Genomic DNA, 55,357 nt, shown 5'->3' on the forward strand with positions numbered 1-55,357 from the left:
CCATAAAATTACCCTTAAGGAGGGAACTCAGCCTGTGACAGCTAGACCTTACCGTTACCCACATTATCAAAAGGCTGAGATTGAGAAAATCGTTGCTGAATTGTTGGAAACAAGGGTAGTGAGACCCAGTAGCAGTCCATTTTCTTCACCCATACTATTGGTCCAAAAGGCGGATGGGAGTTGGCGCATATGCATCGACTATAGGGCCCTTAACCAAGAGACGGTTAAGGACAAGTTTCCAATTCCGGTAATTGACGAGTTATTGGATGAGTTGTTTGGGTCGGTAGTGTTTTCTAAATTGGACTTAAGGTCCGGTTATCATTGAATAAGAGTAGACCCGGAGGATGTGCCTAAAACGACATTTCAGACTCATGAAAGGCATTATGAGTTCTTGGTTATGCCGTTTGGGTTAACGAATGCTCCATCAACTTTCTAAGGATTGATGAATCATATCTTTCGCCCCTATTTTAGGAAGTTTGTACTAGTATTTTTTGATGATATGCTAGTATACAGCAGGGGATGGAGTGAACATTTAGGGCATTTGGAGAAGGTGCTGGAAAGTTTGAAGAAAAATCAGTTGTTTGCCAAACTGTCCAAATGTAACTTTGGGGTGCCGGAAGTTGATTATTTGGGGCATGTTATAAATGCAAATTGAGTGATGGCCGATCCTAACAAGGTGAAAGCAATGCTGGAATGGCTTGTTCCGACAAGTGTGAAGTCGCTTAGGGGTTTTTTGGGCCTCACGGGGTATTATCGGAAATTTATCAAGAACTACAGTACAATTGCTAGACCACTTACAGATTTACTTGAAACAAATACTTTTTTTGTGGTTGGATGAAGCCTTGAGGGCTTTTAATGAGCTGAAGTCAGTAGTTACAAGTCCACCAGTCCTTAATTTGTCAGACTTTTCAAAACCCTTCACTATTGTGTGTGACGCTAGTGGAAAGGGAAAGGGAATTGGGGTAGTGCTAATGCAGTTGGAACAGCCTCTTGCATATTTGAGTAAGGAAATCAAGGGTAAAGCCCTTCTCTTCTCCACCTATGAGAAGGAACTCTTAGGGCAGGTTTGGGGGGTGGGATGAGACACAAAATTCTCATCTCATCTCATCTCATCTCATCATTACACCTTTTTCAAATCTCCATACAAAATATAATAAACAATTCAACTTTTTCAAATCCCAATTCAACTTTTTCAAATCCCAAAACAATAATAATACTAAAACATAATATTTTAAACACTAAAACAGAACACAAAATTCTCATCTCACCCCCCAAACCTGCCCTTAGCCTTAGTCACAGCTGTGAGGAAATGGAGGCCCTACATTCTAGGGCAATTGTTCATTGTTAAAGCAGACCAGCAGGCCTTAAAACACCTGCTAGAACAGAGGGTTAGTACAATAGCCCAACAAAAGTGGGTGAGCAAGTTGATGGACTATGACTTTGTGATAATGTACAAAAAAGGGAAGGAAAACTTAATGGTTGATGCTTTGTCAAGGAGAGAGGAGGAAAATGTGGAAGAGGAAGGATCTTTAGCAATTATCTCTTTCCCTAATAGTGATTGGGTCGTGGAATTGAAGCAGAGTTTTGAACACTCCCCTGAGGTGCAGGAAATGTTTAAAAAATTACAAGAGGACAGTTTAGCCATAAAGAGTATCAAATACAGCAAGGGTATTATTAAAAAAGAAGAGAATTGTAATTGTACCCAACTTTTCCTTTAAGAGTAAGGTACTACATTATATCCATGATCACCCGTATGGTGGGCACTCAAGTTATTTGAAAACATATCAACTAGATAAGAGAGACTTCTACTGGAAAGGCATGAAAAAAGATGTCAAGAGGTTCGTATGAGAGTGTGACACATGTCAAAAGGTGAAGTATGAGACAACCCCACCTGCAGGGCTATTGCACCCCCTGGCCTTGTCCCAACAGGCCTAGACAGATATCTCTATGGACGTCATAGAGGGTCTGCCCATGTCCCAAGGTCAAAATGTGATTTTTGTGGTCATTGACCGGTTTACAAAATATGGTCAGTTCATTTCTCTCTCACATGCCTATGTCGCTTCTGTAGTGGCGACTAAATTCATGAACCACATCTTTAAAGTACATTGGTTGCCTCGGACTATAGTGACTGACAAGGACCCAGTCTTTGTAAATGCCTTTTGGAAGGCTTTTTTCTAGTTGCAGGGAACTGACCTCCACCACAACTCGGCTTATCACCCACAGACTGATGGTCAAATGGAAACCCTAAACAAATGTGCGGAGGGGTATCTAAGGTGTTATGCAGGAGCTAAGCCACAGAGTTGGGTCCACTAGTTATCATTCGCTAAACGATGGTATAATACATCCTATCACACAGCTATAAAACTCACTCCATTTGAAGCACTATATGGCTACCCACCCCCTCAACTTCTGACATATGTTCTCGGGACTTCAGCCAGCAATCTAGTTGATCAGACACTGAGGACCAGAGAGCAAATACTGAAATTACTAAAGGAAAACTTAACAACATCACAAGCTAGAATGAAATTCCATGCAGATAAAAACAGATTAGAGAGAGAATTCGATGTCGGAGATTGGGTGTACCTGCAATTACAACCCTACCGCCAAAGCTTTATGGCTGTCTGTCGCAACCTCAAGCTCACCCTTTGATATTATGGCCCCTTTCAGACAAAATAGAGGATCGGCCAAGTAGCTTATCGACTGAAGCTTCCAGCATCTTCAAAGATTCACCCCACATTCCATGTGTCCTATCTCAAATGAAAAATTGGAAGTCAAATCCAGCCGCTTGCCACCCTTCCTCCCGTCAACCTTCAAGGTGAGTTGCAACCAGAGCCCAAAGTTGTGGTGCAGCTCCACATGAAACAACATGGGAACAAAGCATGAATAGAAGTTTTTATCAAATGGATCGGTGCTAGTGAAGAAGACAATACCTAGGAAATTTTGTGGAAGCTCTAGTTAAAGTATCCCCACCTTGTGGGAAAGGTGCTATAAGGGGGAAGGAGTTGTTATGAAGCCCTAGAACAACATTGGGGAAGATCGTGTGCAGCGGAAGTGGAACTGGAAGAGATCGAAGTTGAAGTGGAGAAGTTTAAGAGAACTCAAGACGTCGTCGGCCAGAGTGAAGGAAGTAAACGTTGCGTTTTAGAATTTATTTGGTATTGTAGTCGTGGTTGAGTCTGTGTCATTTAGAGCATTAAATAAATAGTGTCGTTTAATTGTAGTGATGGCTGTTTTTGGTGTAGGAATCAAACGGTACGTTTTGCCTGTCACTATAGCTCGCATTGTAATGGTTACGTTTACATACTCTATAGTCTATTACGGAATGCATGATGCGTGTATATGGAGGAAACGGGTGAAGGGAAAGGACATCGAGAATATTCTGAAGGTTTTTGCTTTTTGTAAGGAGGTTTGGGTTACCTCGAATAACCCAGTAGATTTATGAGATTTTTGTTCATCTTCTTCCTTGGAATTTGTTATATTGTTGTGTGTGTGAGTGTTGGATTATTCTTACAGTTCCACAAAACGAAGCTTAACACTCTCAATCTTGGTAAGTTCTGTTCTTGCCTCTCGGGTTCTTCGATGACCATAGATATTGGTTATGAATTCCTTTTCAGTGTCGATTTTTTCTATGATCATTTGTGAATTTGTGCTTGAATTAATCCTGTTAATCTATGATAAAAAGCAATATACCTGAGTAATAGGGCTCCGTTCTTTGATATATATGGTTATATTTTTTCTACATTCAGTGAGCTTCATATGATAAGGTTGAGTTAGGCTGTCACTTTCTAGACACACGTCTCTTCAATTCCCATCATAATTATTGAGGAGAGAAAGATAAAAAACTATTCAAAAAATATATTTGTCGAAAAATACACAGCCAGAACCCAGTAAATTAATTATAAGGATATGATGTCTTAAAGAATAGGAGATCAAATTCAGAAGTTTTTTTGGAAGTAATGTTGATCTTTTCTGGAATATGGGTTGGCTATTGATAAATATTATTGATGATCTTGTCTTCTCAATGAATTTATATGTGTGTTTGTGTGTTTGTGTGTCTGAGTGTGTTTCAGTGTGTGTGTATTAGTCTCAACATGTGTGTGTGTTTGACAGTTTGTGTATATGGATTGCATTGTCTAATGGATCCTTATAGATTTATTCTTATTTTTGTTACTCCATATGGATCCTTCAAATGAAACAGAAACACTCAGTGATGTTCAACCTTCAATGGAAAGGACCATGGAATCAACAACGACTAATAATCCGCTTTCTCTCAAATCTAATGTAAGTAAGCCATCTACTGGTCCTAGGATTGGTAGGGAAAGATATGTAGTTTGACATCATTTTACAAAGATCAAACTGAGGATAAGTCGAGACCTAGGGCTGCCTGTAACCTTTGTGAGATGACTTATGCTTGTGATCCTAATATAATTGGCACAAAATCAATGTTGAGGCACTTAGAAAAAACATGTAAGAAGTCTCTACTTAGGAAAGTGGATAGAAACCAATCTGTATTAGGTTTCCAGTTTGGATCAAGTAGTGGGGGGCTTGTACCTATTGCTTTTAGTGTTAAGGCTTGTAGAGAAGCTTTAGCAGAAATAGTGGTTGTTGATGAGCTTCCTTTTAGACATGTGGAAGGGTAGGGGTTTAAGAAATTTATGCTTGATGTGCAACCTAGATGGAATGCAATTCCATCACGTGTAACGATTACTAAAGATATTTTTAAACTTTATTTGAGAGAGAAAGACAAATTGAAAAGTGCTCTTAAGGGGCAACACATTTGTCTAACCACGGATACATGGACATCCATGCAAAATTTTAACAACATGTGTCTCACCACACATTTTATTGATGAAGATTGGAAAATGCACAAAAGAACTGTCAATTTTTGTAAGGTGGAAAATCATAAGGGTGAGACACTAGGCAAAAAAATCGAAATGTGTTTGCTTGAATGGGGGAGGCCCAAAATATTTATAATTACACTTGATAATGCAAGTTCAAATAATGTGGTAGTTTTGTATATCAAAAGAAAGACAAGGAATAGAAATGATACGATTTTGGAACATGAGTTCTTACATATGAGATGTTGTGTTCATATATTGAACTTGATTGTTCGGGATGAGTTGAAAGAATATGATCAATCAATTTTCACAGCTCATGTGATTCTAGGTAATCTGTAATGACCCATCCCCGTGGGTCCGGAGAGTTAGCTCGTACCACCTAAAATCATCTCGAATAACACATTTAAAATAACCCAGGGTCTCCATAAAATATTAACTTATTCATTCAACAGTGTTCACATAAAAATATTCCTGCAAGTGCACAAAATCGTAACAAGCAGTAAAGTGTTTTAAAGAAAATGGTTATCGAACCCACAGGAAATAATTATGCTATTGAATATCGAAATTGACTAAATTAATTACTATTTGAAAAATTGAAATTTTAAAAATGATTTATCTAAATTAAACTGAAGAAAAGAACATTAAAATTAAGATTTTAAAAATAATAAGAATAGATCTAGAGCATTTGACTTTACCTAGCAAATCCCTCACAATTTATTCTTCCTTGTTACAGAATCTCTATTATCTCAACTTGATGATAAAAATCCCTTAAATTCAATATTATCTCTCGAACAATACCAAAAATATATCCAACTAATAACTCCATATCTCTTTGTAAATTTAACTAATTAAAGACTCATTAAGTACTTTAGAATTTTCTTGAAAATCACACTAGTCGCGGTAAAGCATATTTGTTTTTGCTCAACTAATGGTGTTTAATCCTAAAGTGTTAATCACAAATCACCTCTCGATCTTATTGCAATCCAAAAGATCGAACAATAATTAGCTAAAAGATTATAAGCATTAAGAATAAGGAATAAACACTCAATCATGAAAATATTGTAAATAAAATAACTTGGAATATAAACTGTGTGTTCAATGTTAGGCTATATCAAAACTCTAAAAAATAAAATTAGTTCATAATGAAATTAAAAAGAAAAAGAATAAAACTGGTGTTCTTCATTGGAGTCAGTTGATGAAACATGCTGCTCTCGCCTTTGCTCTCCAGATCTGCATTCTTGAAAGAAACTCAAATAATAAACTCTGAACTATCAAGACTTAAGTTCAAACTCACTAAAACTCAAAACTAAAACTAAGATTCAAAAACCTAAAAAAGACTAAAACTAAAACTAAGATTAAGAACCCCGACTCCCTATTCATCCCACAAGATGAGATTAAATAAATGTCAAAACTCAAATCCGGAAACAAAATAGATGCGGCTACAATCTAGCCTAAAAATCTAGAAAATAGTTTCTAAAGATAGATATTAACATAAAATGAAATTATCCCAAGAATATCGAAATTATCTAAAATGGAAGATTCAGTGATATGCGGCTTGATTTGCAGAGTTTGGGAGGATTTGATCTCTAATGGATTGATTATAGAACTTAGACGGGTAGAGGTGAGTAGATTCCGTGTGCACTGAATATAACTGGCAGGTGTGGAGGTCACAAATGAACGGGCGTGGAGGTCACAAAGGAATAGGCTTCTCCTTGCCTATCGAGTGGAAAGACTCCCGACCAGGATGAAAGACTCCTCTCACCTTTTCTAGTTGTTGGCCACAATGTCGTTTAGATTGGTCTTTTAAGTTGGTCATTTAGACTAGTTGCCCAATCTAACCACCTAGACCATTGTCGCCAAGTCTTCGGGCCTTCTAGTTGCGCCTTCTGGTCGCGAGTTTCCTCACCTACTGAGAGGTAAGTCTTCTTGCCTTTGGGAGAGAAAAATCTATTTAGTACCAAAATGCTCTTCTTTTACACTAAATCTTTTCATTCATTCAAATCCAGGAGAATAGATAAAAATATATAGAAATAAAATAAAATCAATAGTATTGAAGGGAAAATGATATTTTTCATAAATAAAAAAGATAAAAATCATATAAAAAAAACACTTATCAAATACCCCCAAACTTAAAAGAAGTATTGGTTTGGTTCATAACATTTATTGCTACAAAGATTGTCAAAAGTTTATAATTCAAAGGAACCATTCCAGATCAATCAAGTCCAAAAGTTAATTCAAAACCCAATTCCACCGCATTATCCATCTCACATTCATGCTTACCCATCATTCTCACTTCATTATTAGCTCCCCAGATAGTTTTATGCAAACAAATAAATCAATAATGGATCTCTAAAAACTCCATAGGCTTGCTTTTCAAATCACTCTTCACTAATGTAGAACAAAAACTATCACTAGAGATCAATAGGTTATCATTGATCACGTAACTAGGGTAAGGGCTACAAAGAAAATGTAGGATTCAAACAAAGCAAGAGAACTTAAGTTTGAACATCAATATAACAAAATAGAGCATTCTCACTTCTCACACAAACATCCTTTCTCAATCATTGTAAGTCTCTCAACCTACCTCTTTTTACTGCACTTTCAAGTATCTCTCTCTTTACCCCTCTATTCACCAGATCAGATTTTTCTTCTTTTTTTTTTTTTTGTGTGGGAATATTACTTTTTTGACTACCTTTGTGGATGACTCTCATCGGCCACACAGTAGACGAGTTGATACTTCACACCCCCAAACTTATGATTTTGATAATATTGCTATGCTAAACTTTACTTGTAGACCTTCTACCTCTCTTGCCTTTCATGCTCTTGTGAGTCTGTGACTTTGTGTAAACTTAGTCTCTTTAAAGGTAAGGAAATCAGTGTTTAAGCTCAAATAGGGTAGGGAATATGAGGTTTACAAGAAATAAAATATAGGGCCAAAATATATTTTAATAAAGCTCAAAGGGGCGACTAGAGATAAAGATAATAAACAAGTAAGCTTGAAAGGCTCAATCGGTCCAAAGAATGCCTTAATCATTTCCCTAGTAATTTTCTGTCTAGGATCTCGCCTCGAGTGTAATCAAGCAAGTTCTAGAGTAAGTTGAGACCATATAAATTCACAAAATTCACATAAAATTTATCTAGGTACTCAAAACAATTAATGACCATAAGAAGCATTCATTGAACATAGAAAATATCAAGTTAAGTAAGATCAACTAAAGAATTAATAACTAGACTTAAGCAATGAGAAATTTTCCTAAAAATTATAATCAATTCCAATCACATTCTTATCATTGGTTTTTTTATTCATCAAACCATATTGTTTTATCATCATCATCATCATCATTATTATTATTATTATTATTATTATTTTGAATAAAATAATATCCTTTCCCCAAACTTAAATATCACATTGTTTTCAATGGAAAAAAGGAAGAAAAACTAAAGCAAAGAATGAGAGAAGGTAAGAGATGCTCCCTTGAATTTTATTTTTTATTTTTTTCTGGTCTTCCAATTGAATATTTTCCTTGAAGGTGCAGACGTGTACTCCTTGGAGATCTCCCCGATCTATTCATTCCTTAAATTTGATGGAAGCAGTTTGAGTTCAAGCTTGGGTGGTTCCTTACGTGGTAGCTTTGGGAATTCAGCTCCATACATCGGCTATGACCACGTCTCGGTCACTTATTTGAAAACAAAAATGTATCTCGGAAGGGAATTCCATGGATTTAAATACGTCATAAGTGACTTGCTTCTTTCAACCCTTAAAATGAGTTTCCCTTTCTGGACATCAATTAAAGTTCTCCCCGTCGCAAGGAAAGGTTGGTCCTGTATCAAATGGATCTCCTCGTCCTCCTCCATGTCGAGTACAATGAAGTTGGTTGGGAAGATGAACTTATCAACATTCACCAGTATGTCCTAGTGAGTCCTCTTGGGTATTTAATGGATATGTTCACCAATTGTAGAGAGATGGTGGTCGGCTTTGCTTCCCTAAGACCTAGTTCCATAGGCGGCACCTTCTTTTGTACAATTGCACTGCTCTCCTCGGTCGCTAACTGTAGAGAGAACTGATTATCAATCTTATTTTTTCTTAATCTCTGTGAAAAATTAATTGGTGGATCATAAATTAAAGGAGAATAAGTTTCAGAAATAAACTCCCTGGATTTCTTGGGTTTTACAGCCCCTTTATTCTCTCTAGTCTTCTCAGCATGTTTGTCGATTGTCTCGCGATCGGTTTCTTTCACCTCATCCTCGGTTTCCTTCTTCTCGGACTCCACATTTTTGGTAGCTTCTTCATCTCTCTCGGTATTTACCGACTATGGCTGGTCATATGTCTGCCCACTTCTCAACATTATGGCTTTGACATGTTTCTTCGGATTGGTTACAGTGTTGCTCGGTAAAGTCCCTGTTATCTTCTTGGTAAGCATGTTTGATTTACCATATCAGTATTTTGCATGTACTGCATGGAGCTAAGTTGTTTTGACTTACCGTATTAGTCTTTTGCATGTATTGCATGATCATATCTTCAAGTGTCGGCTTCTTCTCTTGCTGTGGAAACTGTTGACGTGGTTTAGCCAGCACTTAGTTATTGTTCCATGAAAAATTAGGGTGATTTCTCCATTCGGGATTGAATGTGTTTGAATAAAGATTATTTTGATGTTGGAAATTGGACACGCAATGGGCTTGTTCATAACTCGGTTGGGCAAAATGATTCGCCACTTGGCAATCTAAACTGGAATGATTTCTTGGGCAATGATCACAAACAACATTAGATTGAATAACATTAGCGTTCATTTTACCTATTTTCTTGGATAGAGTTGGGAACTGATCTGCAATTTCAACATAGCATAATCTCTGAACGCCTTGTACTCCTGGTCGGCCATTTTAAATTTAGAGGCGGTGACCTCTTTCTTCTTCTTTTATTGATCCGACGTAAATTTCTTTCAATCTCGGGATCGAATGGTGTATGCTCTAATGATTTAGATTGGGGCATGCACTTCTAATTCCTGAAAAGAAAAACTGAACTGAGATCCAAAGTAGAAAAAATAAAATCCAAAGTAGTAAAAATCTAGTTGGTATCAATATCAGTAACGGATAACTATTCCCCGACAATGGGGCCAAAAGCTTGTTTGCATAAAAATATATCTGCAAGTACACAAAATCGTAACAAGAAGTAAAGTGTTTTAAAGAAAACGGTTATCAAACCCACAGAGAATAATTATGCAATTGAGTATTGAAATTTACTAAATTAATTACTATTTGGAAAATCAAAATTTTAATAATGGTTTATCTAAATTAAACTGAAGAAAAGAACATTAAAATTAAGATTTTAAAAATAATAAGAATAGATCTAGAGCATTTGACTTTACCTAACAAATCTCACACAATTTATTCTTCCTTGTTATAGAATCCTAATTATCCCAAGTTGATGATAAAAATTCCTTAACTATTCAATATTTTCTCTCGAACAATACCAAAAATATCTCCAACTAATAACTTCATATCTTTATGTGAATTTAAATAATTAGAGACTCATTAAGTTCTTTGGATTTTTTTTGAAAATCACACTAATGGTGTTTAATCTTAGAGCTTTAATCATAAATCACCTCTCGGTCTCATTGCAATCCAAAATATTCAAATAATATTTAGCTTGAAAATTGTAAGCAATAAGAACAATGAATAAACACTCAATTATGGAAATATTGAAAATACAATAACTTGGAATATAAACTGTGTGTTCAATGTTAGGCTACATCAAAGTTCTAGAAAATAAAATTAGTTCATACTGAAATTAAAAAGAAAAAGAATAAAACTAGTATTCTTTGTTGGAGTCAGTTGATAAAACATGCGACTCTCACCTCTGCTCTCCATATCTGCCTCCTTGAAAGAAACTAATATAATAAACTCTGAACTATTGAAACCAAAACTCAGACTCTCTAAAACTCAAAACTAAAACTAAGATTCAAAAACCAATAAAAGACTAAAACTAAAACTAAGATTGAGAACCCCGACTCCCCATTCATCCCACAAGACGGGATTAAATAGATGTCAAAACTTAAATCCGAAAAAAAAATAAATGTGGCTACAATCTAGACTAAGAATCTGAAAAATGGTTTCTAAATATAGATATTAACATAAAAGGAAATTATCCCAAGAATATCAGAATTATCTAAAAATGAAGATTTATTGATATGCAGCTTGATTTGTGGAGTTCAGGAGGATTTGGTCGCCAATAAATTGATTGCAGAACTCAAAGGGTAGAGGCAAGTAGATGTCATGTGCGCTGAATATAACTGGCGGGCGTGGATGTCACAAATGAATGGGCGTGGAGGGTCACAAAGGAACGGGCCTCTCCTCACCTACCGAGTGGAAAGAGTCCCGACCGGGATGAAAGACTCCTTTCGCCTTTTCTAGTTGTTACCCACGATGTCGTTTAGGTTGGTCTTTTAAGTTGGTCGTTTAGAGTAGTCACCCAATCTAACCGCCTAGAGCCTTGTCGCCAAGTCTTCGCACCTTCTAGTCGCAAGTTTCCTCGCCTACTGAGAGGTAAGTCTTCTTGCCTTTGGGCAAAAAAGATCTCGTTGCTGCCCACGGGACAAGGCTCCTCGCCCAAATCTAATTGGCTCTCTTCAGATCTCGCTGTCTCTCATCGGTCTGGATCCGTAGTTTCTTCTTTTATACCAAAATGTTTTTCTTTTGTACTAAATCTTCTCATTCATTCAAATCCAAGAAAATAAATAAAAATATTTAGAAATAAAATATATTCAATAGTATTGGAGGGAAAATGATATTTTTCATAAAGAAAAGAGTGATAAAAATCACATAAACATCGAAGAAGTACCTTAATAACATACATAAAAATTTTCACAAAAATTCAGAAATATCCATGACTCAAAATACCAAAGCAGTATAAAATATCAATACTACCATAAAGACTCTCCAAAAAGACCTTGTACCCTAAAGCACTTAATCTTCTACGGTCATCAAAACTTGCTAGTACTCCCTATTCCTGACTTCCAGTTGATGCATCAAAATTATCTGAAAAATATTGTGGAGATAAGGGGTGAGTTATCAATAACTCAGCAAGCAGAGAACATATACTAGTGTGCAAACATGAGTATTTACAGAGTTCAGACTGCCGAACAAAATATTTTTATTTTCAGATTGTAGAATCAAAACATGTAACGCCCGTCCTTGTGGTGAGACTTCTTCCAAAATATTTTTATAAAAGGACGATGAGAATTACTGTCCTATTTAAAACTTTTCACTTGCATACACAGGGTGCGAGACTCCACATTTATAAATAAAATGTGCTTTGACATAAAAGAGGTTTACAGCGGAAAACATAATTCTTATAATAAAAAGGCCTCTCGTACGTTTAAAACTCGTGCCCAGACTTCCGTGCTCTTCCCCATGGGCCGTGTCCTTCCCGATCATGCAGTTCCTGTGGGGGGAGGGACATGCATAAAAACTAAAATGAGTCGAAGACTTGTAAGCATTACTTCATACAGTTAAAATATAATAACATAGGTTTTCATTCATGCATTCATCACTCGTACATACTATTACATGCATGCATGCGTGCTTACGTGCATTCGTTTGAAAACATCACTGGATGGGGTTTTTCTCTTTTTAAAACATAGGCATCCTTTTCATAAAACGTTTCTCCCATCAGTGCCTTTATTTCTTCAAGAGTTCGTGCGTGCGTGCGTTCTTTTGAAAAGCTTCACTGACGGGGCTTTGCTTTTTAAATGGCTTTCCTTTCTTTAAAACGTGTCCCCCGTCAGTGCCTTCATTTCTTAAAGGTTTGTGCATTCGTGCGTTCGTACATACATGCATACATCCATTCATTCTTATCGCTTTCATAGGCCAGTACACACTGTTACGCCTCGTGTGTTTAGGGTTAGCGGTCTTCCTTTTGACCAAAATTCCGCCCGTGGCCACGGGTTGGGAACCCCTTTTCATAGGGGGCAACACTGGGTGCACTTCCAGTACTACTTACCCGGCATTGCATTCTGCCCATTCATCGGTACCCTTTCATTTATGTCATGTGGCTGTTACGTGTCTTCATACATTCATGCTTTCATTTCTTTACTTCTTGCTTTTCATTCATGCGTTCATGTCAGCTCGAAAGAGCTGGAGCTTTCATTCAGTTCGTTCTTTCATTTAACAGTCCTTTCTTTTCATGAGAAAACATTTCTTTTCGTGAGAAAATATCGTTTGGGACGTAAGCCCGAAAATGGTCTTTTCGTCTTTCAGTTCATTTCAGTTCTATCCTTTCTTTAACAGTTCGTTCGTGGAAAATTTCGTTTAAGAACATACATGGGCTTAAACGTCAGCTTTCGTGGCATCCATAAGCGTCACCTTGAACGTCGTCAATCATGGCATCCACGAGCGTTACCTCGTGGCGCATATGAGAGCGTCGGTTCGTAGGATTCACAAAAGCATCCGCTTTCATGCCGTTCATGCATCTTCATCAATTTATGGATTTTTTTAGAAAATACATACAATAGATACAGCGTATAGTCATCCATTCACATGCATACAATTAATACTTTGATTGCGTAAACAGGGGCTGCCAAGAAGGGGCCGTACATATTTATACCTTTGAACACTTGGCATTTTCTTTCTTAAAGCGTCTTTCGTTTCTTTTCGTGAGCATCTTAAGGGAAAAGCATTTCTTGTATATTTGAAGACTCTAGAAGAGTATGAACGTAACACTTACCTGGACTCCATGCTACTTGCATGTCATTCAATCCATTCATGTGCTTGTCAGATGGCAACCTACATGCATATACATAACCTTAGTATCATTCTCTATCTAATGCATAAGTAACTTAAACTATAAATAGAACTACGCTATACTTAGAACACTCTCCTTCTATCCGGTGCACTTACGTGCCATTTACTATGTTAAACCTTTCGGGGACCACTTACGGTCACCACAACTTCCAACTCAAAGTCTTGTCTCGAGTGCTCATCCACTAAAGTGAACCCATTATTCACCTTAGGATTAAGACATTAAGACATTCGTCTTACTCTTCTTACAACCACATTCGAGGCATGATTCCGACCGATGTAATCACACATCTCAATCCTAACGATGCATCCGTCACTACTTTCATGCATCTTAGTCCACACTAAATCCTCATTCCCATCCATACAAGACACATGGCTCTAAGCCAACTCTGAAGCTTAAGCACCGGGCAACTATGCTCATGACCGATTACCCATTACATATGGTGAATCCGTTCGGCACATGTCTCTCACCATATTACATAGGTACCTTACCCCTTTATCACCTATGATCAACCTATATAACACGTTGATCACCTGCTCGTAGGGACAAGGGCCATACTCCGATACCAATCTTCTCTTAACCTGGCTAGCATGACTCTTCACGCTACCCGTCCCTTTGACAGTTTATCCCAACACTTAACACGACAAGACTCCATTCATAAGTACATTTCATGTCATGTTATATAGCTCAGAATTAACCCCTAGCTACACCGTGACTTTGTCGCGTTACCCATCACTGCTATGTCAACTCCTGACTCATCAAGAGTACGGTTCCTCCTGACTCATCTCATCACGTTCCCGTTATGCCATTCCTACACTTTAACACTTCACCCATCATAAGCATGACTTCCAATAACCACGTCACTTCGTGACGTTGCCCAGTCATGCTTCTGTTGCGTACTCTTACACTTATTCCACTACTTCACCCATCACAAGCACGACTGTCAGTAGTCATGTCATTTCGTGACATTCCCCAGTCATGCTTCCGCTGCGCACTCTTATACTTGTTCCGCTACTTTGCGCATACTCTTGGCCATAAGTCCATCACAGTGACACCTGTCACCTCAGACTATAGGCTACGCCATAACTACTTTGGGACACTGTTCCACAGTTCCCGACACTATCTATCACGTTCCATGCCCATCAATCACATAACCATCCTTATCTCTATGACACGCCACACGGAGTGTCGCTGCCACGTGGAGTACATTCCACGTATACTCCCCTCATACATACCACATCACCACTATGGCATACCTGCCATATGGTACATCACTCCATCACATGGGGTACGTTCCACTCGTACTCCCTTTACATACACTCCATCACCACTATGGCATACACGCCATATGGTGCATCACCCATCATATGGAGTACATTCCACACGTACTCCATCCATACACACCACATCACCACTATGGCATACCCGCCATATGGTACATCACTATATCACTAGGAGTACACTCCTCGTTTACTCCCTTCATACACACTACGACACATCACCACTATGGCATACTCGCCATATGGTACATCACTCCATCACATGGAGTAAGTTCCACTCGTACTCCCTTTACATACACTCCATCACCACTATGGCATACACGCCATATGGTGCATCACTATATCACATGGAGTACACTCCTCGTATACTCCCTTCATACACACTACGACACATCACCACTATGGCATACTCGCCATATGGTACGTCACTCCACTACATGGGATACACTCTGCATATACTCCATGCATGTTACGCCATATCACCACTATGGCATACACGCCATATGGTGCATCGCTCCATCACATAGAGTACACTCCACGTGTACTCCTTACATATACCATACCCCACACAGAGTACACCCATCGTGTACTCCCTTCATACACACTACGGCACATCACCATTATGGCTTACTCGCCATATGGTGCATCTCACCATCACATGGAGTACATTCCACTTGTACTCCCAACGTATACAACACGCCACATACACACAGAGTACACTCAGTGTGCATTGTACCCATTCCACATACACCACGCCACCATTACAGCACATATTCCCCAATCACACTACACAGCACACTTCCCAATTACGCCCAACACTTCATAGTACATTACACAGCACAATGCACCTCCATACAACACAGACAAGCCCAACACTTCACTACACAGAATGCCCAACACTTCATCACAATGCCACAACTCCACAATACTAACAACACAATCCACAACCTAGTCAACTAATCAATATCTAACATAATTAACGAGAGATAGAGGGTTATACCATCGACGGGATAACCCGTGCGTTGCTCGCTGACCGTCATAGCCGATGATGTCGGAAGAGTTGTACGTGGCGGCTAACTCACGTACGGTGACTGTTTAGGCATTTGGATAGCTAGGTGTGGTCTTGGAAGGGCTCGTAATAGCCTTACGATGATGGCAAGGGGCATAACATGGCCGATCTAGCCATGTACAGTGGCAGTCAACCACGCGCAATGGCTGTCCATCACGTGCAGTGGTTACCCACCACATAAAGTGATGGTTTGGACCTATGACTTAGCTAAGGGGGGTGCGGTGGATCTCGTGGTGGCGTCAAGGTGGTGCCACGGTGGCTCACGGTGGCGGATCTGGCCGTACCATGGAGGATAAGCCGTGGAAGAGTGAGAGAGAGTGTGCTCTTGTGGGTGGCAGATCAGGGCCATGGGAGGTTGGGTTGGTTTGGTAGCAGCCTGAGGAGGCTGATGGTGGTGGTTACCAGCTGTGGGTGGCGGTGCATGGTGGTGCACGGTGTGCAACCCATGCGTGAGAGAGGGAGAAGCCGTGAGGTAGAGGAGGGGGTTTCTGGCCATGGGTCACGTGGAGGAGCTCGGGGAGGAGCCATGGTGTCGCTAGGTGGCCGTGGGTGCTACGCACGGCGGCGCTAGGGGCCGCGCACGGTGAAGCCGTGCGTGGGTCTCCTTGTGCGTGCATGTGTGCGACGGAGGGAAGGTGGCTGCATGGGAGAGGCCAAGCTCGCTGGGAAGTGGTGGCCGGTGGTAGAGGAAGCTGCCGAGGGAGTGGTGGCATTGGAGGGCGGCGCTACGCGCACTAGCGCATTCGGGCTGTGCAGTTCTGAAATGGAGAAAGGGAGAGGTTAGCATGGATGGACTCGCCGGAGGGAGAGCAAACCATTGGTGCCGGCGGTGAGGAAGGGTGACGCACGGCAGTGCCGGGCTGAGGCCTTAAGCCGTTCGGGCATGGGGTGGATCTGCGTACAGCATACGCCGAATGAGAGAGGGAGGAGAGAGAGGGTTACGGGGAAAATGAGAGGGAAAGAGAGGGGGTCTAGGTATTTAACCCAGTCCCTTCGTCTGGGGATCTACACAACGATCTAATGACGAGGAATTAAAACACTGATTTGAAGATGCGTAAAACATTAACTTAATTAAAAGCACTTAGAGAAATTAAGGTAAATATTATTTCAAACTAACTTTAGTTTATAAAATAATATTCTCCATCATTAATAAAATAATGAAGTCTCACTTAACATATTTAAAAGGATTAAACCATTTAATTAATAAAAGTTATCAACATAATTTAAATCTTATAATATCTTAAATAATTGAAATCATTTTAATAATAATATTAAAATGATTTTCGGCAATTATAATATTTTTGGAGCTCTTCAATAATATTATGATTGTCGTATTTAAGATCAAATCTTAATTCAATAATGATGGAAATACTCCTTATAAATATTTCCAGCATATTTAAAACACTGGGCATGCCCTATAAGTCACATGATATCTTTCGAGACACGCCATCGTGGTTTGGCACGCATAACGTGGCTCGCAGACGCTAGTGAGAAAGGCAGATGATCACATAATCTCTGCCTTCGGGATTTGCTTACGTCATAAAGACGAAACATACGTCAGAAAGAGAGAAGTGTACGTAAGAAGGAGCTGGGTATTACAAAACATGTTATCAAAAATATGAGCCAAAGTTTAAAATTATTCTTATTCAAAATTCCTTTGGCACAACATAACTGAAGCATCATATCAAAATAAAATTCCATGTTCAACTCCCGTGGCAAGGTTGTACAAACCTTGGTAGCCAACCGAGCAGAAACAGAATGTGAATCTTCCCCATATTATTCTCGGAGCCTTGGTGTGCACATAAGAAAGACCACGCAGAAAGCCACTTCATTTCCAAAATAGGTGCACTAGAACAAAAAAGTTGATACCAACCCGAACAGAGGCCACAATTTTCCACCCTTGGTAAGGTCAAAATAGAACATAAACAAAATATCATGCCAGAGGTTTTAGAAATCACATCATATCATATCAGAGTACATAACATTTTCAGAACAGAACATAATCAAATCACAAAAGTATAATTTATCCACAAATTTTTATATTCGCTCTCTTTTGCACAGTTCAGAAACAAAATGCCAAATATAGCTCATGTCTACACCAGTCATGCCAAAAAATACTGTATTCTTATACAAAATTTCATGAGTAATGTCGCACAAATAATTGAAGTTGTTTTAAATTTTCTTTTCATTAGAAAATATGCATATTTTTCAAAATTGACCTCAGTTCATTTATTTGATGCAAAGTCTAGTATAGGAATCCTGCTTACCTGAACTTTTTAATTTCTCTAAATTTCTTTACAACAGTGCCAAGGGAATATTAATCGTCACCTATAAAATAATTACATAATCTGCCTAAATTTCCAATTGCACACATACTTCGTAATTAAAACCTAAGATATAAAATTAGATATTTTTCTTTAAAGCCTAAACTTCATCGGAACCCTAAAATATCAACCCTCCCCAAAATGCTTTCATTTTCACAAAATTTCTTCAAATGAATACACGATTAAATCCTAATATTCCATAAATTGATCTTATAATTTTCCATGAATACAGGTGGTCTCGACATCAAACTATACACATTAAACCCATAATTCCAACCGTGGCCCATAAACATGTCAGCCTATACTACAACATAGCCCATCCCAATTGAATACATATTCTGCCAAAGGTTGAGTATAAGAGCATTTTAGTAAAAATGAAAACTTGTAAGTGAAACACTGAAAACAAAACAAGGAAACAGTGGCTTACAGGAGGAAACCAATGTGCGACCCGGGCAAAACTCCACAACTCATTGAGAGTGGCGGAGCTGCTACGAGGCTGGGTGTGGTCGACGGTGGTGTCCTAATTGCGGCGCACTAAGTGAGAAAAAGAGAAGAGTAAGAGAGAGAGAGAATAGAGAGTGAGAGAGCAAGAGGGATAAAGGCTTACAGTGCTGTTGGTCGGAAAAGGAGGTGGGACAGTGAAGATTCTAAGAGGCACCTTGGAGTTGGGCAATGCATAACCGACGACGGTAGTGGCTGACCCGCGAAGGTTGCTAGTCTGAAAGGTGAAACAATGGCTGATTTTGGTGTGGAAGTGGGTATGGTTCTTGCTCTATTTTTAGTTTGTAAAATAGGGGCTTCAGTTGACAGTGGTGGTTGTTGTACGTTGATGGGTCTCGGTGCAAGGTTGCTGACTGCTACTAGGCTGGGCAGTGGTTTGTAGGGAGAGTCTCATAGTGGCTGTGTGGTGGGTGGTGTGCGGCGGAGGTTTAAGTGGTGGGCTCGGCAGCTTCTGTCGTGCGGGGTGATCTCTACATGTTGGGTTTCCATTCAAGGATGTTGTGCTGTGAGGTGGAGGCTGAGTGTGGGCAGGTGGCTTGGTGCCTTGTGTTTGGGTGGCTCTCGGTTTCTGGACATTGACTGCGTTGCACTATGGTGTAGTGGGTGATCAGGTGCAGTGGGTTTGGTTTCCATGGTGGTCCACGATAGAGGGAGCGATTTAGTTTGTTGTATAGGTGTTGTTGCTGGTGTTTGTGGTTGTGGCCTAGGGGACTAAATCTTGTATGGAGAGAGTTGGTGTATCATGCAGTGCAACAACCCTAGCCTATAGGAAGGAACACCAGTATGGGTCTAACGTGTACATGTTGTATATATATAGGGACAGTTGCTGTGAATGTAGAGGGATAGAGATGCGCATGTAGTAGGAAGCTTGCTACCGTGCTTGTTTCCTAGACACGTGGGGATGTGGGATGTGCATGCTGAGTGTTGTGTTGGCCTTGTCGTGCTTAACGGAAATTTAGGTAAAAGGTGCGGCGTGATTTATGTCCAAAGATCTAAATATATAGAAGGCAGTGGTTTAAGGAATTTTATCACGAAAGGGATTCTAAATTGTAACTCTAGTGTGTTTGAATTGGACAATTTAATGGGCTTGGACTTGATAAATAAATTGAGTCATAATCCTCATGTCCAAAATAAATCTTTTGTCCAAAAATATCTTCGATATTTAGAAAAATTTTATTGGGCCAAGTTCTATTTATTTTAGCCCATAAAAAAGATTTTCCATTCGACCCTAAAATATTTAAGGAAATTACTATAATAGCAAGCCCATTAAAAAAAATTCGATATCCTCCAAAATACAATTTGGACCCGTAACCAATATAAAAAATTAATACTCAAAAATTAACTGGGCTCTTCATACATGTATAAAAAAAAATTAGAAAGCAGCTTGGTTGTAACACCCGGGCCCAGCGCCAAGCCTATTTTTTTTTTACATATTTTGGGTTAAGTTTGTGAAAAATCCAGTTAAAATTTTTCAAGTACTATTTTACGGGCTGAGAAAATTTAAGAAAGAGCCCATTTATTATTTTATTCACTACAGTTTTTTTATGGATCATAAAGCCCAAGCCTGTGTTATCTTATTTTCAGACTCCACGTTCTACACAATTTTATGTCGGTTTTATCCCTATGCATGCACGCCACTTTCTCCCATATCTAAGGTTTTAATTTGGTCTTTCAATCACCTATATATACCACACATTAGAATACACAATCGTCTCTTTCCGATCCCAAGAGTAGCCGCTACCCAGCTTCGTGTAGTTCCTCCCAAACCACTCCAATCGTGCACCACCTACCCAGTCCTGCACCTCTATGTAGCAGCACCAGACCACCACTTTTGACACATTCCGGCTTAGCCTCCGTCAAACCCTCCACCAAGTTGCAACATCTACTAGCCTCTTCAACCCAGCCGTTGCACCATCCAGACTCACGCTCCCCATGAAATTGACGCAATGCTTGCACAAAGCCTGCACCATGCATTGCCGCACCACCCCAGCACCTCCACATAGTTGTCGTCTGGTTCATCCACCCTCATAAACATCCGCCCAGACCAACCACCGGAACCACGTTCCATAGCCATGGCGAACAGCAACCCAAAGCTTTTACCAAGTCGAAATTCTCTATTTTATCTCCCAAAAACAGAGCATCCTTGGAGGGCACCGTGAACCACAACCACCACCCCCACCTTCGTTCATGGCCACTAATTAGAACCACCATAGCCACTGAACTGCACCCCTCTGCCTCAACCACCTCTCTCTCTCTCTCTCTCTCTCTCAGTAACACCTCCATGCACACGTGTTTCACTCCTTCTATCATGACTTTGTCTCTCTCGCTCATCACTCTTTATCTCTATCTCTCAGTACTCTGCCACCGTGTAGACCACCAGTGACGTCCGCCCAGCCCTGCCGTTGCATCCCTCCTTCCTCCTCAGTAAGCATGGCCACTGTTACGTGTGTGTAAATCCCACCTTTTGTTTTCAAAAAGCCATGCAGGTTATGAGTTTTTCTTTCCCAAAATGTCCTTGATTATGTACCGATCATGTTTTTATCATCTGCTATGCGTGGGATTTTATTTGTAGTATAAGAATTTATATTTATGGATAGAAGTTAAATTACTAAATATATGAGTTTTAAATATGATTAAGTTAATTTTCAAAATGAATATAAGTTGTAGTTGTTTAATTTTAAAATATTTTGGTATAAATATATTAGCTAGTATTAAATCTTATAATTTGATTTCATTAGTAGATAAGTTAGATTTTGTGTTTTAGTCGGACTAATTCTTTGGATATTGATGAATTGAGAAATTTGACGATATTTGAGGATTACGTGAATTTAGGTTTTTGAGAAATTAAAATAGGTTATTTTAGCATCTTAGGCTTAAATATTGAAGTATGTGTACGATTGGAAATTTATGTGATTGTGTTATAGGTGACGATTAATATTTGTTCGGCATTTCTTGAGAAAATTTCGGAAAAGCTAGGAAGTTCAGGTAAGCGGGGTTCCTATACTAGATTTTGCATAAAATAAAAATGAACTGGGGCTGATTTACGAAAAGGTGCATCATATGTTTTGAAAAGAAATGTGAAAATAACCTCAGTTATTTATTTTTCATTACACATTGAACTCTGATGAAAGAGAAATCATTTTTGTCATGATTGGTGTAGACAAGAGCTTATTTTTTACATTCTATTTTGACCTATGCAAAATGAGTGAATATGAAAATTTGTACACATATGATTTGGATCTGCTTTGATTATGAAGATGATATGATTTTATTCAATACTCTGTTTGGATAAAATGTGATTTTTGAAAACATTTGGCATGACTATTTGATTCTGAATTTAATTCTGTTTCCGCTCTATTTAGTTACGGCCCTGCCACGGGTTAAAATAGTGGATACGCCCAACCACGGGTAATAATAGTGGATACGGCCCAACCACGGGTTACAATAGTGGATACGGCCCAACCATGGGTAATAATAGTAGATACGGCCTAACCACAGGTTATAATAATGGATACGGCCCGGCCATGATTCAAAGAAGTGGTCTCTACTTTGAGTGCACTCCTTGGTGACAGAGTGATTTGTGTTATGCTTGGCTATCCGCAGATGCACAACCCTACCACTGGGATTATACATGGCTTCTGTTCTGATATGATGTTCTAATGATGATGATGATCATTTATGCTGTAACAGCCATCTATAAATTCATTGGTGGAATTTCTATTGACTTTAGGAATCTCATGAAACCCCATAAGTTTATACAAATCGATCAATCGTACAGGTTTTAGTCTGTCAGCATTGTCAGCATAGTCAGCATTATCGCTCACTATGGTGCTAGAATATATGAGTTTTATTTATTTGAGATAGTTAGAAGTGTCATAATGCATTATGGTCTACGCCATTAGACTCAGTTGATTATTTAGGATTTTATGACACAATAAGTTTATTTTCATATTTTCGGACGAAACGCCTGTTTGAAACTATGAAATTATTTTTAGGGGCACTTCGAGTTTGAATTTCGGTAAAATATTTTCACTGTAGGTTAATATGAATATTTAGGAATTTTTAGTGCTAAGTTTATGATTCACTTTTTCGGAGTGAATAGTAACCTTGGTAAGCGCACCAATTGCAATGTTTCAAAATCATAGTGTGGAATGTCCAAATTAGATTAGAGAAATTTTATTTGGACACTTGCCAAGATTTTAGCCACATTTAGTGAATAATATTAGACACTTGGCACTAGGAGGAGCGTTTGATGGATTTGAAGGAATCAAGGTGTGAAATCATGCCACTTAAGCAAAACTTTGTTTCGTCTGCTCAACCAAATTGTGCCAGATCAAAGAGGGTTTCAATCCTAGTGAAACCCTAAATCGTGGGAATCCAATTGAAAGCCCAAAAGCATTGTTGAAATCGGAACCCTAAACGGTTTCCCCAAAACCCTAAAGTTGGCCTCTAAACATTTTCTAATCCGATTTCTAGCATTGTGTTTAATCATTTGATTAAATCACTTCCACATGCTAGTAATCCTTCAAATTTTTGTTAGAACATCATTATCCAACCTTCTTAACCTTGGAAAATTGATTAGGCCAAGTGATATTGGATTTGGGCTTGATAGCAACCCAAACCCTTTTTAAACCCCAAAATTTAGGCCCATTCGGTTTAGGCCCATTAAGGCCCACGAATTTGGTCACCATAGGATTGCTTCATGGCTAAGTTTTGTACCCCCACTTGGCTGGCCAGATCTTTACAAGAAGGCCCTAGAAGGTTCTTGAAGTACAAAGTTAAAAGGCCACCTCACTCTTTCACTCTTACACTCCACCTTGAGAAAAGATCTTGGACTGATTTTTATGAGAAGAAAAGGGCAACACTCAAGCTTCCTTTCAATCCTATCACTTTCCATAACTTGTACAAGAGGCTCTCCAGTCCACTTCCCATGAAAAGCAACCCTCCTTTACACTTTTCCTTCATAGAACACAAAAGATACTCTCGGGCAGTTTTTCTTACCTCTTTTGAATGCCTGTTTCAAAGATTTGGTAAGTGGTTTATCACCAAGTTTCCTTCATAAAAGTTGTTTATTTTGGAATCTAGTTTATGTGGATATCTTATTTGTTCCATTTGGATATTATTTGATTGGTAAAAAGTTGTTTATAACCCAGAAAGGTCATTTTGGGCGATAAACTGGAGAGTGTGTTATATTTTGGAGTTTTTGACCAAGCTAATGAATAGATCTTGGTCCGAACTTTTTATGGAGTACTGTTAACATGTGTATATGATTATTGGTTGGGGATTTTTTGCATGATTAAAAGTTTTGGTGAAATATTTTCTTAGATCTAGAAACTGGAAGAGGAAAAACAGTTTATATTTTGAGAAAGTTTAAATCTTTTATGGTTTAATCTTATCCCAATGGCTTTGATATTTTTATTGGAAGATCCTAAGCCTCTTATATACATGTTAGAATGTTATTTGGAAGATATTTGATGTTAGTTTAAAAGATATGATAGTTTATGCAAGGAGATATTCGGTTTGGCCAAAGTGATGATGTTCTTGGCTAAATTTATGTTTTGGTTGATGTTTAACCATGTGATCTTGAATTTGATGCTTGGATTTGTTTTAGGACACCTTTTTAAACCATGTAATGTTTTGGTTTGAAGATCACTTCTTTATAAGTCATGGATCAAGAGTTTGATCAAAACAAGTTAGAAACAAAATTCTATTTTGAACTTAGAAGAAAAACCAAAAAGTTCAAGTATGATTTTAGTGATTTTGATGACTTTTGTTCATGATTTAGAACATGATTATTCCTAGGAATATGTTATGAGTATAGTAGAATAAAAATTCTGATTTTTGAAATTTGAATGAATTATAACAAAAATCAAAGGAAATAGCCTTTGTAAGTTTCGGTCCTATAGAGTTTTAATGGTTGTGTTTAGTTTTAAATTTTTCTGAATTAATATTTGAGTTTAGGATGAGATTTACGTAAGGTATGTAAGTTTTGGTGATTTTTGGAATTAGGATGCAAATCCTTAAGTAAGGGGTAAAATGGTCATTTTCTCACATGTAGAGGGTAAAATGGTAAATTTACTCTAAGTTGATATTTTTCCATATTCCTTATTGTTAGTGATTAAATTCTAATTTTTATAAATCACTACTTTCAGTTTCTTGTGATCGCACTTGAGTTTTGTCTAGAATCGCGAAGACTGAGATAAGTTAGCTTTTAACTTACTATCAGTTTAATATGTATGAGTGATAAGTAAGGGAACTAAAGTGTATGTATACATGTTATCGTATGTGTCATGCCAAGTCATTACATATTTATCTGTTACACAAAATTTATTCTATCACGAATTATTCATCTGTTACACAAGATATTCTGTCACGTATTGCTATACATTACTATACATTGCAAGTATGTCATGTTAAGTTAAGTATGCCATCTGTTAGATGTATTGCATGTCACGTAATATTCATTGTCACATGTTATGCCACGTTACGGAATATTATCTCTTACATGTATGCCATGTTATGAAATGTTGTTTGTTACATTTATGTTTCAAAGTATGCCATGTTTGTCGTCTTACGTTCATGTAATATTATGCTACGTCAGGACTTCTGTTTTTTATGTCACGTTCATGTCACATCACATTACGAAATGTCATGTATGCCAGTTAAGTTATTCATGCCAATCACGACCCTAAGCGCTAGGATGGGGTAATATCCTAATGAAACTCCTTTGTTCAAGCTGGAGTGTCTAAATAGGTGTGAAATTCCCTAGGTTGATGAAGTATAGTCAACAGGTTGCGAATGGGGCTTAACTAGCTGGTCACCGGTTATAATAGTGGATAAGTTGTGATTTCTGAAAACCTTTTGCATGACTCCTGAATTTGATTATGTTTCCGCTTTGTTCAGTTATGACCTTGTCACGAGTTATAATAGTGAATACGGCCCAACCATAGGTAATAATAGTGGCTACGGCCTAACCACGGGTTACAATAGTGGATACGGCTCAACCACGGGTAATAATAGTGGAAACGGCCCAACCACGGGTTAGAATAGTGGATACGGTCCAACCACAGGTAATAATAGTGGTACAGTCCAATCACGGGTTATAATAGTGGATACGTCCCTGCCACGAGTTATAGTAGTGGTCTCTGCTTTGAGTGCACACCTTGTTGACAGAGTGATTTATGTTTTGCTTGACTATCCGCAGATGCATAACCCTACCACGAGAGTTATACATGGCTTCTATTCTGATATAATGTTTTAATGATGATGATGATCTTTTATGCTATGACAACGGATATTTTTGAATGAAATTATTTCTAAATCTTTGCTCTGAAATTTTGATAACATGTTCTGCTTCCGCACTCTGAAAATGAAAATGTTTTGTTCTGCATTTTCATCTCTGTAAATGGTCACGTTTACACACTAGTATATGTCCTCTGCTTACTGAGTTGTTGATAACCCACCCCTTATTTCCACATATTTTTCAGATAATTTTGATGGTTCAGCTGGAGAACAAGAGTATGAAGTATTTGCAAGGTGTGATGATCGTAGTGGAATTAGTGCTTGAGGGTACAAGTGCTTATTTGAGAGTCGAAGTTAGTAAACTGATTTATTTTCGGTTATTTTGATTTGATGAGTTAAGGATATTTTTGAGTCTTTGGAGAGTTTTTAATTTATGTTATTAAGAATTTCTTTGTTGTCCCCATGAATGAACATAGATATTTAGGTTGATTAAATGGATTAACATTTTATGGAGTTTTCTAGATTTTATAGTTGTGTTATTTAAGTTGATATTAGGTATTAAGAGCTAACTCTCCGGACCTTCGGGATCGGGGCGTTACATTGGTACTGGACCCGGGTGTTATATAATCAGTTGAGTTGGATAGTTGACTCTGAGGCCTCTCACCACATCACCTCAGATTTGCAAAACCTCTCTATTCACTCTAAGTATGGTGGCAATGAAGATATTATGGCTGGAGATGGTAATAACGTCCCTATTACTCATATAGGATTTACCACTCTTAAGTCTTGTGATTCCACTTTCAACCTCAATAATGTTTTGAGTGGACCCAACATCAGAAACATCTTCTTTCTGTCTCTCAATTTTGTTCTCACAATAACACCTCTGTTGAATTTTTTCCTGATTCATTTCCCGATTAAAACTGTTTATACAAATCGAAGTGGTGAAGCCACTAATCTCGGTCATTTTGGTCTCTCGAGTTGGAATTCAACACCTCAAATCTCCTTCTCATACCCCTGAACATGTTGGCATAACTGAGCATAAACATCACCGTGTTGTTGAAATTGCACTTACTTTGCTACATCAAACTTCTATTCTGCTCAAATATTGGTCCTTAGCATTTCAAGCTATCATTTACCTTATCAACCGAATGCCCTCTTCGGTCACATGTAACAAGTCTCCCTTCTCTCTTCTCTTTCAGCAGTCACCCAATTATTTATCCTTAAAAATAGTTGGTTGTCTGTGTTACCCATGGTTACAACCCTACTCTCACAAACTCCAACCATGATCCAGTCCCTGTGTCTTTGTTGGCTACTCAACCCCACGTCATGAAAATGTCTCTGACGATGTGAAATGGCAAATGAAGGAGCTGATTAATGAAATGAAAAAAAATAAAGAGAAAATAAGAAAAATAAGCTCAGAGATTGAAGGCCATGTTGATTTAACATTTGATGATAATGATATTGATGATAATATTGAGGAATACTATCAGAATTCAAAAAGTAAGGAGAATGAAAAAGAATGTGGAAGTGGAAAGTCAGTGAGGGGATTGAGTAGATTCTTTGCCTGAAGAACAACTCCTTGGTCTCAACCTTCCATTAAGAGTGCTATTTGTTCGAAGGAGATGATTGACAAAACAAAGATGGTTATAGCACACTGGTGGTATGATGCTAATCTACATTTCAATGCAGCTTAATCCAAGTTTTATCAACCAGTTATAGATGCCATTGCTTCCATCGGGCCAGGATTCAAGGGTCCTTCTTTACATGAGTTGAGAGGAAATTTGTTAAAGAATTCTGTGAATGTGGTTTAGAATTATCTACAAAAAATTAAAAATATTTGGAATGAGACTGGTTGTTCACTAATGGCAGATGGTTGGACAAACCAGAGGCAACAACCAATAATCAACTTCTTAGTTTATTGCCCAAAAGGTACAATGTTCTTGAAGTCTATTGATATATCAGGCCTTAGAAAAGATTCTGAAACACTATTTAACATCTTTGATGAAGTTGTTCATGAAGTTGGAGTTAAGAATCTTGTGTAGTTCATAACGGACAATGATGCAAGTTATAAAGCTGCAAGAAAAAAGTTACAGCAGAAGTATGGCTCTTTCTACTGGTCCCCTTGTGCAGCTCATTGTATAGATTTGATGTTGGAGAATTTTCCTGATCCTAGGCATTTTACTGTTATTGATGAAACTATAAAAAAGGCAAGAAAGATAACGAAGTTCATTTACAACCATGCTTGGGTTTTGGCTTTGATGAAAAAAGACTTCACCAGAGGTCATGATTTATGTCGTCCTGCAGTCACAAGTTTTGCAACAAATTTTTTAAGCATCCGATGCTTACTTTTGTTTAAGAAAGAGCTTAAACAAATGTTTACTTGTGATAAATGGATTGCATTAAGTCATTCTAAAAGCAACATAGGGAAGGAGATATCCGAGATTGTTCTAGAAGATAGAGAGTTTTGGGCTCAATGTCAATTTATTGTGAAAGTTACTAAGTATCTGGTTCTAGTTCTACGACTTGTCGACGGGGAAGAGAAGCCTGCAATGGGATACTTGTATGATGCAATGGAAAGAGGCAAAGAGAACATAAAAGCGAGATGTAATGACAAAGTTACTGTATTAAGTTCATTCATTAGGATCATTGATGCTAGGTGGGATAAGCAACTTCACAATCCATTACATGCGGCAGGTTGTTTTCTTAACCCTGCAATTTACTATAACCCTTGCTTTAAAAATAAAAATGATGTTGCAAGAGGATTTATGGCTTGTATCATGAGGATGGAACTTGATATCGATAATCAAGACAAGATCATTGAAGAACTTGAATTGTATAGGAATGCAGACGGGGATTTTGGACATTCTTTAGCAATTTGCCAACGTGACAAAATTAATCCAAATTAATCCACGTATTATTATTTATCAATATCATTTGTTAAATAGTGTGAATTTGTACTTTATTTTTTGCTTTATTTTTTTTATTTGCATTTAATTTATAATTGCACTATTGCTACAGTTGCATGGTGGACTAATTTTGGTCACGAGGTTCCAACGCTTCAAAAGTTTGCAATTCGAGTACTATGTCAATGTTGTAGTGCAACTGGATGTGAAAGAAATTAGAGCACATTTGAGTTTATTCATTCGAAGAAGAGAAATAGATTAGAGCATAAACGTTTGAATGATTTAGTATTTGTTCTTTATAACTTGAAGCTGCGAGAGAGGTAAATTTTTTCAATACAAATATTTGTCACTGTTGAAAAATATGTAACATTTTCACATATGTTTGACATTTATTTTGACAGGAACATAAAAAAAGGTAGAGATGCTTTGGAGCCAATTAACCTTGAAAATATTGACTTGATGGCAGAATGAGTGGGTGAAGACTCTGAGCTTATTGATGGAGAAGACTTGGATTGGGCAAGTATTGAGGAGCCATTAAGCTCACTAAATTTGAAAGACGGCGATGATGATGGTGACGTTGATGGTGATGGTGACATTGATAAAAATATAATGAATAACATTTTGAATGTTGATCCTTATTGTCCTTTTTATGAAGATGAGTGATTTTATTTTAATAGTTGGATTGAGAACTTATTTAGTTTTACAAGTATGTGTGTTGTTAAAATTTAAGACTTGTATTGAGAAGTATTACTTGTTTTATGACTTATTTTATTATTATTTTGGAATATAGTTTGTGTGTGTATATATATATATATATATATAATTTATCCATGTATATACTATTTCGAAACGGTACGGGTATCGAAACGGTACCGATACTAAAATATTTCATTCCAGTGCCTTGACCGAAACGGCCATCGAAACAATATTCAAAACTTTGCTTATAAGACCATTTCTCGTAGAAACTTGCATCAGTCATTGTAGAGACCTTAATGAAAATGTAGAGCTTGTATTAAACTCTATTTATGCTGATTTTGCACCCAAGACCTATGGACGTAGGCATCATTGCTGAATCACTTAAATCCTTACGTAATTTTTTGCAGTCATTTATTATTAAGTTAGCCAGGGATGACTTAATGATAAAACTTTTAGAAGAATCAAGGAAAGGATACGGAATAAGATACAGAATTGGAAGAAACATTTCTTGTCTAAAGCTGGAAAAGAGATGTTTATCAAGGCTGTGCTTCAGGCTATACCTACATACACTATGAGTGTATTCAAATTGCCAAGGATGTTGTGCCAAGATATTTCAGCCATAATAGCAAAGTTTTGGTGGGGAAATAAAATTAGAGAAATAGATGTTCATTGGAGAAGTTGGTGTCAGGTTGGAACATCAAAAACTGAGGGGGCCGGACTTGGATTTCGAGACATGAAGATTTCAACACAGCTTTGCTTGCAAAACAGTGCTGGAAGTTTTTACAACAACCTGAATCTTTGGTAGCTCGAGTGTTCAGGAGTAAATACTTCAGGCACAATAACATATTGGAAGCAACAACAGAGTCATCATCTTCTTTTATATGGAAGAGTATAAAAGTTCAACACTTGGCTTGTTAAGGGAAGGGTTGTTATGGAGAGTTGGTGACGGGAAGATGATAAAAATATGGCAGCATAAATGGATTCCTAAGGAGTCATCATTCAAAATTCAATCTCCAGTTAAGTTGGTTCAAAAGAGATCCTTTGCAGAAACTGATTTTATGCAACTCTGGTGTTCTTTATGTAGTATGTTTAACTAGAAGGTATTGGGTCGATTATGAAAGGGATATGGTTCACAAGAAATAAATTTATCTATGAATCTGCTTTTGCAAGTCCAAGACTGGTTGTAGAAGCTGCTGCAAATAGCTTGGAAAATTTTAAAGAAGCACAGACACTGGAGGGATGTATGGAAAAGGAAATTTCTTCTGAAGCAAGGAAGCAGTACTGGGATCATTGCTGGATGGAAGAGGGGCCTGATCGTATTATTTATAGTCTTGCGTTGAAAGACAGATCATTATGTAATCTGCCCTGAGTTTTAATGAAAATTAGTTTGCTTTATCTAAAAAAAGTTAGCCAGGGATGAACACTTCAAGCATTCCCCCGAAGAGATAGTCATCCGACCCTAGTGTTGAGCTCCCAGAGTGAAAAAAAAAATGCATCAACACTTCCTATTATTATTTTTATGAAAATAACACAAAAATTATTTAAGTCATCAGTGTTTCTCCTTTTTCCAGTGGAATTGGATCTACAGTACTAAGTACATTTCGATGCGTTTAATCCTTAATTTGCTTAATTTGTCCTTCATGATCATCGTATCTGTCCATATATTTCTGTACCGACAAAACATGAGTACATTAATCGAATCACTCATAATAATTGTAAAAATGTATCATTATCAACTATCACAAAATTCAATAATATTTTTTTTTAAGAGGAGAATGTTACCTCCGAATTTTTATTAAAAAATTCTCACTTGTGACGAAAAATACCGTGATTACAATTCCGATAAATTGAATGGACAGTTGTCCAATATAATGAATATTAACTTTTAATATATTGGTCATATACCAATACTTTTACACTGAATACATGAACAAAAACTGTTATTTAAAATCCTAGGCCAGAAAAGCTCATATCTTGGGAACTGGGAGCATCCACTCGTTTCCTCCGATGAAAGTCTGACTCAAAAATGGCTTTGCTTCTTCCTCAGTAAGAATCTTTCCAAATGAACGTTTGGAGGAGCTTGACCCTGGTCCCGAGCATTTGTATTCTCCGTAAAACACGCTCCTAATTATTAACGTGTCAATATAATAATAGACCATATACTTAAATCTATTAAAATTAAAAAGATAAAATAAAAATGGGAAAAAGACGAGATAGAATTGGCTGCATACTCTTGGTTCTTATTCGACATCCAGCCGTCGCTATTGATGTTACCGCCCATGAATGTATTGGCAAAGACAACCCGAGAAGTCTCCTTCCATGCGCGACCAAGGTACATATCACCGGTCCCCGTTATCTTGCAATCGATGAAAACGAATCCGCTGTCCTCTGAGTTGTCGTCCATAGACTGTGCTGCGATCACACCCAAATTCTCTGCAACCGAGTTTATGGTGGTGTGCTGCATATTTATACATACATATATATATTATATATATATATATATATATATATATATATATATACCGAGTTTTAGCTCTGCATGCATTCTTAATTTAATTTTTAAAACTATCCAAAAATGGCAAAGATGGTTGGCAGCTTACCTTGTAGATGGATTTTCCATTTCCAAAGATGAAATCGACAGTGCCTTCGATGTAGGAGTTCCCAAAAAAGTGCCTGCCCTTGTCATCACATAAGGTGTCTTGGAACCCTATGAATCTGCAATTATGAAATGCTGCCTTGTCCCCTGAAATCCTCAGTGCCACTGCCTGTCCGTCTGATTTTCTGGGATCTGGCTTTGGAGAAGAATTCTGTAAAAAACAACCATCCACAAAACGGATATTAGCACTATATTTTATTTTGAGTAAACAATTAGGTTATTATTAAGATTCATAAAATAGTTTTAAAAGAGTTAATAAGTTTCTTTTTTTTTTTCTTTATTTACGTTGAAGAAGAAAAGGAAAAGCAAAGACGCACCTCAAAGACAATATTGACGGCCATGAAGTTGTCAGACTCAACGATGACCGTGGCGCTGTTAAAGGTCCCATATTTCTTTGCTGTACCATCATACGATATGATGGGCATATTGCCCGGTTGCCCATAGAACGTCACGAAAGGCTTCAACCTATCGACTAGAATTTTTTCCCTGTACTTACCCGGACCAATCGATATAATCACTCGATCTGTATTTCCTGACGGAATACTCTTCACCGCATCGTTAATCGTCTCGAAATCTCCAGAACCATCTGCTTTGACCTTAATGATATTCATTGGACCACTGCTAAGGCCCGCGAGGAGGGCATTGTCGGAAACTCTGTGCTTTGAAGCCTCCTCATACTGTTTCATGTTCAGCGCAATCCATGCATCTAGTTTTGATGTTGGCTCCGATGCCGTCGTCTGGTTGGCATGGCATACAACTGTTGGGAGTAGTCGGAGAACGAGAAATGTGGCTAGAAACCACACCGGAGCAGCCAAAAGTGCAAGTTTCAAAGCCATTTCCGACTATATATGTTCAAGGAATGTGAGTACTCTCGCTGAGTGCTTCATGCGTATGTTTCTGTTATTTATATGAAAAAGAAAGAGAAACAGAGAGAACACGAGTACGTGAAGTTGAACGTGATTTTCGCGCCAAACTTCAATCATAGGGTGGAGCGGCTGTTATTTAGGAGTTTTAGAGAGCTTAATATTTTTAGAACTATATGGCCAGCCGTAGTTTCGGGGTATTTGTATTGTATGTATGGTTAAAAGTTAGACCTTGTAATTAGGCGGTTAAGGGTTCGTTTCAGGTCTAATTTTCGTTGGAATACTTCAGCACCTTTAATGCCGTGATGCAGATAAAGAGACACGTTTACACTGTTTCATGTTTGGGACCTTTGTTTCACTTGACCGTTCCCATTAATTGTTAGATTTAACTTGGAATAAGCAGTACGAGTAAGAGATGCATATAACAGTACTTAGGGGTAAAACGTGTTCAGTAATATATTTATTATTGTTGTTAAAATTTTTGGACGACCCAAACCGAAGCAAGATACTCATGTTTAGATAGGAAAACAGCCCGGGAGATGCACACGGTTTCTAAATGGCAAGCTCCAACAGACGGTTTTCTCAAGCTGAATGTAGATGGTGCAATGTTCGCTGATTTGAGGAGATCAGCAAGAGTTGGGATTGTTCTAAGAGATATGCATGGAGGGATTGTGATGGTTGCTAGTTAAAAGGAAGAGAATGTGGATGGGGCAGCAACTATTGAGTCCATTGCTGTATTGAGAGGCCTACAATTATGCCTTCTACTTGGTATTCCTAAATTAATACTTGAATGTGATTGTCTGACTGTGGTACCGGAATTGCAATCAACAGAGGAATCGTGGGCTGGTGTTGGTAACTTGATCAATGAAGCTAAGCTGCTAATGGGGCGTTTCCAGGAGGTTTGTGTCCAACATGTTAGTCACATTGGGAATGGAGTTGCTCATTCTTTAGCTAGATATGCTTGGAACATGGTTGACATTAATGTTTGGTGGGAGTTGATCCCCACTTTTGTTAGTCATGTGTAACGCCTCAAACCCGGTTGATCTGGAGAATTACTACATGTCTCTTAAGAACTTATTTCCCAACACAACTAAAATAAAACTCCGAAACTTTAATAGCAAAACTCAATATCAAGTGTTCTAAATAACCACATTGAAAACTCCACAAAGTCATTACTCCAGCAAAATAAACTAAGGAGTCCATAATCTCCCGGTAGTCATAACAAACCAACTAATAATTTCATAAATCTTACTAAACCCAAGATATAATTAAAACTCAAAGACATTAAAACTAAGAACATCAGAAGTTCTTCTTCTAACAACATCTCCTCAGCTTAAACACATTCACCAATCTAATCCAAGTCCTAATTTGGACTCTCCACATCATCTGAAAAATATTATAATGATAAGGGGTGAGTTATCAACAACTCAGTAAGCAGAAATCATATGCTAGCGTGCAAACATGAGCATTTACAAAATATTTTCCAGAGTTATCATACAGAACAAAACATGTTTTTCAAAAGTAATGGAGCGATGGTTTTAAGACAAGTAAAACCCGTAATACTTTGGCATAACATAAACTGAGTATCATCATCAGATCAAAACAGAGCGTCAAACAGAGCAGAGACCATGTTTCACCCCCGTGGTAGGGATGTGCTAACCTCGGTGGCCAAACCAGGCAGAGACAGAGGTGAAATCTTTCCTTTATTCTTCTCGGAGCCCCGAGTGTGCACACAGGAAAGACCACAATAAAACCACTTTGTTTCCAAAGTGGGTGCACTCAAAGATAGAGAAGTTGGTACCAACCCAAACAGAGCAGAGCAAAGTAGAGACAGAGTCAGATACAAATACCAGTACACCATGCCAAAGGTTTTTAGATGTTATATCAAAATAAAACAGAGTACCAAAACAGAATCAAACAGTTTACACACACTGAAAACAAAACCAAGTATAGGAACCCCGCTTACATCACAAAATATGCAAGTTTTCATAAAGTCAACCTCAGTCTTACTAACTTGTATAAAACCAAGTATAGGAACCCCGCTTACCTGACTCCTGCAGCGTATTATCTATACCTTGAATACGGTCTCTATCCGTCTCGTCACCTATTCATAAAAAAAATATATAAACTAAAAATTAAAGTCCAACAACACAAAATTGGTCTTAGACAACTTAAGACCCAATTTCTAGACCATAATTCAGCAAGTTTAATCCAACTCAAACAACCAAATAACAATCTGGATAGCCCACACTTCGACCCAAAATATTCTATACCAATCTCAGTATTGTCCAATACAAGCATCAAAACCAATGTCAACTCAAATCATCAATAACTCACACTTATTTCAGCAGCTCGTAATCCCAAACAATCACCAACAATTTAACCAAAACAACACTACACAATGCACATTTCTTTCCGTTCACAACTCCACAACCGAAATCAAAACCCATCACTTCAAAATATTAAACTATACTTGTCAAAAGAAAGTTCCCTTCTAAAAATTTCTAAACCACCAATCCAACAAAAATCAACTCTTATTTTTCACGAGAAAATACAATGAAATGAAAACTTACGGGCTCAACGCTTAAGAGAAACAGAGTTAACTTCATACCCACAGCACAACAGTAAACACAAAGCGCACGGGATGAACCAAAAGCCAACCACCAATCTACGGACTGCACTAACAAGGAAATAATTATTTTCAAACCATTTTGAGTAAGAATAAAGGAGATTGAAATCTTAAAGGGGAAAAAGAGAAAACAAGAAATTTACCCGCAAGAGGAGCTCTCGGCAACAAGATTGAAATCTTTGCTTTTACCCCAAAATGTAGTTCTGCAACTACTAGAACAAGAGGAATGCATGAGGGAAAACACCCGTACTGCAGAAAATAAAGGAGGGCGTGGGAGAGAGAAACAGATTAAGAGGGAGAAAACGTTATACCTGAAGGCTAAGCGCAGCGCAGTGCAAGAAGGAGAGAAGAGCCGAGTCTTGAAAGGGGAACACTAACTGCAGAATAAGAGGGACGCGAGAGAGAAACTATGAGTTCTGCTGCAATGGAGAGGTGCGATAGCAGAGAAATTGATTTTGGGGGAAAACCGAAAGTGAGGAGGTTTAGGGCATGAGAATTGCAACCACAAAATTGAACCAACAACAAGAAAATAAAAATGAAACCGGAAAGAAAAGAGTAACGTGAGAGAGAGGGATGAGGGAGAAACCAGAAGTTGAAACCGAAAATGTGAAAGAGAGGAAGAAAGAAACGGGAGCTGAGGAAGAAGACACTAACCTCCAAAACGGCGTCGTTCGGAAGACCCCCAAGACAAAGGCTGGGCCTTTTTATGCACTGGTCCAGGCCTCACAATGCCTGGGCCTTACATCATGCAAGATGGGAAAACACCCTCAACATTCGAATTAACAAGTTAGAGAAAGAAATCATGCTTACTTTTATCTCACTACAATAGATTCACGACAACAGATTACATATTTTATGACAAACCATCACAAAAAAAATAATTAACTATTACAGAATATATTGTGATAGTTACAAACTGTCAACATACTGACACAACAGTGGCATCACAAACTATATATTGTGTCAGTTTACTGTTCAACCATTATAAAAAGGAACACAAAATGTCATTTTTTTGTGATGGTTGAAATTCTATCATATGTTTTCTCATGCCAATGTGATGACCTATATGTGACAATCAATTTCCATCACAGAATGTTTAGATTGATATCAAGAAAATACCAAAAGATGTAGAGCATCGAAATCTATTCTGTATTACTTCAAACTTGTGTTTATAAATCAAAGCATAAATGCTTTATATACAATGTATAATAGGCGGGAAAGAAATATTTTAAATACCTAAGTAACAGAACTAACATAACTCTGTTACTAAAAATGTAACTTACTAAAAACAGAAATAACAGAAACAATACTATCTCTAATACCCCCCTTCAAGCTGGAGCATGTATGTTGATAAGGCCCAGCTTGGAAACAAGATCAAAAAACAAAGGAAATCCTAATGGTTTAGTAAAACAATCTGCCAATTAATGAGTAAAGGAAACATGAAAGAGCTTCACAACTTCTGCTTGGACCTTGTCACAAACAAAGTGCAATCTATTTCTACGTACTTTGTTATTTCATGAAACACGGGACGATCAGGCATGAGTGTTAGGAAGTTGTCATTGTATACTCCCGCGAGTCGGAAGGCGGCGGGGGAAGGAGGAGGACACTGGGCGGGATCTATCAGCAGCGAATTCCCCATACAGATAGAGGCGCCTATCAGAAACATACTCTGAAGGCTTCAGGATCGAGGTATCATTAGCCAAAGAAGACCCTGGCCAATCCACGTGGCCTGCTTGACGAACGTCAGGGACCTACGAATGATTCTTTGACCATATTTAGGCGGTACCACCACATTCTCTTTCTATTTAATTAAGTAGGTTATAACTCTTTTTAACAGCCTGTAACCACACAAGCTCACAAATTGTGTTAGTCATGGCTCGATATTCAGATTCAACTGAGGATCTGGAAATTGTGTATTGCTTCTTGGATTTCCATGAAATGAGAGATGTGCCAAGAAAAATAGAAAAATCAGTTATAGATCTTTGAGTGTCCAGACAACCAGCCCAATTTGAGTTAGCAAAAGCAGTCAAGTGAAGATTGGAGCTTGTAGGAAAAAATAAACCTTGGCCAGAAGAATCTTTAATGTATTGTAAAATTCTCTGAGCAGCATGAAGATGAGGCAGTTGAGGAGAGTCCATGCATTGACTTAAAGTGTGAACTGCAAAAGTGATATATGGCCGTGAGATAATAAGGTAAAGAAGTCTGCCCACTAATCTCCTATAGGCCTTAGGATCTTCCAAAAGAGCACCATCAACTCGAGAGAGCTTATGATGTTGTTCCATGAGAGTTTTAATAGGTTTAGTACCTATGAATCCAGTTTCTGATAAAATCTCTAAGGCATATTTCCCTTGAGACAAAGAGATACCAGAACTGTTCCTTGCAACTTCCAAACCCAAAAAATACTTCAAAGGCCCAAGATCCTTAAGCTTGAATTTCTGATCAAGGAATGTTTTAAAAATATTGACAGCTTCTATATCATTGCTAGCAATGAGGATGTCATCGACATATACTAGTAAAGCAATGATACTGGTGCCTTGCAGTCGTGTAAAAAGAGAGTAATCAGTTTTGGATTGTTTAAAACCAAGATCAAGAATGGTAGAAGAAAACCTAGCAAATCATTGTCTTGAAGCTTGCTTTAAACCATACAAGGACTTGTTCAACCTACAAACTCTTGTATCACTTTTATCACCAAAACCAGGAGGCAAGGACATATAAACTTCTTCCAACAAATCTCCATGAAGGAAGGCATCGTTGACATCCAATTGAATTAGATGCCAACCTTTTGCAGCTACTATGGAGAGAAGACACTTGATAGTGACCATTTTGGCAACTGGACAAAAAATATCAAAGTAATCCACTCCTTCATGTTGTGTAAAACCTTTAGCAACCAATCTTGCTTTATACCTCTCGAGTGTCCCATCAGATTTCAATTTTACTCTATAAACCCATCTGCATCCAATTGGGCTCTTTCCATGGGGAAGGTTAGTTGATGTCCAAGTGTTATTGTTTTCTAAGGCATGAATTTCTTCAACCATAGCAATTCAACAATCAGGAATTTTGACAACTTGATGATAAAACTTAGGTTCAACAAAAGTTGAAAGAGCTAAGGTGAAGGCTTTGTGTTTAGATGACAAATGAGAATAACCAATGAAATGTGAAAGTGGATATTGCTTACCTAATAAAGAACTAGAATTCCCAGTTGAAGATGAAGAAGAGCAAGCCTGTAAGGATGCCAAATGGCAATGAAAATCTTGCAAATAACTAGGTGGTTTATGTACTCAAGAAGATCTTGTAAAGGTGTGGATTAATTAGGAACAGGTTCTGTATGAATAGGTATTATAGGGGTGGATTCTGAATGAGTGGATTCTGAATGGGCAAGTTCTATAGAATCAGATAGAGATGAACTCACTGGAATGGATGGAAAAGAAACATGTTGATCAAGAATAGGTGTAGGAAAGACAGGAGAAGATTGTGGCAAGGCACTAAGATTTTGATTTAGTGACTTAAAAGGAAAGATGTGTTCATAAAAAACGACATCTCGAGATACAAAAACATTATGACTATCAAGGTCATAGAGTTTGTATCCTTTAATAGCAAGACGATAGCCAATGAAAATACACCTTCTAGCTTGAGGAGCAAATTTAGAGCGATTATAAGCTAGTGTAGATGCATAACAAAGAGAACCAAACACTTTAAGGTGAGAATGTGATGGTGGTTTTTTGAAAAGTAATTCATATGGTGTTTTGTTTGCTAGCAAAGGAGAAGGAATCATGTTAATGAGATACACTGCTGTAAGAATGCAGTCAGACCAGAAAAACAAAGGGATACTTGACTGAAAAAGGAGAGCACGAGCAACATTGAGAATATGTTAGTGCTTCCTCTCAACTACTAAATTTTGTTGAGGGGTGGCCACACAAGATAATTGGTGAACTATGCCTTTAGAAGAAAAACAATGAGGCATAGCAAATTCAGTGCCATTGTCTGTCCTTATAGCTTTGATGGAATAATCAAACTGATTGGCAACCATATTAATGAAATTCTGCAATAGCACTTGAGTGTCATATTTTGACTTCATCAAATAAATCCAAATACTTCTAGAAAAATCATCTACAATGGTTAATAAATACTTAAAACCATACAAAGACTGAGACTGAAATGGGCCCGAAATATGTTCACTGTGAGAAGGAAATGGCAATCTCTTGTGTTTAGCAAGTGGGCAAATTGAACATGGAATGTCATTATTTATGGAAGCAGTAGGTACAATAGAAGACAACAACTTTATTCGAGAAAAGGATAAATGACCCAACCTTTTATGCCAAATATCAAAGTCAGAATGATTAGAATGTTGAGGTCATTCTGCATAAGAGAAGCAATAGACTTATGCAGTTGAAAGATCCAAGGACCATTGCCTTGAGAGAAACGTTCTTGAAGATCAGACCAAACTTCCCTGGCAGATTTGACATATATGACAGTAGCACTAATAGAGAGGTCATTCTCTCATAAACCTTTCATTTGAGTGAAATATGCACTAACAGAGAGGTCATTCTGCATGAGAGAAGCAATAGACTTCTGCAGTTGAAAGATCCAAGGACCATTGCCTTGAGAGAAACGTTCTTGAAGATCAAACCAAACTTCCCTGGCAGATTTGACATATATGACAATAGCAGCAATCTCTTTAGAAAGAGAATTAAGAAGCCAGGACAAGATCATGTTATTGCATCTGGTCCAACTATGAAAAAAAGAAGAAGTACCTACTAGTTTGGCAATAGAGCCATCAACGAAACCAACTTTGTTCTTGGCAATGAGGGCCATTAGCATGGATCTACGCCAAGTATGGTAATTGTCACCAATGAGAACTTGAGTAACAAGAATTTATCCTGGACTATCTCCATGATGAAGATAGTAAGGACTGTAGGAATTATAAGAAGGATCAGAGGGAGAAGATGATACTGAAGAAGAATCAGTCATTGCGAGCGGGAATATGTTTTTCAAACTGATACCATGTTAAGATTGATATCAAGAAAATACCAAAAGATGCAGAGCATCAAAATCTATTCTATATTACTTCAAACTTGTGTTTATACATCAAAGCATAAATGCTTTATATACAATGTATAATAGGCGGGAAAGAAATATTTTAAATACCTAAGTAACAGAACTAACATAACTCTGTTACTAAAAATGTAACTTACTAAAACCAGAAATGACATAAACATAACAGAAACTAACAGAAACACTATTATCTCTAATATAGAAAGAATGTTTGAACATATGTATTAACATTTGACCATGAAACCAACTGACTAACATCCGAACATTACTTTTTCTAACATTCGATGTTCAAATGGTTAATAAATACGTTTGCACGTATACTTTGTTCAAATGTTTGAAATATGACGAAAGAATGATACAACAATTTAAGTTCGAATGTTAGTTGATCATTATTTTGGATGTGAAGAGATAGACGTTCAGACGGTTAGTAAATACATTCAAACGTATACTTTGTTTGAATGTTTGAAATGCGACGTTAGAATGATATAGTACTTTAAGCTTGAACGTCAGTTTATCATTAGTTCAGGCGTGAAGAAATAGACATTCGAATGTGCAGGAATAATTTTGCACGTTGTACAACTTTACATGTCTGAACGTGATATGGTACGTTCGAATGTTTACAATTGCACCTATCCTAATTTATGTTTGGACATTGTTTCAAACTTGAAGACACATTTGAACGTGTGTTGTTTACATTTGAACGTAAATTCAATCAGGATTAATAAATAGATAAAATTATATATCACAAATTAGGCCTATGCAAAAAAGCCCCTCGCCCGATCAACCCGAAAGGCCCAACATGGGCCCACCTGACTAAACTTGGTTTCATCGGACCAAACCTAATACCGAGTTTATTATCCCAAAGATCAGTCAAAACCCATCACCGAGGAAAAGGAAAACAACAAGAGCATTGCTCAGCGCATTCCCAACCCAACTGCAATCGCTTCCACAAACTGTAACAGTCCGCTAGAAATTCACTGGTAGAATTTCTATTGACTTTAGGAACCTCGTAAAAACTACATAAGTTTTTACGAATCGATCAATCGCACAGGTTTTAGTCTGTCAACATAGTCAGTGTCATCACTCACTATGGTATTAGAAATATGAGTATAATTATTTGAGATAGTTAGAAGTGTCAGAATGCGTTATGGTTTACGCCATTAGACTCAGTTGATTATTTATCATTTTATGGCACAATAACCCATTTTCAAAATTTCAGACGAAATGCTGGTTTGAAATTGTAAAATTATTTTTAGGGGCACTTCAGGGTTAAATTTCGGTAAGCGATTTTTACTATAGGTTAATAAGAATATTTAGGATTTTTCAGTACTAAGTTTATTATGCATTTTTTTGGAGTGAATAGTAACCTCGATAAGTGCACCCAGTGTAGTGTTTTTAGAATCACAGTGTGTAATGTCCAATTAGGTTAGAGAAGTTTTATTTAGACACTTGGCAAGATCTTAACCACACATGGTAAATAGTATTAGACACTTGGCCCAAAAAGGAACCATTAGACAGTTTTGTGAACGAAATCAAGGTGTGAGATCATGCCACTTAAGCAAAGCTTTGTTTCATCTGATCAACCAAATTGTGTCAGACCAAAGAGGGTTTCAATCCTAGCAAAACCCTAGATGGTTGGGATTCAATTGAAACCCCAAAAGTTTGGTTGAAACCGAAACCCTAAACAGTTTCCCCAAACCCTAAAGTTGGCCTCCAAACCTTTTTTAATTCGATTAAATCACTTCCACATGCTATTAATTAATCAAATTCTTGTTATGACATCATTATCCAACCTTTTAAACCTTGAAAAATTGTTTGGGCCAAGAAAAATTAGATTTGGGCTTGATAGCACCTCAAATCCTAACCAAACCCCATTTAAACTCCAAATTGAAGCCCACCTGGTTGAGGCCCACCAAGGCCCACGAATTTGGCCACCTTGACTGAACTTCTTGAATAATTTTCCTCCCCTACATGGCAAACCATTGGCTGCACCCAATAGTACCTTGATGTGAAGGAGAAATCCACCCCATCAACCTCCATATCTCACAGTTGCTACAAGCAGTCCTTGCTCCTCTCTATTCTCCACTTTATGTCACATAGCCACCTCCAATCAAGGGTCATTCAAGCCCATAACTTCCCCCTCCAGACATCTAAAGTTGTGAAAGACACATTTCACTCCCTTTTATCACTTCTTCACCCCGTTCTTAGAGAGAAACTCAAAAGAGCTATCTCGGGTAGATTTCTAAGACTTATTATCTGGAGATTTTTGACACTTTGTAAGTATGTTCGCAGGATAAATCCACATAGAAGTTGTTCATCTTTGAGTGTAGTTTCCATGGATATCTTATTAGTCTCATTACATGCTCATTTGATCGGTCAAAAGTATTTTTAACCATGGAAAGGTCATTCTGGGCATGAAACGGGAGAGTATGTTATGTTTTGAAATTTTTGACCAAGCTAATGGACATATCTTGGTTCGAAAATTTTATAGTGTTGTTAGCATGTGTTTATGAATACTCATTGAGGTTTTGTTGCATGAATAAAGTTTTTGATGACAGATTTTCATAGATCTAGAAACTTGAAAGAAGTGAAAAACAGTTTCGTTTTGTGAAAGTTTGAATATTTCGTGGTTTAATCTTATTTCAAAAGCTTTCATATTTTTATGTGATGATCCTAAGCCTCTTATATACATGTTAGGATGTTATTTTGAAGATATTTATTATTAGTTTTAAAAATATAATTTTTCTATGCAAGAGGATTTCGGTTAGGCCTAAGATTTGATGTGTTTGGGTTAGATCCATGTTTTACTGAGTTTTAGCCATGTGATTTTAAGTTTGATGGTTGGATATTCTTTAGGAAAAATTTTTAAACCATGTGATATTTTAGTTTGAAGATCACATGTGTTTAAGCTATGGATGAAGAGATTGATCAAAGTTAGTTAAGTGAAAAGTTTCTGTTTTGGACTAAGTGTAAAACCAAAAATTCCAAGTGTTATTTTGTGATTTTTGGTGACATTTGTTTGATAATTTAAAGCATGGTTGATCTTAGGTCAATGTTATAAATATTTTAGAGGTAAGATTTGATTTTTTTGGGATTCTTGAAGATGTTTTTATTAACTTGTGATTTAAGGGTTTACTTTTTTGTTAAAAAGTTTTGGCCTTTTTACAAAAAGTTTGGTGTTGATGATTAACTTTTCTTAATGGATATTTTTAAGTGTGTTTTCAAACTTAGGATTGGAAGATCCTTGTTACAAAATTTTGGTTTAATCATGGGTTTTGAATATGTAAGAAATTGAAACCAAAATCAAGAGAAATGACCTATGAATGTTTCGGCCATAGTGAGTTTTTCATAGTTGTGAGTGGTTTTAAATTTTTCTGAGTTGCTATTTGAGTCTAGGCCAAAATTTAAATGAGGATTGTAAATTTTGATAATTTTTTGAGTTATGATGTGAAATCCTTAAGTTAGGGGTAAAATAGTCATTTTTCCATATGTAGAGAGTAATTTGGTATTTTTACTCTAAATTGTCTCTTTTCACATTTCTAATTGTTATTAATTAAAATTTTAACTGTTAGAATACTCTCTTAGAATTTCTCGTGTTTCGTACTTTATTCTCGTAGAACGTGACGATCGAGGTAAATTAAATCTTAACTTACTGTCAGTTTATACTGTGTATGTGTGTTGGGTAAGAGAACTACAGTTTATGTTCGTATGTTGTTAGATATGCCATGCCATGCCATGTAATCACATGTTTATCTATAACATGAATTATTCTGTCACGAAATACTTATCTGTTACACATTATATTATGTCTCATGTTACTATATGTTGCAAGTATGTCACATTACGTATGTCATCTATTACATGTGCCATGTCACGTAACATTCACTGTCACATGTTATGCCATGTTACGAAATATTGTCTATTACATGTTATGTTATGTTATGAAATATTGTCTATTACATGTATACCATGTCATGAAATGTTGTCTGTTACATTTATGTCTCAAAGTATGTCATGTTGTCATCTTATATTCATGTCACATTACACTACATCAGGACTTCTATCTTTCATGTCACGTTCATGTCACGTTACGTTGCGAAATGTCATGTATGCCAGTTAAGTTATTCATGTCAATTACGACCCTAAGCGCTAGGATAGGGTAATATCTTAGTAGAACTCCTTTGTTCACGCAAGAGTGTCTAAGTAGGTGTAAAATTTCCTAGGTTGATGAAGTACAGTCAACAAGTTGCGAATGGGGTTTAACTAGCTGGTCATCAGAGCGCGCCAGGCACTAACACCGATGGAGCCACACTTTATGTTACGTCTGTCCACAGTAAGTGTGGCACAAAAAATTCATGGGATCACAATAACTGTGGAGCATGAAGTATGGGGCCAAAACAACTGTGGAGCATACACTACGTGAGACACAGCGATTGGCCACAACAACTATGGAGTACATATTAACGCACTCACAACTGGTATAGACACACAGCTCAAGGGGATCCGTGAGCACCTGTATGGTCACTTTTATTAATTAATTCTATTGAATAAGATTTCAAGTTCATGTACTTCACGTTCAAGTCATGTTTCACATTATGTTATGTTCAAGTTCGCGTTTATACTATGTTTCAAGTCCATATCATGTTTCAAGATCACGTTCATGTCAGGTTATGTTCACATTCATGTTATGTCATGTTCACGATGTCATGTTTCTAATTGTTATGTCATGTTCACATTCATGTTTATATTATGTTATGCTCAGATTCATGTTATGTTCAAGTTCATGATCATATTATGTATGTTCACGTTCATGTTATATTTCAAGTCCATGTTATGTTTCAAGTTCACGTTCATGCTAGTCCATGTTATATTTTAAGTTCATGTACATATCATGTCACGTCAAGCTAAGTTTCAATTTCAGTTCAAGTTATGTCATTTATGCCATGCTATATGTCAAGTTATGTTATGCTTACTGATGACTTTGATTATGCATTCATGCTTTTATTGCCATTCATGCATCATAAACCTGTGTGGAAGTTTCGTGTTAACTTACTGAGATTTATAATCAAATCTCACTGTGGTAGTCCCAACTACTATTCCCCCCGAATGGTAGGCGATGTGTCAAGATCAGAGTAAGGATTAGACACTGGCAGACTAAATGAGATTGACTAGACGCCGTAGATGCAACGCAGAGCTTACATCCTCCATAGTTAGGTCTTTGGATAGTATTCCAGCATCGTTAGTTGAGTTACTCGAGTTACTCAACAAACTAGCCCAATAGTGTATTTTGGCAATGTAATTATGTAGCTAGGTCTTCGTTGTTTTGAGATTACAGTCTTCTGAGATCCGTGCTGTAATCGTGGATGTTTATTTTGTTAAGCATGTATGGATTATGTTTTAACTATTTGGGATATTATAATTGTGGTGCATAGTATTGCTAAAAAAAAAAAAAAATTATCCGCTTCAAATATTGTATAATACTAGATGTATGTTACGAACATTGCATCTTATATGTCATAAACGGGGGTAGGTAACCTTGTGTTGCATGTCCCAACGCTTCGGATGTCCATCCGATCCCAAGCGGAATCTGGGGGTGTCACAGAAACAGATAACCCAACACGATCGAGAGCGAACGTGAGCGTCTCGTTGACATAGTGCTTGAACCCGTTGGCACAGTCGAGCACAACAATCCCAGGTCCAACTAATTCGATGCCCTCAAATGGCTAGGCTTCGTAGCTGCCGTCTAGGTCCAGTGCATCTCCAGCAACAACTACACCTTCTTCAACTACTCTAATGCCCTCAAGTCCCTAATGAATCTCTCCCACGTCGAGCTCAACAATCTGTTGATGGCCAAGTCCCTAATGAATCTCACCCAGGTCGAGCTCAACAATCCCAGGTCTAACTACTCTGATGCTCTCAAATGGCTAGGCCTTGCTTCCGATAAATTCCCCACCTAGTTAATTCTGGTTATTGGGGCTGTCGAATGGTCTGGTTTCGAGAACATAGGCAGGGGTTTTGGCCAAGAGGAGATTCTGATTGGTTGAGAGGGTCTGGTTTTGGATGGGGATTCGAAGCTGGGATTGGATTAGGACTTTGAGTTGGGAGACTGTAATTTATGGAATCTTTTTTTTTTTTAGAGAGGGTCTGGTTTTGTACATGAAACTCTGGAAATACAATTATGGAATTTGCTTTCTCGAGAGAGACAAAACAAAAACCAAAACCAAAAATAAAATAAAATAAAGGAAAAAAATTTAAAAAAATAGAAGACCGGTCTGACCAGAGTGTTATGGGTTGGGTCGGTTTGGTGAATTTTTGGGTTCGAGTCTGGTCTAATCGGGCCCAAAATTGATTGATCCTCATCGGGTTGCAGGTCTATCACAAATTATATATCCAAATGGTATCATGCATAAATAACAGACATAGTTTATGTATGTCATACTATAGCATAGTATATAATATTACTATATGATACTATATACACTATAGCAAAATTATATACTAATTTATAGATAGTGTTTATATATAATGATTTATATACGGTGATTTATAGCATATGCCATATTATATATAGGTATTATATAGTATAGTGCCTTTTAATAGTATAAGTAATAAGTTATGTTCGAATGATTTTACTAGACGTTTGAACAATTAGCTCAGTGTTTGAATGTTCCCAATATAGAAAAATACACGTTTGAATGTCAATTTTTGTATTAGTACCAGATCACGAATATGATAGTATTATTTCGCCCCATTAACAAAATATATAGTCTGCATTCGAACGGTATCTATGTCGATTCGGACATACTAATTCTAAAGTTGTGCTTGCGAATGTATTTGTGCACAATGGGAAATGCAATACTGCATACGTTCGAACGTTCTTAACAACACATTCAAATGTTATGTAACAATAAGTACATAATCCGAATGTTTCAAACTCATTTTCACATAAACTCAAAACCCTAGTGTCGCGATGTCGCCATCCAACTCCTGCAATGTTGCTGTCAAACACCACCAAACCCTCACGACAAGCTTAGTGCCTCTCTCCTACACTTTTTATAGTGTTTTTCATTCATTTTAAGTGGGTTTTGGTGTGAACCAAAACCCATTCTGATCTTAGCTCATTTGGCCATTTTTTGGCCACCGTGGCCGGCCTTGGCCGATGGCCACCATAGGAAGGTAACATTGAGTGTATCCATCATATTTACAATGATCATTTCCCCAATAGTGGTGTGATTGGGGAAATCCACCTGATTATACGTTCAAATGAAGTCCGCTTGAAATGAACATTTGAACGTTATTCTCCTTATGGATACGATACAGCCTCCTTATGAGCATGGGCCTCTGCATACGATATCGCCTCTTTATGAGCATTTTTGTGTATTCTCAAAAAGCTCGTACGTTAGCAAGGGTCTTGTCCGTAACTGTTGCTCGCCTTAAACTCTTTCTTTGCCTAAGCATGTTGGGCAGCTTTTCTAGCTTGCCTACTATAAGATGAAAAGTCCTTTATCACCTTGTGTCAGGAGATGTCAGCCAGGCTTTCTATATGAAGTCTAATCCTTGAGTAATTAAATTCATCCCAACACTTAATCAGAGCTAAGAAATCCTTAATCCCCAATATCCTTAAAACCGATTCATGTTTGATAATCAAAACAAGATAGATTTAAAACCTATCATGGCATGCTTCTAATCACAAATTTAACCTTCCATAATCATGTTAGGACAATGTTAGATCATATCAAATCATGCTTAGGACATGCCATAGCTAAATTTCCAATTAAAAACATTCAATCATTCAAACCTTCTTTTAATTAACCCGGTTTTGCATTAAGCATCATTACCTTCTCAAAACTCAACCAAATTTCATACCAACACTTAGAAACAAAGCTCGACATGCTAGGTAAGATCAAAAGGAAGAAAACTTACAAAATTTCGAGGTCTTCCAAGCTCTCTATACTGCCTTAAACAAGAACACTCAAGAACTCAACAAAGCTCAGTCAGTTTGCACTTTTTTTTATCTCTAAGAGGGGGAAATTCTCTCAAGGCTTAAGAGGATACTTGGATCTGTGGTATGGGAGAAATGAGAAGGGGAGGGAAGTATTTATAGGTGGCCAAGGGGAGAGGGACGTTGGTTTGGGTGCTTGGTGATTGGATGAAGTGGGAGGTGCTCAAATCTGAAAAATTTCCAGATTTGCTTGCATGAGCTTAGGTCACCTGTGCATAATGAAATAGTGCCCTAAACTACCATCATTTCCTCTCCATCATAGCTGAAAGGGTCCTGTAGATGAATCCAGGTCGTGGGGCATCATTTGGGTGGCAGAAGATCCCTCAAACCACCCTTGAAAACAAGTGGATGGAGGTGGTTTTGTGGTGGCCAAAAATCAATTTGGTTCTAGATTTTTTGGGCAGCCAAAATGAGAGAAGATCCTTCATGATGGTCATAGGACTTGGTGGGTGGAGAAGGAGGTTGCGTGGAGGGGGGGGGGGGGGGGGCAAACCATGGCAGGAGGCTGGTTCAAATTCAATCCAAATGGTTCCTACACAAACTTGATCAAGGTGCACCCGGTTTGGTTCTTTGAGTTGGTTGATGCAACCAATTTTTGTCCAAGGCTCAAATTGAGTTTGGGAGGGTCTCATGAGGTGTTTAAAGACCATATTAACCTTGAGGGAAAACCACAAAATGTTAGGTCCAAAGGCAAAACAGTCCAAACATTACAAAGGGCAATGCACAAAATCGATTGAAGCATGGTTTGGGCTTGATATGTCATTTTCTTAATGACATGTGAGATGGTTTAGCTAGGGTATTAACATGGTCTAATCATGTTTTAAGGGAGCATTAAGTCAATAAAATTTGAATTAAAAAGTTTAAGTAAAGATTAAGCATGACTAAGCTTCAAAGCATGGCTTAAAGTGCACTAACCTCAAGTATGATGGTTAATGGACCTAGCCAATTTTCAAAACCTAATTTGGGTACTTTGAGTGTGATTTGGGCTTAAGGAAATCATTGGTATGTTGTATTGGGCCTTTGGTCTTTCAACGGTAAAATGAGTCCAAACAAGGCTTTGGGCCATAGGGGCTTGAAAAGGGCCAAGGGTCCAATGTACACCAAAGGCCTTATACCTTCCTATAGTTAGGCCAAAACTAGCATTGATTTCTGAAGGGCTTGGTTCAAGATTTTCTTAGGCTAGGCCCATGAATGTACTTGAGTCCTAAAAAGCCTCACCAAAACTACTAATGGGCTTGCCTCTCTAATCCTTAGCTCATTAACATTAAGTACCAACATTAATGCTAATCTCACTATCAACAATAATGAAAGTGATTAACCTATAATTAAAAACCTAATCTAGAGTAATTAAGGGTTAATCAAGGGTTAATTAAGTAGGGTATTACACCCTTTATTTATCCCACAAGCCAAGATTAAATAGATGTCAAAATTCAAATCCAGAAACAAGATAAATGTGGCTACAATCTAGCCTAAAAATCTGGAAAATAGTTTCTAAAGATAAATATTAACATAAAAGAAAATTATCCCAAGAATAATTGAATTATCTAAAATGGAATATTCAGTAATAAGCGGCTTGATTTGCAGGGTTCGGGAGGATTTGGTGGTGAGCAGATTGATTGCGAAACTCAGAAGGGTCACACCAGGTAGATGCAGTGTGCGCTGAATATAACTGGTCTCTTCGGCCAATGGCCAAGATGTAAGGTCCTAACCGAGATGAAAAACTTGTAACACCCCGTATTTTAGTGTATTTTTACTGAAGGAATTATTTTTATGGATTCAAAATTTATCCTCTTATTTTAAAATTGGTTGGATTTTTAGTGAGTTTATTTCTATGATTTTAATTTGGTGAAAATTATTTTTATGTGCTTTCTTAATATTTATTTATTGTTATGTATTTAAATTGCTTTTAATATTTAAATTAATTACTGTGAGATTTAATTATTTCAATTTGACTTTACCATTACGTTTAAATTATTTTATTTAATTTGTGGTTTTAAAATCGTTTCCGTTGGATCATTTTCGTGACCCAAGTTATGAGGATTGGACCTCATTTCTTTTCCCCTCTTTTTCTTTCCTCTCCTTTTCTTTTCTTCTTTTTTCTTTTTCTCCTTATTTTTCTCTTCTTTCTTTCCCGCGCGACCCAACTCTCTCCTCTCTCCCGTGCGACTTCGGCTTCCACCCAGCCCGCCGCCGTCGAGCCGCCGTGGTCGACACCGCCCCCTCCATTTGGTTCCCCTGCCGCCGGCGACCTACCCACCAACCTCACTTCCATCCAAGCCGCCGTTAGCCCCACGAGACCACGAAGCCGCGGCACTCTTTCCGCCGTTGCGCCGCCGTCGCACCGCCATTGGCCACCATCTTCCTACCACTTCATCCCCGACCTCTTGGCAACCCTTTGGACCCAACCCCGGCTCCGATCCGTCACCGGTGAAGCCCCACCAAGTCCATTTCCGATTTGTACATTTTTGGCCTTAAACCACCATTTGCGCCGTCATCCACGGCAAACCACCACCACCATTGGCTTCACCGACCTCTCTAGGCCCTACCCTATCATTTTGGGGTCTTCGTTTGTCTCCGTTGAAAAGTGGGTATTTGTGACCCACGGCCACAGTGTATTTTACACTGTGGTGTTGCTCAGACGTCGCCTTTTTCAGCTTCGTGATCCTCCGGAAATTATCATATAGCGCTGTAAGTATTTCTCCAAAGAATTCTTGTGAATTTAATGTATTTTTGCACTAACGCATTTCACTGTATTTTTGGCATGCCGGACTGAGTCCGAGGAGTACGGGGGTCGGATGGATTTGTGATTGGAGTTGTTGGTTTGATTGGATTGGATTGGTTATTGGTTATTGGTTATTGATGGATTTTGGATTGGTTGGTTCATGTACATTTCATGGTTTCATGCATGTTCATGTTTGTAAAGGAAAACTGGGTTTTCGTGTATTGCATTCATGTTCATGTGTTTATGAAAACTGGGTTTTCATGTGAATGATTTGTTGGGTGCGTGTGTATCACGAACCCCAAGCCGAGATGGGGCATTATCTCGGTGGAGCTCCTCTGGTTACTCGGGAGCGGAATAAACTGAGTAACGTCCCCTGGATTGTCGCTGGGCGACAATGGGATCGAACGAGAGATTCGTGCCGACTCCGTGGTCCTTCTGCTGGCGGGGACTAGAGGATGTCTGGCCATGTACGCGCTGGGCGCGGAACTGGGCATCGCTCGTTGCGTAGTGAGTGCTCGGCCATGTACGGGCTGGGCGCAGAACTGGGCATCGCTACGAAGCCAGGACGTGCGGATGGTCCCTAGGGGAGGCCATGGTGCATAGGGTATTGACGGATTAAATGGACTATTTTCTGGGAAAATAGTGTGAGTTGGATTTTGTGTAAATCATTTTCTGGGAAAATGTTTTACGGATTATTTTTGGGCCAAATGGGATTTTGGCGTGTGTTGGTAAATTAATCATTTTCGGGGAAAATGATATTTTAAGGAAAAATGCATATTTCATCATATGCATGCATGTTGGTGGCATTAATGCATTTTATTCCTGAGATTATTTTTGGGTTATACTTACCTGCGGTACCATTCTGTGGTAACGCAGATTTTGATGCAGATGAGGAGGAGGAGGGTGAGCCTGAGGAGACGGCTCCGCCCGAGGAGTGATCTGGGATCACTGTTTATTGTTATTTTATTTTACCCTTCTGTATTTTCGGGACATGTGTTAACTTTATTTTGGATGACTGTATAACTGCTTTTAAATCTTTACTGATGTTTACTTGTATTTAAATTCTGGTACTTAGTTGACTAATCCGCTGCGTTGTTGTTGTACACCGTTGCATGTACACACACTGGCACTTCGTTGGGATGTGTGACCGTGTTGTCATCATCCCGGCGTCTCAATTTCCGTGTTTTCTCTACATGGGGGTCGGGGGCGCCACAAAACTCCTCTCACCAACCTACAGAGCAGTAAAGTTGCTTACCTTTGCTAGTTGTTGCCCACGATATCGTTTAGCTTGGCTGCTTAAGTTGGTCGTTTAGACTGGTCGCGGTTGTATAGGCTTAACTTTCATCACCCAAACAATTCGCCCAATCCTGGTTGCCCTTGTTTCCTCGCCTACTGAGAGGAAAGTCTTCTGTCACACCCAGTTCCTTCTTCTTACGTACGCTTCTCTCTTTCTAATGTATGTTTCGTCTTGATGACGTAAGCAAACCCTAAAGGCAGAGATTATGTGATCATCTGCCTTTCTCACTACCGACTGCGAGTCACGTTATGCGTGTCGAACCATGATAGCGTGTCTCGAAAGATAACGTGTGACTTCTAGGGCACGTCCAGTGTTTTAAATATGCTGGAAATATTTATAAGGAGTATTTTCATCATTATTGAATTAAGATTTGATCTTAAATACGACAATCATAATATTATTGAAGAGCTCCAAAAATATTATAATTGCTGGAAATCATTTTAATATTATTATTAAAATGATTTCAATTATTTAAGATATTATGAGATTTAAATTATGTTGAGAACTTTTATTAATTAAATGGTTTAACCCTTTTAAATATGTTAAGTGAGACTTCATCATTTTATTAATGATGAAGAATATTATTTTATAAACTAAAGTTAGTTTAAAATAATATCTACCCTAATTCCTCTAAGTGCTTTTAATTAAGTTAATGTTTTACGCATCTTCAAATCAGTGTTTTAATTATTCGTCGTTAGATCGTCGTGTAGACCCCAGACGAAAGGACTGGTTAAATACCCAGACCCCTCTCTTTTCCCTCTCATTTCCCCGTAACCCTCTCTCTCCTCCCTCTCTCCTTCGGCGTACGCAGTACGCAGATCACCTCACGCCGAACGGCTTAAGGCCTCAGCCCGGCGCCGCCGTGCGTCGCCAGGCCACACCGCCGACACCATCGGCTGCTCCTCATGCCGGCGAGTCCATCCATGCCGACTTCTCCCCCTCACGCTCTCCCTTTCTCCATTTCGGAAGTACACAGCCCGAACGGGCTTGTGCGCGTAGCGCCGCCGTGCGCCGCCCAATGGCTCCACCGCTCCCACGGCGAGCTCCTCTCCCACCGGCCATCATCCTCCACCGAAGCCAACCCCTACGAAGCAGTCCTCCCCCTCCTTCCACGGCAAGTACCCGAAATGGGTCTCTAGCCCATTTCCCACCGTGCGCCGCCGTACGCGGCCACCCACGACCACCCATGGCCACCATGGACCTCCTCTCCCTTTCCCCGAGCTCCTCCATGTGACCCATGGCCAGAAGCTCTCCCTCCACCTCACGGCTCCTCACTCACGCACGCACGGGTTGCACGCCGTGCACCACCGTGCACCGCCACCCATGGCTGATGACCGCCATGTCCAGCCTCCTCAGGCCGCCACCAAGCTAACCCGACCTCCATTGGCCCCGATCTGCCACCCACGAGAGCACACTCTCTCTCACTCTCCCACGGCTTCTCCTCCATGGAATGGCCAGATCTGCCACCGTGAGCCACCATGGCGCCACCTCGACGCCACCACGAGATTCACCACACCTCCTTTAGCCAAGCCCTAGGTCTAAACCATCACTTTATGTGATGGGTAATCACTGCACGTGATGGACAGTCACTGCGTGTGATTGACCGCCACTGTACATGGCTAGATCCGCCGTGTTATGCTCTTTACCATCATCACAAGGCTATCACGAGCCTTTCCAAGACCACACCTAGCTATCCAACGCCTAAACAGTCACCGTAAGTGAGTTAGCCGCCACGTACGACTCCTCCGACATCATCGGCTATGACGATCTACAAGCAACGCACGGGTTATCCCGTCGATGGTATAACCCTCTATCCCTTATTAATTATGTTGGATATTGATTAGTTGACTAGGTTGTGGACCGCGCTGTTAGTATTTGTGGAGTTGTGGCATTGTGATGAAGTGTTGGGCATTCTGTGTAGTTAAGTGTTCGGCTTATCTGTATTGGATGGAGGTGCATTGTGCCGTGTAGTGTACTGTGATGTGTTGGGCGTAATTGGGAAGTGTGCTGTGTAGTGTGATTGGGAATATGTGCAATAATGGTGGCATGGTGTATGGGAATATGTGCAATAATGGTGGCATGGTGTATGTGGAATGGATACGGTGCACACTGAGTGTACTCTGTGTGCATGTGGCGTGTTGTGTATGTAGGGAGTACATGTGGAATGTACTCCATGTGATGGTGAGATGCACCATATGGCGGGTACGCCATAGTGGTGACATGCCGTGATATGTATGAAGGGAGTACACGTGGAGTGTACTCTATGTGGTAGAGTAATGCACCATGTGGCGGATATGCCATAATGGTGATATGGCATGTGGGATGGGGATAGTACACGCTGTGTGTACCTTATGTGTGGCGTAATGTGAGACAAGGAGAGTATATGTAAAATATACCCTCTTGGCGTGTCGTGGAACGGGATGAGTACAAGTGGAGTGTACTCAGTGGCGTAATGCGTGTAAGAGGAGTACATGTAGAACGTACTCTAT

General features: G+C 38.4%; 2 protein-coding genes across 2 annotated transcripts; one reads left to right on the plus strand and one right to left on the minus strand.

Moving 5' to 3' along the window:
- The first annotated feature begins 658 nt into the window (after positions 1–658).
- LOC118349674 lies at positions 659–28,954 on the plus strand. Its single transcript, XM_035695196.1, has 3 exons — positions 659–728; positions 841–1,064; positions 28,091–28,954. The coding sequence occupies exons 1-3, from the start codon at positions 659–661 to the stop codon at positions 28,952–28,954; spliced, it is 1,158 nt and encodes a 385-aa protein (XP_035551089.1).
- Positions 28,955–31,268: 2,314 nt separating this feature from the next.
- Positions 31,269–33,278, minus strand: LOC108981308 (putative pectinesterase 63). Its single transcript, XM_018952421.2, has 4 exons — positions 32,621–33,278; positions 32,248–32,454; positions 31,879–32,105; positions 31,269–31,771 (listed from the first exon to the last, which is right to left on the minus strand). The coding sequence occupies exons 1-4, from the start codon at positions 33,137–33,139 to the stop codon at positions 31,615–31,617; spliced, it is 1,110 nt and encodes a 369-aa protein (XP_018807966.1). The 5' UTR covers positions 33,140–33,278; the 3' UTR covers positions 31,269–31,614.
- Between the last annotated feature and the right edge of the window lie 22,079 nt (positions 33,279–55,357).

Source organism: Juglans regia, chromosome 10 (assembly GCF_001411555.2).
Source record: "Juglans regia cultivar Chandler chromosome 10, Walnut 2.0, whole genome shotgun sequence".
Lineage (NCBI taxonomy): Eukaryota > Viridiplantae > Streptophyta > Magnoliopsida > Fagales > Juglandaceae > Juglans > Juglans regia.

What these genes read in the sequence shown, in the direction of transcription:
- LOC118349674 (XM_035695196.1), top strand. Translation starts at nt 659, where the DNA reads ATGGCCGATCCTAACAAGGTGAAAGCAATGCTGGAATGGCTTGTTCCG. An exon ending in AAGTGTGAAGTCGCTTAGGG is followed by an intron (nt 729 to 840) that starts GTTTTTTGGGCC and finishes GGTTGGATGAAG; the next exon opens with CCTTGAGGGCTTTTAATGAG. An exon ending in AGAAGGAACTCTTAGGGCAG is followed by an intron (nt 1,065 to 28,090) that starts GTTTGGGGGGTG and finishes AATCTTGTGTAG; the next exon opens with TTCATAACGGACAATGATGC.
- LOC108981308 (XM_018952421.2), bottom strand. Translation starts at nt 33,139, where the DNA reads ATGGCTTTGAAACTTGCACTTTTGGCTGCTCCGGTGTGGTTTCTAGCC. An exon ending in CCGTCAATATTGTCTTTGAG is followed by an intron (nt 32,455 to 32,620) that starts GTGCGTCTTTGC and finishes TGTTTTTTACAG; the next exon opens with AATTCTTCTCCAAAGCCAGA. An exon ending in ATGGAAAATCCATCTACAAG is followed by an intron (nt 32,106 to 32,247) that starts GTAAGCTGCCAA and finishes ATAAATATGCAG; the next exon opens with CACACCACCATAAACTCGGT.